At 45.6% G+C, this 71,683-nt stretch overlaps 3 protein-coding genes across 5 annotated transcripts in view; 2 read left to right on the forward strand and 1 right to left on the reverse strand.

The window, feature by feature from the left end:
* Positions 1-7,110, reverse strand: part of LOC125520183 (probable Ufm1-specific protease) — an 8,488-nt gene extending 1,378 nt beyond the window's left edge. Inside the window, exons 1-10 of one of the 2 annotated variants that reach the window (XM_048685023.1) lie at positions 6,816-7,109; positions 6,363-6,713; positions 5,329-5,580; positions 4,833-4,919; positions 2,993-3,168; positions 1,298-1,388; positions 1,070-1,192; positions 922-969; positions 752-828; positions 1-58 (exon numbers count right to left, since the gene is read on the reverse strand). The exon at positions 1-58 is cut by the window's left edge and continues 1,378 nt beyond it. In XM_048685023.1, the coding sequence (XP_048540980.1) occupies positions 47-58; positions 752-828; positions 922-969; positions 1,070-1,192; positions 1,298-1,388; positions 2,993-3,168; positions 4,833-4,919; positions 5,329-5,580; positions 6,363-6,713; positions 6,816-7,026 (1,428 nt within the window). In that variant the 5' untranslated portion in view covers positions 7,027-7,109 and the 3' untranslated portion in view covers positions 1-46. Of the gene's footprint in view, positions 59-320; positions 829-921; positions 970-1,069; positions 1,193-1,297; positions 1,389-2,992; positions 3,169-4,832; positions 4,920-5,328; positions 5,581-6,362; positions 6,714-6,815 lie in introns of those variants that run through there. The other variant, XM_048685022.1, reaches the window with a different exon arrangement.
* Positions 7,111-21,935: 14,825 nt separating this feature from the next.
* On the forward strand, positions 21,936-24,402 carry LOC125522976. The gene is made up of 2 exons (XM_048688021.1): positions 21,936-22,645; positions 22,728-24,402. The coding sequence occupies exons 1-2, from the start codon at positions 22,199-22,201 to the stop codon at positions 22,926-22,928; spliced, it is 648 nt and encodes a 215-aa protein (XP_048543978.1). The 5' UTR covers positions 21,936-22,198; the 3' UTR covers positions 22,929-24,402.
* Positions 24,403-34,465: 10,063 nt separating this feature from the next.
* LOC125522975 lies at positions 34,466-41,857 on the forward strand. 2 transcript variants are annotated; one of them, XR_007290066.1, is made up of 3 exons: positions 34,466-39,506; positions 39,945-41,628; positions 41,710-41,857. XR_007290066.1 is itself a non-coding variant. In XM_048688019.1 (2 exons), the coding sequence occupies exons 1-2, from the start codon at positions 39,268-39,270 to the stop codon at positions 40,861-40,863; spliced, it is 1,158 nt and encodes a 385-aa protein (XP_048543976.1). In that variant the 5' UTR covers positions 34,466-39,267; the 3' UTR covers positions 40,864-41,857. The 2 variants fall into 2 exon arrangements, 1 of the variants encoding a protein (XP_048543976.1); XM_048688019.1 differs by having other exon boundaries at positions 39,945-41,857.
* Positions 41,858-71,683: the final 29,826 nt, after the last annotated feature.

Here is a 71,683-nt window from a genome sequence, read left to right on the forward strand (position 1 = left end):
GGCATGGGAGACAGGGCTCTTCCTCCTTTCCTCTACCACTTCCAGATCACATGAAATCCTGTGTGGCACGATTTTAGAACAAGTGACATGCACTAGTGGAGTTACTCTAAGAGTACTATTTTCAAAGAATTTGATAACACCATGATAAATATTTGTATATTTCAAACCAGATATTTGAATTTCAAACCTCTGTACAGCTGCATTTTATATGTAAAACAGATAACCTTTTTTCTAGTATATTGTTCTGTTTTTTTTTGGTAAATAAGATGTATTCGAACTAAGCAAAATATACTCGTTGCTTGTGCAGTAGGCTTATGTGTCACATCTAATTCCATCAAATGGACAGGTGTGATTGTCTATGATCTTACTGGGAGAGGACTTCACAGCACTGACGAAAGAAATGCAGAAATCAACATCCAGCCATGGGGTGGGAATCTATAATCTGTTATGAAGGTAAAGGACTATACCTGCTGTCTAAGAACTGAACAAGATACTCAAATAAACCCTAGGTATTTTTTAACATATGTAGACATCAGGCAATAGAACACATACTCCCTCCGTTCCGAATTACTTGTCCTGGATTTGTCTAGATACGGATGTATCTAGACTCATTTTAGTGCTAGATACCTCCGTATCTAGACAAATCTAAGACAAGTAATTCGGAACGGAGGGAGTATATATGAAACAAACTGTCGAGAAGAGAGGTAAGAACTAATAGAAAGAGATCCTGAAGTACAAAAACAAACATTACATTGTCATCGATACCATCATGTAGGTAATGGTAATACTCATATGAACCCTCAATCAATGACATGATTCCTCCAGATACTGCAATAAACATGAAATTAAAAACCATTATCCCCTTACAAATTCAGCAAATTTGTTAATGCTCTCAAAGTAAGAACTTATGTAACTACTAACCACCACTAGATGGAATTTCTTTGTGGACATCTCGAAGCAATGAGGAACCTGGTCTCAATGATAGATCACAGTGGGTGTCAGGAAAATATTTTCTAACTGGAAGACAAGGAACAGAGCAACTAAGAAGAATACAAAATATAACTGATACCACTTTTAGATGAGCTTCTATCTCGCCTTTCCATGGCACCAAAAGTTAGTGCATTAGAAGTCCGTAATAAAGGACGATCCAAGGGCAGACCAAGCCTGAAGTGCAGATTTCTTCTCAGTTCACCTACAAATTTATGATGCAAACTTTAATAATACACCCAAGTACACTGTCATGCTAAGTTAAAACAAGAATTATAAAATACATCAAAGCATCAGAAAAATTTCATACTCTGCTTTTCCTCAATCTCCCCGTATCTTGTGTCGTATATAGCTGTTAGAGGAATAAGCAACCCAGGAGGAATAAAATGGTACGGACAAAGCTTCAACAAATTAAAGAAACGATGTTAGAGACAAAAATTCCATAACGTTTTGCACGCAATCAGATATATATTAAATAGCAAGAAAATCATGGCTAATGACGCAAATATATTATGTTATTGTATGAAAATTACAACAATAAAATATCAGAACAAGAAAACTACCCTATCCACGGAGCTATATGTTACTCCCTAAAGGGCAGCCTGGTGCACGTAGCTCCTGCTTGCGCAGGGTCCGGGGAAGGGTCCGACCACTTTGGGTCTATACTCTATAGTATGCAGCCTTTCCCTACAATTCTGCAAGAGGCTGCTTCCAGGACTCGAACCCGTGGCCTCATGTTCACAAGGCAACAGCTTTACCGCTGCGCCAAGGCTCCCCTTCATATGTTACTCGAACTAAAACCACGACAAGAATTATGGAACGGAGGGAGTAGTTGATTGTTTTTTCTTAACTTTTTCGATTGCATTAGAAGGAGTGAATTGCAAATTTCATGCTGCTTTTCACTAGATTGGCAAGTGTGGCAACAGGACACATATGTTGTACATTTCTTCACGACATAATTGTGAAAACTTGATAGCACCTAATATAATTGTGTGGATTGACATTTGAAAGTTGGGTAAAGCCGTAAAGGACACTTGGCCTCATCTACCTACTGGCAGGGCCTAATCATATTCCACTGCTCATTCGCAACAAGGTACATACATGGTGCCCTTTAACAGGGAGAACTGACTATACCCTTGGAATAGAACCTCTGCATCCTAACAAACCCTACCCTTAGCATCCTAAACTAAAGTGTTCTCTGCCTAACAAGATGAGCTCTATGAGTCGAGGCTGCTATGTGCTTGGTGCATCAGCCAACCTACTACTAAATATTAGCACACAATAATATTCAGTTCAGAAATGAACTAATAATAATCTAGAACCTAGTAAAGTTAAGGGCACAATGGCTGATAAAAAGGCCTTAGAATAAGGAGCATTTGCCACACCACCAAGCATCCATCTGGAGCTCAATCTTACTACACTCTTACAGATGCATACATGCCCCAAAACTCACAAGAGTCCAACCAGGGCCTATTCAAGCATCGATGCTCAAGTTTTGATTCCTTTTCTCAGTAACAAGGGCAAGAAGACAACATTTAAGCAGCTGTCACCTTGCAGAATTGGGATGTGACCAGAGAATTCATATTTACAACCTCTTTTTCTAAGATTACTATTACCTCTTGATTCTAAGTTTCTAAAAGCCCCACTTGTAGTTTTGATATAGCTTTCAGTATGTTGTAAAGAACCTTTGCAACTCCATAACATGCTGCCATTTTTCATATCATATCTTGAGATTTTGGACCTAACTAGCCCTTTTTTACTTTTATCTGAATTATTAGGTTTTTAAAAGCGTTCAAATCAAATAATCTATTAGAGTTAGAGTTGGTGACCTTACACATCCCTATGGCAATATCTTGGCAGCATGCTGAAGTGGCACCTCCAACATTTCATGTTGTTCATTTGTAGTATGTAGTAAAACGGTAGGTATCCGTTGCCCTTCCATGTGCATATACTAATCGATTTAGTGATGACATCATGGCAATCAGAGGACTTATGAATCACATACCTTAGGCTGTTGAGTTAAGAGCTCTGAGACGATAGCCTTCTTCATAATGCTTAGCTGATCAGCTAATCCTGGAATAACTAGCTCAGATACAGCAACGGCTACAGGAAGATCCATAGAACTGTAGCATAATATATCTAGCTTCAGGTCGATTACTCTCAGGCTAGCTGGTGCTGGTGCTGATATAAAATATGAAAATACTTTCAGTGAGGAAAGCGAAAAGTGATTCAAAAATGAAGGGGGAAAGAAATGTACTCCATCTGTTCTGCGACCTGTTATAGAATACTTGTACATGGCAGAGTGAACTTCCTAGAGTGAATATGTGAAATGCCAGGCAATGTGTGTACCATCCCCAGACCGAAAAATGGACTTGCCGACTGAAAAAATGGACTTCCCAACAAAAAGTAAACTTTCTGCATGGACAAAGTGAACTTCTGTTTTCTATTTTGATACAGCAGGCTGCTGCAGTTCACATAGTGAACCACTGTGGTCTGAAGAGCAAACTTCTACTCCCTCCGTCCCATAATGTAAGACGTTTTTTGACACTACACTAGTGTTAAAAAAACGTCTTACATTATGGGAGGGAGGGAGTATTTTATATCGCGAACTGCACCAGTTTGCAGTGGACTCCTTTTTTCGCTTAACATAGTGAATTGTTTGCTGTCCTCGCCGAATGGTCTTCTGTCCGTAGAAGCAGCAAACTGCGGCAGGAGATGGGGGCAGGAGCCAGCGTGCTGGAGGAGCTAGAGGAGGGGCAGCGACAGAGGATGATAGTTCACGGTGGTGCGCGACCTCTCACCCGGCGATCGTGATGCTGGAAGATGATGCCGGGGCTGGAGCTCAGGACAGCGACCAGACTGCAGGGTTGCGAGCAGGGGAGGGGCGATTGGGGAAGTGGTGTGGCAACGGGAGCCAGGGCGGCGCGGGGGGGAGGCTGGTGGGGGCACCAAGAAAGGGGAGGGGCGGTGCGGCAGCAAGGAGGTGAGCACGGGTGGATGGAGAAGGGCGGCGAGGAAGTGTACCAGCAGCATGCGAGAGGATTGGGAAGAGTGGTACAGTAGTAGATCGGCGGCACACGGGAGGAAGCAAAGGGGTGGCGCAGGAGGATGGTGCGGTGGGCAGTGGAGGTTCAGGGGTCAGGCTATTTTCACAGGATGGTGGTTGTAGAATAGGTATTCTATAACTCAAGGGGTGGTTGTATAACAGATCCACGACCATGTTGAAGATGTAAGGTGTAGTGACCGACGTCTCATATACTCCCTCCATTCCAGAATATAAGGTGTATTGGTTTCTGTGCAAGGCAACCATTTCAATGTTTGATCAAGATTATAGAATAAAATAACAACATCTGTAATACCTATAATAGATAAAATATGAAACTACTTTCATGATGGATCAAATGATATATAAATTTCCTATTGTGGATATTGGTGTATTTTTCTAAAAACTCGGTCAAACATGCACTCGTTTGACTTTGGGAAAAAAACAAATACACCTTATATAAAGGAACAGAGGGAGTATTACATACTACATTTAGGGAAAATACTTTCCACTACCGGGTGTAAGGTGTACTTAAACCCATGTTTCATATGCTATGGTGCGATACTATATATATATTACTTTGTCATTCTAAATATACTCATATACTGTGAATATACTATACTAGCACAATGCATGTACGTTGCTACGAAGCCATAAAAACGGTAGTGAAGCCACCGGTTTATAGATCATCGAAAGGCATTGCTATCCTACGGCCATTGCGCAGTTCACTATAAAAAAGGGAGCAAAAGGGTGCAAGTTTTATTTTTCAAGAAGCAGAATATTTTTATAAGAAAATAGTTACCTGGAAAGTACTTCAACATAGGGGCAGGGGAGCCAGCCTTTGAGATGTTCAATGATTGATTGGATAGGACAGTTATCTGAATTGCATCTGCATTCTAGCAAATAAGACATTCAGAGAATTGCGATTAAAGATTGTCACATGATATAGAAATATAAATCAACATCGTCACACTATACAAATTCAGTAATTAAAGGCATCTCCATTCGGCAGATGCCTTACGACTTTCCTTATAGTCCTTCAACCTTCATAAAGTTTATATTTCCAAACAAGTCATCCATAAAACTGAAAACAGATTTTCATGAAATATGTGATTCCCAAAATATTTTATATTAAAGATAGGTATACTGAATTTTTTTTTACGGTGGGTATACTGAATTTCATGACTGAATAACAGAAGCAAGAGAGGTAAGTGACCGAAGATGACAATGTCTCACAATTGACATTGGTCATTAGAACTACAAAACAAGTATAGCAAGTTTAGTTTAGTGCAGCGTACCTCCCTTTGAGGAGAGGTCATGCCTCTTTGTCGGTAAGAATTCTGAACAGGATACAATTTTGGCACTGCACTTGTTTGTGTTTGTGTTGATGGGTAGTTGGGAAACAGAATTCAAATTATTGCCATGTAAGATAACTGAATGGTGTGATTCGTCAAATGTTGCAGTCGGGCCTTCAACTAGGTAAGAAACATGAGGACTTCTGAGGTTAGCAGCTGTAGATTCAATGAGTGAAGAAAACCTCGCTTCAATGCCTACAAAAGGTAAGAGATAGTAAAGAATTATGCCTTCCATTCAGTAGAGAACGATTTATAGCTCCTGCTACAATTTCCTTTTTGCTTTATAAGAAAATACAATTTCAATAAAAATTGGGAGAAGTGCTGCAAACATGATTGTTATGCCTTAAAAAATCTCTCTACATATGTTCGCATCATTTTGTCTGCAAGTGCACATTCGCCAGGCCCAAGAAATCACAAACAATTTGGTATATAAACAATGGTTTTGTTTACAAATTGAAGAATTGCATGGAAAATAACTATTATTATGCAGCTATTCAAGTATAAATGTCAGAGCATTATCCTAAAAAATGCAACCCAAGAAGTAAAAACAAATGAGTTGCTGGGTGACCAAATTACCAAAGGGTACATATACTCAAAATTCTCCATATGATACCTGAGAAGAAAGGAATTGCATCTTACATATCAACCCTTAGTTGTTTATTTCGCAGTTCCAAATTATAAAATAAAAATGCAACAATCCTGGCATTTTACCAGTATCCAAGAAAATCATGGAACTGGAGATAATACTAGCATGATATTTAAGTACGGCAAAGTTAACTTTTCAGCACTCAACCATGTGAAACCAAAGCATAATAAGCACTAATGAACAACAATTTTACAACACGAAAGCATTGCATACTTCAGATATATGGCTTCACACTCGACACATGCAAAGTTAAGCTAAAGACTTGGATAATGAAAATTCAGAAGGACGGCAATTTGACATTTACAGCTGAGGAAGAGAAGGGGGCACTTACCAGACATCGTCTCATCCGAAGGAAGATAGAGTGGCAGCTGCAGCTGCAGCTCGCAGCGCAGAAGGCAGCCCTTCTCCAGCAGCGACCTCCCCGGCTCATCCCCCCACAGCACCTCCTGCCCTTCCACAACTTCTGACCCGCCACTCTCCGAAACAAGAAACCGAATGTCCCCGGTGGACGCATCCACGCAGCCACCAACCATGCCATGGCTCGCCCTTTCGCCGAACAGCCGCTCCCTCAGCTCCCCGGCCAGTTCCAGCGCTCTGCCGGCATCTGACTCGAAATTCGCGCTCCCGACGAACAGGCCCCCCACGATGTCGAACCCCCTCACGAGTAATCCACGGATTTCGTCTGCACGAACAGCAGAGATTGTCAGGTGAGGAAGACCATGAGTGGGACTAGCTGCCGGGGATCCAGGACTCGAAGTTAGCGGGGTGGGTGTGAGAGACTTGCCTGCTTCGTGGGGAAGATCGGGGGAGAACGGGCCGTCGTCAGACAGGAAGCGGAGGCAGCGGAGGGCGGCAGCGACGGTGACGGGCTGGAGGAAGCGAGGGGAGCCGACGAGCCAGAGGAGGGATGGGAAGGGGGAGGAGAGAACGGACTTCTTAGGGCAGAGGAGGCGGAGGGCCGGCGGGCGGCGCGAGCCAGCGGCGGCAGTTTCCATCGGCGGCGATCGGGAGGATGGAAACGCCGGTGTCTACGCTTCGCAAGAGCACTGTGACTTTCCTTCCGAGGCAAGACCCGGTTAGGCCTTCTTCAGTTGGGCCGCTGTCGGCCGGCTTTGGGCCAAATCCCCAGGCCGACGCGGTTTGTTTCCCCGGCCAGCGAAAAGCGTCTCGCCTCCTCTTCCCTTCTCTCTAATCTCGAAGAGGTTAGGTTTTCCTAAAAGAAAACTAAGGTTAAGGTTGATTTGAATTCCTCAATTCTTGGATTCTTGGATACTACCCAATTTTCCTATTACTAAACAGTACAACGGAGCCACCACAGCGCTTTGCTTTTTTTTTAAGACAAACCACAGCGCTTTGCTGTTCGCAGCCGTTAGATTGTACTGTTGTACGTCCCAAATTGCCAACTTATCCCGCTGATTCGTCCAGCCCAACATTTTTGGGCTGCTGCTCCGAAGAACGACGTGGGAGCCGTCACGTGAACTGGGCCGATTTTGACCACATAAGCCGCTGATTAGCTGATGGGCCGCTGTGCTCTGCAAGCCTGATTTCGTTGGCGCACTGTGGAGGTGCGTATTGCTACTTCCTTTTGTTTCGTTTCTTTCATCTGGACTTCGGTTATCTCTTGCCTACTAGGGTTGATTTTGCGGCTGACCCATGCCCTCCTCTTTCATCGATGATGTTTTGTCATTGTCGTCGTATTACTTAGCCAGCTAACTTGTCGCTCTTGTTAAAGGAACTATCGAGCTCAATGATGCGAATTGCTCTATTGGAATTGGATTTGGCATCAGGCCGAAAAATGTTGCGGCTTCTCAAAGTGCTACTCCCGGCCTCGATCTGTCTCCACAATCTGATTGGTTTTGATCCATTCTGCTTTGTTTTCTCTAGGTCTGTAGGCTGTGTCAGGATCAGGGGCTACGCATGGACACCTCCAGGCGAGTTTCATGCCGCTCCATACCTCCATGGGAAGTTGATGCAGGTGGATTGCAAAATCCAACCCCCGGCCTCGCAACAAAGAGGATAAAGCACCGATCACACTTTAAATATTGTCAAATAGTGCTTTTCGATAATACTCAGTGCTTTTCCTATGTGTCACTTTTGATAGTATGTTAGATTTTTTTTCCCTTAGGCTTCCACTGAAATTTTGCACTGAAATCGAAGAACTGCCTTACTGGACCTATCTTAGATTTTTTCTTAAGTTTGAATTGAAAATTTTGTACTGCTCCCTTTGGTAAATTTAAGAACTATCTTGCTAAAGTTTTATTATGGTGCCGAAGAGTTAACATGTAGCCAATGTACAGAAAATGCATGTTCGATGCTCCAAAGATACCAAAGAGGAAACCGTCAATCAAGAGACAACAAGTGTTGTACTACATGTTGATCAATAAAAATTCAGAATGAATCTATAGCCGCATTGCATTGGCACAAGTAATCCTTGATACCAAACACGAGCAAATAATGGAGTTTTGACTTCAGCTTATTATGCTGGAGATGACTTATTTTCTGTTTTTACTGTTGTCGTTCACCAAGGTCTTTGAACAACCACTTTACTGAGGTCAATGGTAGAAGACTCATATGAATTTGTATTACTTCTTAGGTAAAATATATTATTTAGAGATACTTGTGCCATTTATATCTTTTCAAATATTTTGCATGTCTTAAATAGATGAGGGCAACAACACGTGCTTCTATGTTCTTGAGCGGGTGTGTAGACCTTCTTTTCTAACTGCTCACACCGGGTCATTTTCACCTCCAGATAGAAATTGTGCTACATACTTGGATACACACATACGTATGCAAATTGTACTTCATTTTTTTCAACCAACAAATCAGAAGCAGTAAAACTTCCCATCAATTTCGGACAATAGATACAAACCCATGTGACTTTTATAATAATCATATTTCAACCCTGCATAATGGTACTAATCATGTACTACATTCTTACTGTATCTATATTTGTACACAATTAGATCATGTCATCAAACGCGAACAGGGCGCGGCAATGCGCGTCATCATGGTCTAGTGAAATCACTAGTTAAGGGATACCCTTTGTAAAGGTCGTCATCACCTTCTCTAATGGTGACAAGTGGTGTATTGTATGCGTGACACTTGTCATGACCTCGAAGTTCTGCAGGTTTTTTTTTCATAGATTCGCTTTTTAAAAACATTTTATCTCTTCAACCGTGCATCCAAATCATAAACCATTTTCATCGTTTGGTTCTTGAGTCATGATATTCAAAACTAGATATCATGTTAATAGATTTGGATGAACTTAAAAAACTGAAAACTGAAATTTTTAAAGAAAACGTAAATAGATAATAAACCAGAACACAAAAATAGAAACAGGGAAACCAAAAAATACGAAAATCAAATTGTTGGGGAACGCAGTAATTTAAAAAATTTCCTACGCACACGCAAGATCATAGTGATGCATAGCAACGAGAGAGGAGAGTTTCGTCTACGTACCCTCGTAGACCATAAGCGGAAGCGTTATGACAACACAGTTGATGTAGTCATACGTCTTCACAATCGACCGATTCTAGTACCGAAAGTATGGCACCTCCGCGATCTGTACACGTTCAGCTCGGTGACGTCCCACGAACTCACGATCCAGCAGAGTGTCGAGGGAGAGCTTCGTCAGCACGACGACGTGATGACGGTGATGATAATGCTACCGGAATAGGGCTTCGCCTAAACACCGATACGATATGACCGAAGTGGATTATGGTGGAGGGGGGCACCGCACACGGCTGAAAGCAATCAACTTGTGTGTTCTAGGGTGCCCCCTGCCCCCGTATATAAAGAATCAAGGGGGGAGGCCAGCCGGCCCTAGTGGCGCGCCAAGGGAGGAGGAATCCTCCTCCTAGTAGGAGTAGGATTCCTCCTTTCCTAGTCCTACTAGGAGGAGAAGGGGAAGGAAGGAAAGGGAGAGGAAGAGGAGAAGGAAAGGGGGGCCCTCCCTAGTCCAATTCGGACTCCCTATAGGGAGGGGGCGCGGCTGCCCCTTGTGGCCTGCCTCCTCTCTTCCCTATGGCCCATGAAGGCTCAACTTTCCCCGAAGGGGTTCCGGTAACCCTCCGGCACTCCGGTTTTCTCCGAAATCACCCGGAACACTTCCAGTGTCCGAATATAGCCGTCCAATATACCAATTTTTATGTCTCGACCATTTCGAGACTCCTTGTCATGTTCGTGATCAAATCTGGGACTCCGAACTACCTTCGGTATATCAAAACACATAAACTCATAATACCGATCGTCACCAAACATTAAGCGTGCGGACCCTACGTGTTCGAGAACTATGCAGACATGACCGAGACACGTCTCCGGTCAATAACCAATAGTGGAACCTGGATGTTCATATTGGCTCCCACATACTCTATGAAGATCTTTATCGGTCAAACCGCATAACGATATACGTTGTTCCCATTGTCATCGGTATGTTACTTGCCCGAGATTCGATCGTCGGTATCTCAATACCTAGTTCAATCTCGTTACCGGCAAGTCTCTTTACTCGTTATGTAATGCATCATCCCGCAACCAACTCATTAGTTACAATGCTTGCAAGGCTTAGAGTGATGTGCATTACCGAGAGGGCCCAAAGATACCTCTTCGATACACGAAGTGACAAATCCTAATCTCGATCTATGCCAACTCAACAAACACCATCGGAGACACCTGTAGAGCATCTTTATAATCACCCAGTTACGTTGTGACGTTTGATAGCACACAAGGTGTTCCTCCGGCATTCGGGAGTTGCATAATCTCATAGTCAGAGGAACATATAAGTTATGAAGAAAGCAGTAGCAATAAAACTGAATGATCATTATGCTAAGCTAACGGATGGGTCTTGTCCATCACATCATTCTCTAATGATGTGATCCCGTTCATCAAATGACAACACATGTCCACGGCTAGGAAACTTAACCATCTTTGATTAACGAGCTAGTCAAGTAGAGGCATACTAGGGACACTCTGTTTGTCTATGTATTCACACATGTAATAAGTTTCCGGTTAATACAATTCTAGCATGAATAATAAACATTTATCATGATATAAGGAAATATAAATAACAACTTTATTATTGCCTCTAGGGCATATTTCCTTCACAAATAAAATAACAAAACCAGAAAAGCACGGTTGTGCTTTTCAGAAAAAAATGGAGGAGCTTTTCACTTTTTGGGAAGCACATATGTGATTCACGCAGAAGCATGGTTATGCTTCATCGTGAAGCACACATATGTTTTTCACTTTTTGAGAAGCACAGATGTGCTTCCCGAAAAGCACATCTCTACTTTTCACTTTTTGATAAACATATATGTGCTTTTCACATTTCGGAAAGCACATATGTGCTTCACACCGAAGCACTGTTATGATTTTCCCTGAAGCACACATGTGCTCGCGCAAATATGCTTTCCAAAAAACACGATTGTTCTTGACTCTTAAGCACAGTTGTGCTTTTTCACACGATTTGTTTCATGCAAAGAAAAATAACATGAAAACCTAGAAAGTGCCAAGAAATATCCAAAAACCCTAAAAACGAAACACGAGTGAGAAAAATGTATTCACAAGGATGCGCCAACGTGCGACACATGGTTGCATGGGTGCACCATCTCACGAGTTGGAGCATTCCAAAAGCATACATTAGGTTCCCCACAAAAGGGTACCCGCTAAATAGTGGCCCCATTTTTCTTGGGTTCATGCAACCATGTTTGACTTGTGTGCAGGGGGTGAAGCCAATGGGCCTACCATGATGCACAATCATCAAGAGCTAAAATCCTTACTATACTGCCTATCATCTTTGTGAGCCCTAGTGCTTCATCCATGGCCATGTTGTGTCTATTACGGTAATCGCCAGGCCCGGTCCTAGGGGGGTGCAACCTGTGCGGGCGCACAGGGCCCCTAGGTTTTTGGGGCCTCAAAATTGTTATGCAGTTTGATTAGGCTTAATAGCAATAGATGGGCCTCTTGGTGCCCCTAGGTTTTTGGGGCCTCAAAATTGTTATGCAGTTCTATTAGGCTTAATAGCGATAGATGGGCCTCTTGGTGTGCTGCTGATTGCTCCCTCTGATGACCGTTGCCCTGGGCCTCCTGGCGCGCCTACGCGTACGCGTATAGTAGCCTAGCGATCAAGAGGAAAAACAAATTAGCGATCGAGACCCAGACATAGAAGCGTCTCTTCTCCCTTGTCCCTTCGGCCCTTCCCTTCATTTCTTCATGCGGCGGCTAGGTCTTCGTTTCTTCGTCCGGCGGGCCAATGATTAGATCAGATCTATAAAAAGGAGGAGGGCAGGAGCAAAAGGCAGCCGACAGGAAGGCAGGGAAGGTTCACACCATCTCCAATTTCTCAAGTCTCACTGTGCGGCAAATTTAACAAATTTGACCTGTGGACGAAATCAAATCACAGAATGAACTGCCCGTGAAACTATTTCACGCGGCTGACCTTTTTGTGTGACGCCCGACACGAAGGCGCCACACTACATTATGCAACGCCTCACAGATAGGCACTACACGCCTGGCCAGCGTTGCACCCCAGACTGCCTAAAAATTGTTAAGTCATTGTGCAGAGCCTAAGAGCTAGACGCTGCACTGTATAGTGTGGCGCCTAGCTCTCCGGCGCTGCACTAGTGGTTGCACTACAAAATGAAGCAACCACTAGTGCAACGCCTAGAAGCTAGGCGCTACACTGTATAGTGTGGCGCCTAGCTCTCAGGCGCTGCACACTGACTTAGTAATTTTCGGATCACACGGGTGCGATGCTGGCCAGGCATGTAGCGCCTATCTGTGAGGCGTTGCACAGTGTAGTGTGGCGCCTTTGTGTCGGGCGTCACATAAAAAGGTCAGCTGCGTGAAATGGTTTCATGGGCAATTCATTCTGTGATTTGATTTCGTCCATAGGTCAAATTTGTCAATTTTGCCTCGCTGTGTCGACCGTCGGTGATCCCATGAGCCCTTGTCCCTTCAGCTTTACATTATATTATAGTTATATTTATATAGTTTTTCTAGTGAGGTAGGGCCCATTTTAGAGTTTTGCACCGGGTCATGGATTTTGCCGGCCCGACCCTGATAATCGCAAGAAAGCCCGCCTGGCAACTTTTCTTTTTCATGTATTATTTGAAATCAGTAATTAGAGGGTATCTCTTGTAAAGGCCATTTCCACCTCCTCTCGTTAATTGGTGCACTGCATATATGGTATTTGTCGTAACCTGGGAGTTTTATACTTTTCTTTCATTCATTTTTTCAAAATGTTTTTTCTCGTGAACCATGTGTTCAAATTACAAACTATTCATTGTTGTGTTTCTTACATCAAGCCTTCAAAACTAGATCACATGTTTAACATAAAGTTGGATGAACTTTTTTCGAAAATAACCAGGAAAAAGACATAAAAAGGAACACCGGAAAAATAAAAAAATGGAAAATAATCCAAAAACCGAGAAAATCAGGAATAAAAAAAGTGGAAGAGAAACAAAAACCCAAAAGAACGAAAGAACGAAAGCACATCTATGCTTTTCACTTTTTTTTTGAAGAATACATGTACTTTTTCACTGTTCGAAAAGCACAGATGGGTTTCACGTGGAGTTGTGCTTCACCATGAAGCATATATGTGTTTTTCATTTCCAAGAAGCGTAAATATGCTTCATGCGAAATCATAGCTTTGCTTTTAACTTTTCGAGAAGCACAAATGTGCTTCACGCCGAAGCACAATTGTGCTTTTCTGTGAAGCACAACTATGCTCTATTATGCTGTGTGCTTCACTCGAGGAAAATATGGTACATTTTTTTATGAAATCTTAAAAAACCAAGTAAAAGCCAACCTGCCAAAAAATGTGTGCGACACGTGGCGACGATAGGACGCATCACAAGGCCCCGCATGCACCCGCTAAATTCCCTTTGCAAGGGTCTACCCACTAACTAGTCCATCCCGATATCTTTAGGTGCATCCATGTAGGCCTATGGCTTATGAGATGGCACCAAAAATATGGCTTGGTTAGATCATCTATATAATTGGACTAGGCGAATCCTGACACCTTGACGAGGCCGGACACATCCACGTACAGTGACCAGTCATCCCCTCAAAAATCCGCCTCCATGATCATCTCCCTCAAACCAAATTGTCAAATCCATACTTCTCATGCAACATTAAACTTACACACATGGTTGAACATACACTGCCATCGGACTATCAAAAATTGACAATCTTCTCTTAACTACAAATGAAATGACAATGGAAGAAGTTCATCCACGCCCACCCTTGCCCTTGCCCTTGCTCTTGCCCTTGTCCTTGTCGTCTTCGTTGCGGAAGTACCGATCAAAGACTTAAAATGGATCGGGGCGGATCTGCTCAATCTCAGAGTTATCTGATCCGTTCCGGTCCTCCTCCTTCTCTCCGGAAGCAGTCTGGCCATTGCACAAACCGCCCAACTTTGCTCCAAAGCGAGGGCGCGCGCCGTCCTCCTTTGCTGCCTCTCGATGAGGCGGGTACAAAGCGCTTCCTCATTGTTGTCCAAGGCAGCGTGCGACTCCGTTCCGCGTCCTCGGCCTCTAGGGTTGCCACTGCTTGTAGCAGCCTGTTCCTCGCATGGCGGGCACACCGCTCGTCCTGGGAAGTTGGGCCATGATGCATGTCGGCGTTGACCTCAGACTCGGAGCCCGACATCGTGGGGACGAGATGGCATCAAAGGGTTGCGCCGCTTGCCGCGGCCATGTGCCTCAAGCTCTGACGGATCCAAGCGACTTTTGCACGAACGCTACGGATTTGCGCCGGAGCGACTCCGACTGCGGAACTGAGATTTCTTCCCGGGACAAGCGGAGAGCCAGCATTCCTTAGCTGGACCCGGTAGGGGTTAGGGTTGACTCGCTGATCCGACTGCATGCGGTCCACTATGTGTGGTCGGGGTTGACCATAGTGGACCGGATCCAACATGACAGACATGTCCGAACGTCCCTCACACATACTGTATTACGTATCAGCGAGTTAACTTCTTCCAACTTCAAGCAAAAACCATCCATCTCATCTTTCAACAATTCGGAATGTACCAGAGTTCAGAGGGCCAAAATCCTCCATAGTCCAGTCCAAAGCTGAGGAAAACATACTCAAACACCTGATTTTCCAAGTCGTAAATCCCCACACCTCTCCAGCCCGGAAGACCAAAATTGTCATGGTGTATCAGCCGAGGTGTGGTGAAGTAGACACAGTTAGGTCTGAGCTCCGGAAATTCCCTGACAGGCACACAAGCCGAATGATTAAGCCCGACAAACACCGCGTGATCCCGCAAGGCCGTTGAAGAGCACAAGCTGACCAGTCTGCGTTCTCCAACATCGACCTCAAGCACCTCCACCTTGATTTTTCCGGGACGACGGACGTGTTCAAGAGTCCGAATCTGCAAGAGGCCGGCGCAGGGCGTAGACACCAGAAACCTGGTATGGATCCTCCTATATCTCTTGACGCCATTGATGATCACCTCTTTGCTCGGTTCTTGTGGACGGCAGAGATGCCATGCCTCGAGCACCCCATGCACTGTCACCGTGTAGAATTTCCCGTCGTGGTAGACGCAATCGGCGTACCGGTCGTCGCTCCTGTCAGCCGGAGCCGCGGCGAGTCGCCAGCGGCCCTCTCTGGCTCTTGTGAAGGAAACCCAGTCGGCGTCGTAGTAAATGGCCACGGCGGTGCAGTCACCACCGCGAGACGGATCGCATGACAAGACCACCTTCTGGTAGAACCATGTGCCAAGGCCTTGTGCCCCGGGCTGGTTAGGCACATATTCATGGCGTCTCTTTTCCATAACGATAGCCCACAATGCTTCCATTGCTGTCATAGACCCCCTTGACGCACTCCAGATCGGGGATGGGCGGGAGAGGGATCATGTCGAAACTGAAGGGGTGGTAGAGCACGAGGCTGGAGAGTTCATCGGACGCAACGAGCCATCCATGCGAGGCTCCGCACCACTCGAGGTGGCGCTGCCCGGCTGGCAAGCTAACCTTGTGGGTCTCGTGGGTGCTGAGGAGGCTCCGGAACTCGCTGCTCTGGCACTTGCCCGGTTTCGAGCTAATGAGCCATGGCGTGCGGCCGCGAGGGACGCCGGCGGCCGCTGCGGCTGAGCGCCATGAAGTGCAGATGGCTGCGGCAGCGAGTGCTTCGGGAAGCTCAAGGAGTTGCAAGATGCGGCCAAGGAGATCGCCTGGGAGGTCCGTCCAGCCGCCGCTCCAGCCACCCCTACTGCTACTTGCACAATGATCTGCCATTGTAAAAAGTTAGCTTCTGCGGAATATATTATTACTAGTACCATGCCCGTGCGTTGCCACAGACTCTGCAAATATTTTGCAAGAGTTATATAAAAACAATGCATGTTAAATTTCACACGTCATACAATATAACATAGACATCGCATAAGATACATAGTGGGAGGAACCCAGCCTCCTCAGACTTTAGCGCTTCCTGGTCGTTGGATCTGGTTCTTGATACATTTTGGACCGTCGGATCAAGCCCCCGGTTGATCCCATTCGTCGGATCAAAACTGAGCACTGTAGATCGAAACAGTGTTAAAACTGGGCTACCAACGCATGTTATTCCGGTGCCCCGCCAAGGGCATTATTGGAATTTCATCAACAGGTATAAAAAGCCCGACGCGCCTCTCCTATCCCAAATCTAGCCGCCGCATCGCCTCGTTCCAGTTCTCCCGCCCGCCGCTCGCGGTGCTCCTTGCCACGCCGCCGCCGCTCGCCGTGCTCCTCGCCCTTCCTGTCTCGCCGCCCCTCCCTCCTTCTCCTCCATCGCCAGGAGAGGCCGCCGCTCGCCGTGCTCCTTGCTACGCCGCCGCCGCTCGCCGTGCTCCCCGTCCTTCCTGTCTCGCCGCCCCTCCCTCCATCTCCTCCATCGCCAGGAGAGGCTCGGCCTCGCTCGGGCCGCTGCTCCCCGGTCGAGTTCGTGTGCCTGCATCATCAGGAGGAGCGGAGGTTGCGGCTCGCGTATCTGCTCCTCCATGGACTGCAGCACAGATGGGGGAAGACGTACAACCCATTCTCTGTGTCCCTGGCGTCATCGCTACCGCCTCTTCTCCACTTCCTCTGGTGCTCATCGCAGGGTTTTTTCTTGAACAGATTGTAAACCCTATATGTCCTGTTTGTTGTCTTGAAGATGGGTTGGTTGATGCAATATGTGTATCTTGGAACTCAAGCTGCAAACCTTCAGATGGGTGTGGTAATGAACTTTTCCTTTCCTTAGCATTTCATTTTCCTCTTGTTTTTAGTTATTTCCAGTAGCGCTTTGCCTTATCTAATTGTTTGAGCACGCTTAAAGCATTTATCGTGTGATATTAGGCCACATTTGAAGAAAAACATAGGCACTATTTTGACTTCCATCGGAGAAGTGGCTAATTGCCTTTATAGGAGGTCAGTAGAAAGTAATCAATTACTATATTATTAAAACAATAACATAAGTGTTCTTCATCATGGTGGTTCGGTTGAACTGTTCTGATGGTAGTTTCCTTGGGTCAATTGAAGGTAACCTGAGTTTTTCTAACCCGTTTTTGTGTCTTGTATTGATATTTTCCTTGTGTGACCCCACCAAAAGATATCTCGATGCAACTATTTTCTAATCTAAACACGGATGACTTTTAGCAGGCTCTTAGTTTTCATGCACTTAGCAGGAATGCTACTTTGTTACTTGGTTTGATAAAATAACTACATCGAAGATATATAGATTTCTTGTCTTACTCAATGTGTTCTATAATGATGAAAGCCTCTTCTATTTCCAGGCTCCTGAGCTCCTTTATAGGTCTATATATTGCTGTGAAGCTTGTGGTTGGCATGCTTTTTCAAGGTCTGATATCCTATAATCTTAGCATGCAACCATTTTTGGAGGGACTCAAGTTTGAACTAACCAATTTCTTCTAGCATTCAATTCTTGTGAGGGTGGAGTTGGAGAAGGTGGGGCATCAGACAAGAGCCAGTTGCAGCATCCACGACCTCCTTGTCCATGGCCAATCGTGCAAGATTGACCAGGTTGCGGGGTTTGGTCAGCAGTGGTTGTAGCACACTGAAGTGGAGGAGCAGTGTTGTCGTCGACCATGGATTCAAGGTAGTTTCTGATTTCTTCTCCTGTTGTGGTGGTCCTGCAGGTTACTGTTTACATGATGCGTTGGTCGTAGTTGGTGTCGTACTTGTGTGTTTGCTAATGCCTCTGCTACAACATGAGAAGTGTTAATGTAGTGTTTATTAAGGTTTGGTCAGCATGTTGAATAAGTCCAATATCAATCTGTTTATGATCATGAGAGTTATGTAAGGATAGGGAGAGACACTGAGGCAAAAGGCACATGTACATGCTCCTTATTACTTATCAGAAACATTTTCCTAGGAATGCTGGCCAGTGCAGCCTCTTGTCGCCAAGGTCATTGTTGAGCCAACTTATTTGTTTCATAGGCTTGTTGTCCTACACTGCATGTTTCTGCTTATCTACTCGCCCATTGCATAGAAATATATGTTTCTCTCCAAGCTCTATGATGCTTGGTTTTTTTAGTGTGTACTTTCCTTGCATAGTTCTGAGCGTCAGGTCTAATGTGTAGCCAAACTGTACATCTTTGAGATCTTGGTTCTAAATTGTCATTTCAGAGAAATGATATCTTTTCATTTATAATTGTTGTTTTAAGAAATGTTATTAGGGTCGTTGGTTCCATTGAAATATAGATCCTATTGGGCAATTCAAATCTTAGCGAGTATGACATTTCACTTTTAGGAACGATTGCTCTCAGCTTCTTCCAAGTTGAATTTGACTAAAATGTGAGTGTCATGTTTCTTAAATGATCACCAGAATTTTCTTTCCTTGCAATGCCAACTGTTGCTGGTTTTCATTCTTCTTGGTTCTTTCTAAATTTATTCTAAAGGTAGTAAATTGTTTTCTTATTGTTGCATGTTGGTCAGGCCGGCCCTCCACCTCTCTTGTCATCTAGGTACCTATGGTGCTCACAGTGGTCACCCGGATCATGGTGGGGATAGTCTGTGGCCAGGCCACGAAATCGATGTCGGCGACCCGGCGTATCCACTATAGCCTGAGGTATTTCCTTACCTTGCGTCCCCAAGCCCAACGCCTATCCTCACGTGCAATAGCTAAAATTCATGTGCGTCTCTACTTCAAATGAAAGGATCCATGCTATAGAAATAAACTGCTTTAATTCATGTTCCTTAGATGTATATGCAGCAACAGAACCATAGAGTAGTACTTGCTTAGAGAGCTAGACCAGTGCTATATAAAAGGTGATTTACAAAGATCTCTGTCCTGAAAGCTTTAATGGTATTTTGTATGGTTTGAAGTACAATTTCGAATTAGGCACCTGAATTTGCCTCAGTTTAGAGTACACTTCTCCTAGATCTTAGGTGAACAATCTTGAAGAATAGTGTTTGATTCTTGAAAAATCATATGAATTTAATTATGGTTTGAAGAAACATATGAATTTCTTTATGGTTTGAAGAAACATATGAATTTCTTAGATAATCATGGTTCTGATTTTTTACTCTCACCTCACAAACAAGACAACTAATCATACTAACAGTTCATGTGATGATCCGTTAATCATCACATAGCAGAAATCAATGGTTCCTATTGTGCTTTGTATTTCTATTATGTCATTGTACTTCTTAGTTTGGCTATGAAGACCTCAGCTATACTTCATTGTACTTCCTATCTGAGGATCCAAAGGTAGCTAAATCATGGGAATGTAAAATTGCATATTTATCTATATGTGTGTGGATTATTAATTTATTATACTTCATTGTGATTTAGAAAGTGTAATTTCAGTGACATGCGGTTGTAATTAGTTAACCAAATAACCCCCAGACGTTGTTAATCTGAAGGCAAATTACACAGTCCTCTCTTAATACTACCGTTGCATCGTATGAGATAAGTTACTCCAGTTGTACATAGGTATCCATCCTTTTCCTGCTCAAGTATCAAGTGGATCATATGTTGCCCTAACCTACATCATCTTTTCTTGCAGGTAGTTTCTTCGTTTAGCTGCATACTTATTTGGATCTCTCAGTTGTTAAGTGCAATCTTTTCTACTTATTCTCTACAGGCACAGTGTTACTGGTTTGTTTTCAATCTCAACATGCCATCTATCTGAATTTTGTATAGCTTGCATAGTGGCTAAGTTCATGAGCTAATTCTAATATTATCTATAGAGATTCCATATTATCATTAGGATGATGAAGCCTGTCAAGTATTGTCCACTACTAATTGCATTAGCTTCGCCTCAGAACTTGGAAAGAGAAAGTAGAGTTATCAATAATGATCAGTTATAAAGTACCGTAGATATTGATGTTTCTAGAGCATCGTTTCCAATTGTCTGTTATCTCATTGTGTTTATGAGCAGATACAACATCTCCTGTAACACTTATTCTTACACTTGCTGGTATGAATTACCTGGCTATATTTATAGAATCTATGTCTTTATGTTTTGTACTATTTGATGCAAATCAGTTTTCCTCGGCAAACATTGTGCCTAGCTTTTGGTACAAATTTTGCCCTTATGATCTGTAGTGAAATTGCGGTTATCCTGGGCAACAACTATAGTTCGCTTTTGGTACATATTTAATCTGTATGCTCTATACTAAAATCAGTTATCTTGGGCAGAAACTATACCTTGCTTTTGATAGATCTTTGTAGTGTTTGTGATATATATTGAACACATTTATTCTAAGCGGTTATTCTAATTTCTTTTGGTTAAATGATTTGTTATGTTGAGGGTTTAGACGCTGGGGTCACTATGCTGAGCCAGGCAACGCGCGCCAAGGCGCGCTTCCAATCTAGTAATTAATTAATAATTGAAGTCCACTTCACTTGCGATGCCCACGAACTTGGTTTTCTTGGGGGCAGACATGATGGATACGATGACTGTAATATCTCTAGGGGTATAAACATAGATTGTTGACATGATACAAAAATGAGCCAAATTAGTGAAATACAAAAGGTAATATGACAAAGGAAAGATCGATAATAATATTGAAAAATACCTTGTGCGATAACATTTAAATTGGCATTTTTTGGGTTTGTTATGAGATATCACTATTTCCGCATCATTATGTTGTAAAAAAACTCGTGAATTTTCGGCCCCTTTCAACGACGTCACTTCGGAACCCTTGTCGATGGATTCTTTTTGTGCATCTCCAAAATCCATATATATGTCTCCTATATTTGAGAAAAATATATATAAAAAATACACACTTTGTATTATCATGTTTAACATACATACAAAGAATGATTAGCTACATGCACCTCCTCTCGTGGTGTTTCAGTCCGGTTTGTCATCGTTACATCAGTGCGTATGTCGGAATCCGTCACTTTCTATCTCTCATGAAATATAAACGCTATTTATACTGCATCATATAAACATATATAATGTATAATAATAATAAAAGTGAAACTAATACAACTGTTTTATTTTGTAAAAAAGAACAGCTTTTTCATATTATTAAAAAAGATGTTGCATTTCTCTCGTGGAAAGCAACCAACAATAATGTTCATATATAAATAAGTACTCATCTAAAATTTCCTAAATCATTTTAAATTATTTATATAGGCTATGGAAAATTGTCCAACAAAAGATAAAAACATGCAAGCAAACCAACATAAACCAAGTATATTTGGTTTCTTCTCTCAATATTTTTTGTGTTACTCTCAATATATCTAAAAAGTATATAAAATATTTATTTGTATGAACCATGTTTAATATATATACATTATTTATTTTTTTGAGGTATATATACTTTATTTATCTATCTATTTTCGTAGAGCAAACGTTGCCGATCCAAAGCCCAAATTAGCTATCCAGCACGGCCCAACCAGCACCCAATCTAAGCCTAAAAATTAGGAATTCCAAAAAAAAGTTTATTTCGTTCGGCACCGAACGGAACGCAACCTTATCTCCCCCAGTACTCTCTCCTCTCCTCTCCACTCACTCAACCTCTCTCGCCCCTCCCCCGGTCTCCCCTCCCCCGCCGCATCCGCTGCGCGTGACCACAAGCTCCTGCCGCAACCGCGCGACTCTGCCCGCCGACCACCGCATCCGCCGCATGCATTGGCGGTTGCCGCACGACGAAGGTCACGGCTGGTCCCGCGATGGCCTCGGCTAGAGGAGGACGATAGGTCCATAGCGACGGACGCTCAAGTAAGAGGAGCGGCCCAATGGCGGCGGCCTCGAGCACGGGGATAAGTGCAGGCTGGGGATGCAGGAGAGGTGCAGCGCGGGGTTTGGAGCTCCCACGAGCTGGGTGCGGCGCATCTGACGGCGACAGACACAGGGACGCGTTGATACGGGTGTGGGTGCTCAATTCGGTCCCGTTCTGGCCGGATCCGCGGCGGTGCTCATCTCCGGCGAGGTGGCCTGTGACTCGCGGGACGACGGCGGCGCAAGACCACAGGAGGGGCTCATCTCATGGGACAGGGGCGCGAGGTCTTGTTGGCTTCAGTTGCCGGTGGCTTGACGCAGGGGTGGCCGGGGTCCGGCGCCATGGAGGCTCTTCGAGGACGAGGAAGCAGACAGCGACGACAACTTTGAGGCCGGCGGGGGCGCCGTCTCCGCGTTCGATGGTCGGGGTCCAACGCGGCCGCCGTTGGCTCCATCCCCTACAGGTAATTCCCCCTGAATTTTACCCCTTGAAATTGCCATGATTATCCCACGGAGAGGCACAACCTTTTTCTTTTTGAGATTCAGGGTAGTAAAGCTACTCTACTGAAACCACAAATTCAGAGATCATACGCGGGTGAGGCAGTCTGGTATGTCAGCAATCCTCTCCCGGTCTTCCGAATTCCTGGCCAACGCTCCAAGCCCATCAGCAAGGGCATTGCACAATCTCCCCACACTGCTGATACTATGATCCGAGAAGTTTGTCTGTGCTTGCTTGATGTCTCTTAGCAGTCCATAGCAGGGGGAGAGGGACTGCTTCTTTGTCATCAGTTCCTTAATCCGAATTTGGCAGTCAAGTTCCAAAATCACGGGGCTCCTGTAGATCCTCGAGAGTGCGTGCAACCAAATAAGGGTTGCTTTTGCTTCGGCCTCCTCAACACTACGGCTAGGTGACGTATTCTGACTGATAGAAATAACAACATGCCCTCTGTTGTCCCTTGCGACAGCACCTGCAGAATATTCACCCGTTTCCTCCAAGTACGAGGCTACAGAATTTACTTTGATTGATCCCAAGGCCGGCCCTGTCCAATGCAAGTGTTGCGTGGTGGGGCAGCGTGGCTGCTGTCGTAGTCGCATCGGTAGGAATGCTCGTGGGCGAAGAGGGCGCGTTGGCGATTGCCGGAGAGAGGGGAGCGGTGCTGGGTCTTGAGAGAGACAAGAGACGTGGGCGGCGGAGGCGGTGGTGTGGGGATCGATTTGAGCGAGCGAGAGAGGAGGGAGACACGCGAGTGCGTAGGCCTCTCTGGTGTAGCGATTTTTTGTTTCTGTGATTGCGGGGTGCGGATAGCATGTTGTCTATTTCCTTTTTAACGAAGGCATTTGGGGGTGGGGGATTGTTTTTAGTTCGATGGAGGGGTTGGGTATCAGATGTTTGGGTAAGTATTGATTCTGTCCAGATATGTCGGGAGAGAACAGATGCAACAGTTTTTCTATATTAGTGAATGAAACCAGTTAAGCATTGGACAATGCATACCCTTGTTCTGAAACATTGCTACATGCATTTTTCACTCCTCTGAGATCACTTCCTCTAAAAACAAACAGAGTACTATAGGAACCCTGATAAGGTTGTTTTAGATTCAATTTAAATCACACCCTGAAAGCTGGCATGGCATTTGACTATATGGGCATTAATCTCCAGCAAAATACAATGCTCCTGTAATAGAAGGCTTTAACTCAAGATTAATGTAAACAAGAATGCAAGCCGAGTTCACCTAAACAACGACTAAAATAATACTCCCGCTGTCCCAAAATAAGTGTCTCAAGCTTAGTACAACTTTGTACTAAAGTTAGTACAAAGTTGAGACACTTATTTTGTGACGAGGGGAGTAGAATACAATAAATCAGAACTTCCTATTGGGTTTTAGGCAATCAAGTTCAGGTGTAAACGACAACCACATGCATGCAGTAACTAAAGCAAGATCATCATGTGCCTATTCACTGTCAGTCTGAGGTGAGGAAAATGGAACAATGTAGGCATAACTGATAATGCCGTTTTTAAATTGATCACCTGGCCTTCTTTTTAGGCATAAAATAGATGGGCTTGTCAATGTGAAATGCACATATGTGAAATCTAGACATTTGCTCTGTCTTTTGTTGTTCTGATGCATGCAAATCTGTTCAGAAGCATATATATTATGCTTTGCTTTGCTGACATTCTATTTTGAACAACGGTTTGCTACAGTTATCATGCGGATAAGAGAACCAAAAACTACCACATTGATATCTGCTTCAGGAAAAATGGTAAGGCCAAGTTCATGTACATCTGATGCAGAATATGTTCTTTTGTAGTTTGATTATCTAATGATGTTGGAGCTGATACTGTACGCGCATATGAGTAGATATTCATGTTGTAGTCAGCTGAGTGTTGAAATTCAATGCAGATCCCCCATGGACACTAAGTGTTTGGGGTTCACTACATATTTTTCTTATTATCTACATGTCAGAATTAAATCTTTTTAATCAGTAGAAAGTCCCTCTATTCAGCCATTGAAAAGTTAAGCAAAGATTTGTCGAGATTGGATTGATACTATACTTCAATTAAAATTCCTTGGGTATTAGTTGATTCCATTCACCTTAATGGAAACCTGCAAAAATGTTTTGATTCAGTGGCCTTTGTTAACATTTTACAGGAAAGTGAATTTGATAGTTATACCAGGGAGTTATTGTCTTAGTGGTCTTATCCTCCTAATTACATACTGATGCAAAGTATACCGTTGCTGTGTTATCAGGTTTGCACTGGAGCAAAAAGTGAACAGCAATGTAAACTCGCAGCTAGAAAGGTATTGCCTAGCTTTATTTCCTTTCATACATATCAGAGGTGAAAGGTTCAGAAATTGTAAATGTTTTCTACTTTCATTATGCTCTTATATCCAGAAGCTTGGCTTTCCTGCAAAATTCATGTTGGGGAACGTAGTAATTTCAAAAAATTTCTACGCACACGCAAGATCATGATGATGCATAGCAACGAGAGGGGAGAGTATGATCTACGTAACCTTGTAGACCGACAGCGGAAGCGTTTAGCACAACACGGTTGATGTAGTCGTATGTCTTCACGGCCCGACCGATCAAGCACCGAAACTACGACACCTCTGAGTTCTAGCACACGTTCAGCTCGATGGCGATCCCCGGACTACGATCCAGCAAAGTGTCGGGGAAGAATTCCGTCAGCACGACGGCGTGGTGACGATCTTGATGTTCTACCGTCGCAGGGCTTCGCCTAAGCACCGCTACAATATTATCGAGGATTATGGTGGAAGGGGGCACCGCACACGGTTAAGAAAACGATCACGTGGATCAACTTCTGTGTCTATGGGGTGCCCCCTGCCCTCGTATATAAAGGAGCAAGGGGGAGGAGGCCGGCCCTAGGAGGGGCGTGTAACACCCTCGATGCGACTATATCTCCCACGTGTTGAGGCACGACTTAGAGGTATAATCGCATTGAAGGCATATGTCGCAAGTTAGGCAATCTTCACAACATCCCATGTAATATAGATAATAAAAGGGGAGATAACATAGTTGGCTTACACTCGCCACGTCAATCAAGTACATAAATAACATTACATCATCCAAACGCTCATGGCCCGACTACGACGCCAAAATAAAAGAACAACCCAACATGCGACACGGTCCCGATCACCCCCAACTGGGCACCACTACTGATCATCAGGAAAGGAAACATAGTATCGTTGAGAGTCCTCGTCGAACTCCCACTTGAGCTCAAGCGCGTCACCTGGAGCGGAATCGTCAGGTCCTGCATCTGGTTTAATAGTAATCTGTGAGCCACAGGGACTCAGCAATCTCGCACCCTCGCGATCAAGACTATTTAAGCTTAAAAGGAAAGCAAGGTAAATATGTGGAGCTGCAGCAAGCGACTAGCATGAATGGTGGCTATCCTGCTCGCAAAAGAGAGCGAGAAGAGAAGGCAAAGCGTGAACGCATAACTAGAGGGCAATCCTGCGGCAAGCATTACTCCAACACCGTGTCCACTTTCCGGACTCCGCCGAGAAGGGGCCATCACGGTAACTCACACCGTTGATTCATTTTAATTAAGTTAAGGTTCAAGTTATCTACAACCGGACATCAACAAATTCCCATCAGCCCATAACCGCGGGCACGGCTTTCGAAAGTTCAAATCCCTGCAGGGGAGTCCCAACTTAGCCCATGACAAGCTCTCACGGTCAACGAAGGAATAGACCTCCTCCCGAGACGTTCCGATCAGACTCGGTATCTCGGTTCTTCAAGACACTTCGACAGGTTAAAACAAGACCAGCAACACCGCCCGAATGTGCCGACAAATCCCGATAGGAGCTGCACATATCTCTTTCTCAGGGCACACTCAGATTGTCTTAGGTACGGGTAGGCCAGCCCAGAGTTGCCCCTGGTGGCCATCGGCAGCTGACAGGTGGACCAACACTCAGAGGAGCACTGGCCCGGGGGGGGGGGGTTTAAAATAAGATGACCCTCGGGCTCCGGAAACCCAAGGGAAAAGAGGCTAGGTGGCAAATGGTAAAACCAAGGTTGGGCGTTGCTGGAAAATCTTTAATCAAGGCGAACTATCAAGGGGTTCCCATTATAACCCAACCGCGTAAGGAACGCAAAATCCGGGAACATAACACCGATATGACGAAAACTAAGGCGGCAAGAGTGGAACAAAACACTAGGCGAGAGTACGAGCCTTCCACCCTTTACCAAGTATATAGATGCATTAAGATAACAAGATAATATAATGATATCCCAACAAGTAAATAATGTTCCAACAAGGAACGGCCTCCAATCTTCACCTGCAACTAGTAACGCTATAAGAGGGGCTGAGCAAAGCGGTAACATAGCCAATCAACGGTTTGCTAGGACATGGTGGGTTAGAGGTTTGACATGGCAATTGGGAGGCTTGAAAGCAAGTGGTAGGCATCGTAGCATTGGCATAGCAAAAGAGCGAGCATCTAGCAAAGCAAAGATAGTAGTGATTTCGAGGGTATGATCATCTTGCCTGCAAAGTTGTCAGAGTTGACTGGATCATCGAAAGCAAACTCAACGGGCTCCTCGTTAGCGAACTCGTCTCCCGGCTCTACCCAAACAAGACAATCAAGCAAACGGAACACAATCAACCATATGAAAAGCTCAAACAATATGATGCAAGGATGGCATGCTATGCGGGATGCGATGCGGGATGCATATGCAAGATTTGACAAGGAATGCATGAATCTGGCCTCAATTTCGAAATCCAAGTATTCCACTGGAAAGATGAGATGAAATCGCTTGAAAACGATATAAAGAACGCCGGAATCGGAGCTACGGTTTGGAAATGGCAAGCGATTCAATTATGACACCGGTCTGCGATTTACAGCAAGTAGCCATCTAAATGCAATGAGATGAACATGCTACAGCACCCAAACATGGCAACAAAATACATGGCAGGGGTGCATTCAAGATGCTTAACAAAAGTCTAGCACTGAGCTACGGCCAATTCATCCATTAACAGGTTCAAACAAGCATGGCAAAAATGCATATGATAAACAGATCTCAAACTTGGTGAAATTAACACTTGTCTGGAATTTCAGATCAGATAGCACTCTTCGGAGCAACAAAACTACAAGCTACAGGACCTGGAAATGGCAAAGTAAAGCATGGCATGGAGCTACTCAAAGAGCTTAACAAAAGTACCTTAGTGACCTTGAGCCAAAAGGGATCAGAAAATACAATTGCAAGCATGTGAATATGGCAAAAACATAATCAGATCACAGACTTAGTGAAAACTGGAGCATGCTGAAACAGATATCAAGTAGGCATGTTTACGAGCTCGATGCACTCACTACGGAGCAACACATGACAAGCTAAGCATACACCCATCAAGAATACACAAAATTCAAGCTAGACATGACAAGAACAATAGCATAGCATGCACGGATCAACTACAACATCCCCGGCAAAATTGCTATCAAGTAGACAATCTGCCCAGATTCACGAAGTAGCAAAAGTAGAGCTCGATTGACTCAAGCTAGGTTGCTCCATAATTACAAACAAAGACATGGATGGATAGAGCACTACAAGATTAACAAAACATCCTTACCGATCATCCTCAAAAGAGGCCGGATCACTAGAAAACAACATGAACATATGACATCATGAGAAAAACAGATCAAGGACTTAGTGGAATTGCTGTCCCTGAAATCAGCATTACCAAGTGCCTCACTTTGCAAGCTTGTGCTAGTCACCACACACATCACAAAAATACATGGGTTGCACCTCTGGAAAGATGGCAAAACCCTTAACAAAACACATGTAGAGCTCATGGGCATATCATGCACACAATAAACATGGCAAAAATGACATATATCTAAATGAAGCAGCAGATCTGACAATTATCTCAAGTAGCACTCTTCTAACAGCATTTCGGGAATCAAGATGAACTCAAATGAAAATTATGCAATGGAATGAAATGATGTGCTCTCTGAGGCGAACAATTTGATATGCTATAAGCCCAAAACGGAGCTACGGATGCAAAGTTATAGCACGATGAACAGGGCAACATGAACTAGGGTTTTGGGAGAAAGTCAACCCGAGTTTGGATCTAGATCTGAGATCTGCACGGTTCCCGATGCGGCTCGCCGGAGTATTGTTCGCTGGCGGGGAGGAAGCTCGCCGGAGCACGACGGGGAGGCGGGGGCCGGTGTGGGCGCGGCCGACGACGAGGCTGGGAGGCGCGGCGGCGGCGGTGAGGCTCCGGTGGCGGAGCTCACCGGACGGGAGGCCGGCGCGGCGGCGCGGCGATCCGGCGTCGAAGGAGCCTGCCGGCTCGGGCGGGAAAGGGCAGGCGCGGGCGGCGCGGAGGGCAACGGGCCCGGGGGCCGGACGCGGGCTCTCCGAGCCGCGGCAGGTGGCGACGGCGGGGCGACACGTGGCGCGCAGCTAGTGGACCGGGGCGGCGGCGCGAAGTGTCCGGCCAGATACGGACATGTCCGGCGCGGCGCGAAGCAATTTTTAGGGTTTCGGGGGAAGGAGAAGGAGATTTTTCGGGGGTGTCTTTAAATAGGCATAGATGGAGTTAGGAGAGTCCAAATGAGGTGCGATTTTCGGCCACGCGATCGTGATCGAACGCTCTAGATGACGGAGAGGGTTTTGGGCCAACTTGGAGGGGTGTTGGGCTGCAACACACACGAGGCCTTTTCGGTCCCTCGGTTAACCGTTGGAGCATCAAACGAAGTCCAAATGGTACGAAACTTGACATGCGGTTTACCGGTAGTAAACCAAGGCCGCTTGGCAAGTCTCGGTCCAATCCGGAAATGTTTAATCCCCACACACGAAAGAAATGTAGAATTGACCACCGGAGGAGAACGGAGCGCCGGAATGCAAAACGGACAACGGGGAAAATGCTCGGATGCATGAGATGAACACGTATGCAAATGCATTGCACATGATGACATGATATGAGATGCATGACAACGATAACAACACACGGAGACAAAGACCCGAACCCGAGAAAATAAAATAACTTAACGCCGGAAACGGCAAGAGTTGGAATACGTATTGGGAAAGTCATATCCGGGGTGTTACAGGGCGCGCCAGGGAGTAGGTTTCCTCCTTTCCTAGTCCAACTAGGAGAAGGGCGGAAAGGGGGGAAGAGGGGAAGGAAGGGAGAGAGGGGGCGCGCCCCAAACCCCTTGTCCAATTCGGACTGGGCTTGGGAGGGGCGCGCGCCACCTCCTGGTCCTTTCCACTAAGGCCCATTAAGGCCCATTGCTTCTTCCTCGTATTCCCGTAACTCCCCGGTACCTCCGAAAATACCCGAATCACTCGGAACCTTTCCGATGTCCGAATATAGTCGTCCAATATATCGATTTTTACGTCTCGACCATTTCAAGACTCCTCGTCATGTCCCCGATCTCATCCGGGACTTCGAACTCCTTCGGTACATCAAAACTCATAAACTCATAATATAACTGTCATCGAAACCTTAAGCGTGCGGACCCTACGGGTTCGAGAAATATGTAGACATGACCGAGACACGTCTCCGGTCAATAACCAATAGCGGAACCTGGATGCTCATATTGGCTCCCACATATTCTACGAAGATCTTTATCGGTCAGACCGCATAACAACATACGTTGTTCCCTTTGTCATCGGTATGTTACTTGCCTGAGATTCGATCGTCGGTATCTTAATACCTAGTTCAATCTCGTTACCGGCAAGTCTCTTTACTCGTTCTGTAATACATCATCTCGCAACTAACTCATTAGTTGCAATGCTTGCAAGGCTTATGTGATGTGCATTACCGAGAGGGCCCAAAGATACCTCTCCGAACATCGGAGTGACAAATCCTAATCTCAAAATACGCCAACCCAACATGTACCTTTGGAGACACCTGTAGAGCTCCTTTATAATCACCCAGTTACGTTGTGACGTTTGGTAGCACACAAAGTGTTCCTCCGGCAAACGGGAGTTGCATAATCTCATAGTCATAAGAACATGTATAAGTCATGAAGAAAGCAATAGCAACATACTAAACGATCGAGTGCTAAGCTAACGGAATGGGTCAAGTCAATCACATCATTCTTCTAATGATGTGATCCCGTTAATCAAATAACAACTCTTTTGTTTATGGTTAGGAAACATAACCATCTTCGATTAACGAGCTAGTAAAGTAGAGGCATACTAGTGACACTCTGTTTGTCTATGTATTCACACATGTATTATGTTTCCGGTTAATACAATTCTAGCATGAATAATAAACATTTATCATGATATAAGGAAATAAATAATAACTTTATTATTGCCTCTAGGGCATATTTCCTTAATTCAAACTTTGAACTGAAATAAAACTTTGCTTTTTGGGAACCATGTGATCAAGTTAGATGAGATACCACGTGATGAGGTTACATATAATGAAATACATGATAGTGTACTGATATGAACAGGGCTTTGCGTTTATTGATCAAGTGAAAATGAGATGAATAAGCATCAATCTTGATGAGTCATGATCTTATTAGCAGTTTAAGAAATAAAAGGGAAAAGGAAATTACTATATATATATTGACCTTTTTAGAGCGAGTGAAAAAATAGTGCTGATAAAATATACAAACCATATGCCCACCTTTTAGTGCATGTTTGTCATGGTTTACTCAGGCATATGAAAATGAAGATGTGCGTTGCATGTGAAAACTTTCTTTGGAAGTATCTTTTTTTGTGTGTGGCCGTGGATTCTGGATAAGCATCACACTGATTCAAAACATTCTTTCAGGTCAAATATTTGACGATGTTTTCTTCTCCCAACCTGGCAAGGTATTGTACTACCTACATGCATCACTGGAAGGTGTGATTTTGCTGTCGATGGTTCTACTTGGTACTGATTGACATACATACATTGTTGGAACGTGAAACATGTAGTCAAGGAACAATCTTTGCAACGAACAAAAGTGCATATATAGAGTGCACCCTTTCCATTCTGGTGCATTAAATATAGGTTCTTAACAGATGTCTCTTTGTCATAATGTAGATATTTGAACATGCGATGGCTGTATGATATATGTGTAAGTTGTGTTCAAATAATACCTCGCTGTCTGGGGATCAGCCCCGGCTCAGGGTTCCTGAAGGGGATCGTCGCCGGATCATGGACGTGACCTCAAAGGGTTCAGCGGCGGATCAGGGGATCGGCGTGCGGCTCCAGAAGGGGATCGCCGCCTCCATCCTGAATGTGATCGGCGGTGGGTTCTAAACGGATCGGCGACGTCTCCTCAAGCGGATCTTGATGTGCGAGGGCGGCAGCGAGGGGATGGAGGGCGGCCGCGAACGAGGGCAGTGAGTCGGGCGTAGTCAGGCGTGCGAGTGGAGGGCAGGAGAGTCGTGCGTGCGATTGGTTTAGGGTTTTTTTCGCTGGTTAATTTTTGTATGTTTTTTTTCGTTGGTTAATTTTCGTAGGTTCTTTTTCCTTCGCTTGTAGATGGGTGCGACGGGAGGTGCGGCCCTGTACTGCATGGGGGCATCGAGACATGTTTTTTTGGTTTGACGCGGCCAACAGTGAGGTGGGATGAGGGACGAAAAAAAATCATGATAGGTGGGACAAAAATTAACCGCGGAGACTACCAACTGAGACATTAGGAGTAGAGATCCCTACTAAAATGGATAAAATAAAGGACTGATACTACAGATGTAGGCATTCTTCATCTCTACTAAAATATATTCTTCATCATGTGGTTATTCACCTGTAATAAATCACCCCTGCATACCTATCTGCTTTTCTTCTGTCACAACTCACATTCATAAGCAGTCTTACTTCTTAGGCGAGCTCTGTCTTTTACTATTATCTTTATCTGCATTTTTTCTTGACTCGGCACATTTACTTTTTTCGGTTATACCTTTGTACTACACTGAATCTAGGAAATATAAAGTAGGTGAATGATGTGTTTATTCCTGTGTATACTATTTGACCTTCAATTATGTTTGTGTATACTATTTGACCTTCAATTATGTTTGCTTTCAGGAGTAAGAAGTTAGTTGGAGTGAGAAGTGAGACAAGTACCATGAGCTCAAGTGATCCATTCACCAAGCTGGTAAATGCATAAACTTCAAAAAAATCATCTCAATAAGGTATGCAAGTAATTTATTTTGGGTGTTTGAATTGCCACATTTTGGGTTTTGTTTTCAGTCCATTATATATTCTAGGGACAAACTTCATCTCATTTCTTAGACCAAATAATATTTAACTACAGGATCAGATTCGCGTAAAGTAATTTGCAATGTTTATTCGATTTTGTGCATGACAAGGGGCAAGTAGAATTTTTTTTCTGTATGCACTTAGCAAGATTAAAATAACAGGCACAAAGTGAATCAAGTGTGTTCAACAAGCAATTTAAAAGTGAAAGTAGATAAACAACTTACTGATCCACATAGAAGAGTGCCGAGTATTGAGATTTGATTTTCCGCATTGCAATGGTCCGCTATGGTCCTGCAGTAATATGTGTATGACAGCAAAAGGATCTTCAAATCAGTATGTACACTTAACTTATCCATTATAATTCGATATATTATATGAGATAACTTGAACATCTTTAGAAACCAGTGTGAAAAAAATATAGCAGCCAAATCGCATTACAATACTATTACGTGTGGATTTTCATATGCACATTCCCATACGCTACAAACTTGATTAGAGCCGAAAGCAAGGAAATGCACATCACAGTTGCAATGACGCTAGGAGAAGCCTCTCCACATCTGTATGTTGAGAGACTTGAGCTATTAATTTTGCAGGCACTCCACACAAGCACATGCATGTTAAGTGAGGGTATACGTTATCATTTTGGGTATGATCGAATGGAAATACATGTTCATGTCATCCTTTGATCTACTGATCCAAATCATCCTGCAAAGCTCATGCATAATGGTTTAGGGAATAAGGTATAGATGCTCAAAGGACAAGATTGATAGCTAACAAATAGTTGATGCTTACAATTAGCCTGTGGTCCCCTCCTCCAACATGTGTTTCCTGTTTGAGCGTTGTGAAAGGTCAGGAGGTCCAGGCAGGTCAAGGCGATGGCGACCTTTGACTTTGGAAATGCAAACCCCCTCTCGGTGGCCCTCTCCACAATATCATCCAACATATTAACGTTTAGCTGACAGAAAGGAACTATACACATTTAGCTAGGAAATCTAGGAACAAGAAAATAGACCGGTCGGCATGTATGATTAAGGATAAAGAATGCACTAACTTTCAAACTGTTTTGATGCCTGACCATATATATTGTCAACATGGAAATTCTGGTTTCTGAAATCAGTTTCCTTGCTCAGTAGAACACCTATTATGAAATCTGTTTGTTCTAGAGCCGAGTGCAGACATCACTTTTGTTAACCGTGATGCTATAATACTCGGGAAAATTGTGTTATTAGGAAATTGGTCAAGGCATATAGCTCCATCTATGCTCCCACAGACATAAGATGATGAGACTATTATAAACAAATTCATCTTGTTTTCTGCAGTTCTGAGAGGTATATATATAGTGTTACTATTCATCACCCAGGGGACAGAATAAGTTATTCTTCACCCGAGGTAATCTTACGATCATTTCATAATTAAATTATGTTTTGAATTTAAATAGTTACATTCCTATTGATTCACTACGTAAAATTTGACATAAGAAAATAAAAATATATGTCATAAGACAAGAATTTTTGCAGTTTATGTGTATTTTAGATTATATTTTTACGTTTGTAATTTTACATAACATAAAATATTTTTTACGGCGATTATATATTTTCTTACGGTCTCTTTTTGCGTCGGAAATAAGAGAAAACTTACGGAACGTAAAATTACGGTGCATTGATGGTAAAATAGAGAGGGGTGAAGAATAACTATTCCTCATCCAGGATGACGAATAGCGCGACCCTATATATATATATGAAAATGGTTGTATATTTCTGAGAGTACACACTCCCGCTCTTCATATATGATGGATATCAAGGAATCCATGAGGATTCACAACTTTGAGAATAGTATGGTTTTTTTAGAAACCATGGTTTCAAAAACTATAGTATCCCTAATACCAAGTCATTTTTTTTAATATTTGACAAGGACAATGCTACACCTACATAAACTAATCTACGTACCTTACGTAATGTGCAACGTGGACATTTTAGAATGGGTATAGGGGGATTGAGGGGCCCACCCTCTAAAAATCAAGGGGGAGGAGGGGGGGAGTAATATTGTTAGGCAGTTTACGTTACTTTTTATAGCCTCGTTTGTGGATGGAGCATTGTCCATTTGACAAAGGGGTATTGAGTATTGACCTCTTTTTTGTAAACCAAAACAAACTTAGAAAAACTCTGTCACGGGTGTCCCGCCGCGCATCGCCGGCCGGGTGCTCCGAGCACCATCTCTCCCCTTTCAAGGGTCCTTGCAAGATTCTAGAGAGGAAAAACATGAGACCATAGGACAACTGAAGATGGCCATCCTTTGCCTGATTCCTTATGGCTCAGGTCAATTAACAAGCAGGCTTATGCCTTACCTAAGGACGGATTGGATGGAGAGTGGTGTTGCCTGTTCAATTTGTATTCGGTATAGTGGATTCTAAAAACATGAAAGCATTACCAAACAAGAACCATGGCATATCTTTCTCATGGCGGTCGTGTGTGGATGGCATGACAACTACGACAGTGATGGCTATGTCGATTCTCTTCTTTATATATTTTTTACCGAACAAGTGAGCATATGGAGGGAGAAAGAAGCATCATGGTGCCTCACCACACAGTTCATTTCTTTTTTAAGCCCTGACCGTAGAACAATCGTTTTACGGTAATTTTATTAATAAAATAATAAAAAAACAGTTACAAGAAAGAAACAAACAGTTACGGTAATTTTTTGCAAAGAGAGCCTTGGTTCAGTGGTTGTAGTTGGGCATGCGGTTGTGCAGCCTAACGACCCGAGTTTAATTTCTAGAATTGACAGATGATGCACAGGGGTTTTTCCTAATTTATTGAGGATCAAGTTTGGTATGTGGTGAAACCACTCATCCCAAAATATCTTGATACTCATTTTTAAAAAAAATCTGAGGACCATGTTTATTTTGGTACTCATACTAAAATGGCCGTATGCATCCTTAGTCGGTGCAGAGGCCGGGGAAGTGAAATTCTCCTCCAATTTTAAGAGTTGACTTCTCCTCCCGACTCCTCCCGACCCCGTGCGGCCGCCGCTGGGTCGTACCGGGCGGCCACATCCCGACCTCCCCTCGACTCCTCGTGCACCCTCCTCCTTTCGCCGCCGCCGGCAACGTCGCTGGGCGAAGGCCCCGTGGTGCGGCGGCGGCAGACCTCCTCTGTCGTCCCGAGATCTGAGGCGGCGGCGGCCCGATTTGGATCTTCCTCCCGACGAGGATGGCGGGCAGCGGCGGCCGGGGCGCGGCGGGGGGTTTGGCTGCAGCCGGCGGAGTAGTACGAGATGGCGGCAGCAGCGGCCGGGGCGCGTCCCGGGCTCGATCTAGGACCTTCGGGTCTAGGCGGGCGGCTGCCGTTACGTCCTCAAACTGCTGCATCTCATCGGATTCGGCGACGACTCGCTGAAGCACTCCGGGTCTGCATCGCATCACGAGGACTATGGCGGTGGTGGTCATCTCCTACGTCGGAGGTGGTCGACCTGAGACTGAATGATCGGATCTCGAGATTTGTAATCTAGTCCCGGCTGCGAGTCGGGGAGACATAGTTGCCGGTGAAAATCGAGCCGATGGTGGACGATGGCGGCGTTCTGCGCCGTTACCTTGATGAAGGCATCATTCTGTAACTATTGTCGACCCACTCGTGCTGCTCTGGGGGAAAACCCTAGGATCTGGTTTTTCAGATCGGACGATGGCGGCACTGCGGTGTCGTTTCTCTCTTAGGAGTATCGTTTGTGGAGCAGCGCTGGAAGTCAGAGGCAGGAGGTGGAGCGGCTTCGTCTTGACGGAGCTTCGGTGGAGATGTCAAGTCATGCCTGACCGACAGGTGCTACGCTTTGTCATGCCTGGTCGGCAGGTGCTACGCACGACAGATCTTCCAAGGACTTCAAGCTGTGTTGGCTGGTGGTACTTGGCAGCATGGCGCTGAGGTGTATCAGTGGCGACCGCGACGTGCTCAGCTGTTTGCGCGCAGGGAGGAGGTGCCGTTGGGCGCCGTGGTGGCGTCGACGATAGCTAGACCGAGCAAGGTTGATGCATTAGTACAGTTCTGAAGATAGAGCGGTGGCAGTTGGCGGCGGCGGCCTCTGAAAGCACGCCAAACCAGTGTGTGCCCCAGACCCGGCAAGTGGCTAGGTTGGGGTCTCAGGTCTTAGATGTTAGACTTGGTTGCGATGTCTGTTTGGTATTAGGCCCAGGCTATCTGCGCCCTCTTCATCAACTGGATAGGTGTAGCGACAGTTTGTTGCTTAGACGGCGACTTTAATCTTACTGTTGTATAACTTTGTAAGGTCTTGTGAGAATAATTAATAAAGTGGCCGTATGCATCACTCAGATGCAGAGCCCGGTGGTCATTCTCCTTTTCTAAGAAAAAAAATATTACCACATAGTTCATTTCATATCGAAAACTGAAAACTGTAACATTTTCAAAGCCAAATACTCCCTCTATCCCATAATATAAGTGTCAGAAAACGTCTTACATTATGAAATAGAGGCGAGCAGTTTAATAACAACTATGAGCCAAGTACATGTCAGCGCAACCAAGCAACAGATAATATTCAGATTTGGTGGATTTGAGCAGAAGAGCTCGAGCAAACAAGAGAAAGAAAAGGCCATACGACAACTTCATTCAATCTTCAGATTTGGTAGCTATATAGAGACTCAAAAGGGCACAGACATGCTGATGGTACTGATTTTCTAGCTAACTGAAGTCCAACTTCCTTTGCCGAAGTCCACTACTTTCAACTTGATGTCACAGATCAGCGAGCCCGCTTCTTCCAGTTTCAATCAAAAGCCATCCATCGTATCCAGTGATCTCATCCTTGAAAGATTCGGAATGTACCAAAGCTCAGAGGGCCAAAACACCGCATGGTCCGGTCTAAAGCCCGGGAAAGCACGCTCAGACGTCTGGCTCGTAGTAGCCGGAAATGGGGAACAGTGGGTCGTCCTTCGATCCGGATTCATCGACTCGGAATCAGATTCGGGAACGAGGGTCGATTCGGTAAGATTTAATGCGGATTCGGCGTTTCTGCAGCTGGATCGTCGATTCAGATTCGGCGACTCGACAATATTGGTTCTTGAATCGATCGAGTAAGCAAAAGATCAGCCATATCAATCACAAACTCCTCGTTTTACTCTCTGCCCCGTTCTTTTCCACTTCCCTAAATAACTCCTCGTTCTGCTCTCCAATTACTCCAAGGCTGCTAATAAATTTTTCATTGGGAAGGAGATGATTTATTTTAGTCTTCATGGATCGACGATGCAGCCAGTTCCCGTTCCTCGTTCCCACCGTACCGGAAACATGGCAACTATGGTCTGGCTTTCCAAGTCGTAAACCCTCACACCACTCCAGCCACGAAGACCGAAATTGTCGTGGTGTTTCAGCCGAGGCGTGCTGAAGTAGACGCAGTTGGGCCTGAGCTCCGGAAACTCCCCGACGGGCAGGCACGCCGAGTGGTTCAACCCGACGAACACCGCGTGACCCCGCAGGGCCGTCGAGGAGCTCAGGGCGACCAGCCTGCGCTCTTCGACGTCGACCTGGAGCACCTCCACCTTGATCTCTCTCGGGTGTTGAGTGCGTCGAAGGGTTCGTGTATCTGCAGGAGGCGGCCGCAGGGCGTGGAGACCAGGAACCTGGTGAGGACCCTCCTACGCCTCCTGTCCCCGTCGGCGATGATCGCCTCCCCCCTCGGTTCGCCAGGCCCGCAAAGATCCCACGCCTCGACCACTTCGCGCAGCGTCACCGTGTAGAATCTTCCGCCGTGGTGGACGCAATCGGCATACCGGTCGTCTCCCCCCGTCGGGGAGAGCCGCGGCGAGTCTCCAGCGGCCCTTTCTTGCTCTTGTGAAGGAGAAGCAGTTGGCATCATAGTGGATGGCTACGGCAGTGTAGTCACCACCATGAGCTGATGGATCGCATGACAGCGCCACCTTCTGGTAGAACCATGTGCCAAGGTCTCGTGCACCGGGCTGGCTAGGCTCATGCTGATGGTATTTCCCAAAACGATAGCCCACGACGCCTCCGTCGGCGTCGTAGACCCCCTCCACTCTAGATCGGTGATGGGCGGGAGAGGGATCATCGCGAAGGTGAAGGGGTGGTAGAGCACGAGGTTGGAGAGCTGAGTGAATTGCAAAAAACATCGGCACTTCAGGCTAGGTTTGCAGGAACCACACATATACGAAATTATGCCAAAAAACACTAATTTTTTCACAATTTTTTGCAAAAAACACTAGTTGCTCGTTTGGACCGTTTTAAGTGTGTTTATGACAGGGGGCCCGCATCCGTCGACGTGGCAGCACTGTTCACACGGCAACGCCGTTAGACGACGTTACACGCCGTTGGCGCACCGGTTCGAGCCGGACCGCTTAGTCTTCGAGCCGTTCCCCGCCCGGTCCTCTCCCTCTCTTTTCCTCCCCCGTACTCTCTCCTCTCAGTCATGGCGACGACTGGCGGCGCAGGCGGCGACTGCGGCGGGTCTGCTGGTGTTGGAGACGATGGTCCATCGGTGGGAGATATATGCGGGAGCTCAAACCCTAGCTGGCCGTTGGATACGAGCAGCCCCAGCCACAACCCCCAGTACTGTCTCAAATTTGCGGCGGCAAGATCTTGGGCCAGGGCAGTGAAGGAGAATCTGACGGAGAGCCACCGGATTGCCTCGTCATTCGGCGGCATCTAGTGAGTTTCCTCTTCCCTCTTCCCTTTTCCTGTAGATCGATTCTAGGGTTATGGTTAGGTTTTTTGGCATTGTTAATTGGTGCTCTCTTAATTGTGATTTAGTTGTGGTTGATTTGTAGTTAACAGAGTAGCTAGTTGACAGAGTAGTTAACAGAGTAGCTAGTTGATGACGTAGTCAGCACAGTAGTTAGCAGGGTACTGTACTTGGAGATCAGTTTGCATTGGTTTGACAGTGAAGTTGACTGGTTTTCAGAACTTGGCAGTGGTTTTCAGAAGGTGTTTGTTGTTTTCAGAGTGTACTGTACTGTATTGTAGCAATCATAATGTTGATTACTCTGTTTTTAGTGCTCTGTTTTAGGAATTATGCATTTTTAACAGTACATTAGTGCTCTGTTTTAGTGCTTTGTTAATTAAACTATTTTATTTATTTGTGTGTAGTTTTAACGATGATGTTTGGGAAGTTAGAATGCACTTCCATGACAGAAACAACTTGGAGAGATCAGTTTGCATTTCAGACATAACATATTATAATTTGGTTGCCCTAATAGAGACAGAGGGATATGGGCTTAATGATTTCATGTATTTTGTGAGGGATCCTGGTGTGGGGATTACAGGAATGGATGAAATTTGTGATTATGATAAGGTGGATGAAATGCTTGACCATATTGCTAACAATGATCAGCACGTAGTGAACTTGACAGTGGTTAGGGGCACTGATCCAAGACCTGCAGATTTGAACTCAGGCTATCTGGTTGAGGAGCAGGTTCCTTTGAGCCATATAGGAGAGAACCCTGTGTATGTAGTAAATCCTTCTGGTGTTCTCTTAAGATCACCACCAAAAAGTATAATACAGAGTCAGCCAGAGCCATTGCAGTTCTACACTACACAGCATAACACAAACCATGATCTGGATACAAATGCTGTCATGGACCAATGCAATGCAGCAGATCAGGATGAACTGGAGACATTAATGGAGTTGAAGAGGACAACAAAGATTGCCAAATTTAGGAAACATAAGATTGCAGCTAAGCATGTAAATAAGGTTAAGCAGAAGCTACCAATTCTTCTAACTGAAGATGATTTAGATCTGGATGCAGATGAGGACTATCTTCAGAGGCTTAATGAGATGAGGAAGCAAAGAGAGGATCCACTCATTCATTTTGATGGAGACACTGATGTGGATGAAGTGTATGAGGAAGATGAGGAAGGGCAACATGTGGAGGTGGAGAAAGAGGAGCAGGTGGAGCAAGATGAGCAGGTGGAGCAGCAAGAGGTGCCTACAAAGAAGAAGAAAGCTAGAAAAGGGCCAACAGAGAGGTCACATTCTAGTTTGGAACAGAGATTTGAGGATGTTTAGGCACCATCATCAGATGAGGAGCCAGATCTTGGTGTTTTGAAGCAGGAATATGATGATGGAGCTGGGGAAGTACAATTTATTATGCCCAATGGAAGGAAGAGCAGACCAGTTAGATCTTTGCCAAGGATCTGGTACAGTGAGGAGAGAGAGAACCAGAGGAGCATTTTTGCAGAAAACTTTGTTTCCTCAATGTGTATTAGTTTAGGAGAGCAATTCAGACATTGCACATAACTCAGAATAGGAATTATGAGTTCCACAGAAACTGCAATGACAACATCATAATTGTGTGCACAAATGCAAAATGCCCTTTCTTTATTGTAGCTTCTGTTGTTGCAAATGAGACTACTTTTTGCATAAGGAAGGCAAATTTTGTGCACACATGCCCAGCAGTAGGAGAGAGCACCAAGGTCACTGCAAAATGGGTTGCACACCAGTGTGAGGCAATGATGAGAGTTGATATTGGCACACCAGTCACCACAATAATGCAGACACTGAAGAAGAAATATGGAATATAGATGTCCACCCATATGGCCTACAGGGCTAGGAAGCAAGCATTGAAGGTTGTCCAAGGAGATTAGAGAGGACAATACACTAGAATAAGAGATTATTTGCAGGCTGTGTTGGATACAAACCCGGGCTCTAGATGTATTGTTACTACTAGGCATGTACCAGAGCACCCAAGCAAAAACCCTAGGTTTCGTGGCCTCTTTTTCTGTCTAGGTGCTTGCAGAGAAGGGTTTTTGAATGGATGCAGACCATTCATAGGTACATTTCATTTACTAAGTTGTGAATTGTGTATGTGCTCACATTACATACACCATGTTCTCACAATTGTCAGCTTTGCAGGGGTAGATGTGTGACGCCCCCAGTTTGACCGTACACTAATCATACATGCAAACATGTACGATCAAGATCAGGGACTCACGGGAAGATATCACAACACAACTCTACAAATAAAATAAGTCATACAAGCATCATATTACAAGCCAGGGGCCTCGAGGGCTCGAATACAAGAGCTCGATCATAGACGAGTCAGCGGAAGCAACAAAATCTGAGTACAGACATAAGTTAAACAAGTTTGCCTTAAGAAGGCTAGCACAAACTGGGATACAGATCGAAAGAGGCGCAGGCCTCCTGCCTGGGATCCTCCTAAACTACTCCTGGTCATCGTCAGCGGGCTGCACGTAATAGTAGGCACCTCCCGAGTAGTAGTAGTCATCATCAACGGTGGCGTCTGGCTCCTGAACTCCAACGTCTGGTCGCAGCAATCGGATATAGGAAAGGGGAAAGGGGGAGAAAAGCAACTATGAGTACTCATCCAAAGTACTCGCAAGCAATGAGCTACACTACATATGTATGCATTGGTATCAAATGGATTAAGGGTATCATATGTGGACTGAACTGCAGAATGCCGGAATAAGAGGGGGATAGCTAGTCCTATCGAAGACTATGCTTCTGGTAACCTTCATCTTGCAGCAGGAGAAAAGAGTAGATGGTAAGTTCACCAAGTAGCATCGTGTAGCATAACCCTAACCAATGATCCTCCCCTCGTCGCCCTGTGAGAGAGCGACCACCGGTTGTATCTAGCACTTGGAAGGGTGTGTTTTATTAAGTATCCGGTTCTATTGTCATAAGGTCAAGGTACAACTTCAAGTCGTCATGTTACCGAAGATCACGGCTATTCGAATAGATTAACTTCCCTGCAGGGGTGCACCACATAACCCAATATGCTCGATCCCATTTGGTCGGACACACTTTTCTGGGTCATGCCCGACCTCGGAAGATCAACACGTCGCAGTCCTACCTAGGCACAATAGAGAGGTCAGCACGCCGGTCTAAATCCTATGGCGCAGGTGTAACACCCCGGATATAACTTTCCCAATTTGTACTCCAACTCTTGCCGTTTCCGGCGTTAAGTTATATTTATTATCTCGGGTTCGGGTTTTGTCTCCGTGTGTTGTTGTTGTTGTCATGCATCTCATATCATGTCATCATGTGCATTACATCTGCATACGTGTTCGTCTCATGCATTCGAGCATTTTCCCCGTTGTCCGTTTTGCATTCCGGCGCTTCGTTCTCCTCCGGTGGTCATTTCTAGCTTTCTTTCGTGTGTGGGGATTAAACATTTCCGGATTGGACCGAGACTTGCCAAGCGGCCTTGGTTTACTACCGGTAGACCGCTTGTCAAGTTTCGTATCATTTGGACTTCGTTTGATACTCCAACGGTTAACCGAGGGACCGAAAAGGCCTCGTGTGTGTTGCAGCCCAACACCCCTCCAATTTGGCCCAAAACCCACCTAACTCTGCTCCATCATCTAGAGCGTTCGATCACGATCACGTGGCCGAAAACCGCACCTCATTTGGACTCTCCTAGCTCCCTCTATGCCTATAAATAGGTCCTCCTCGAAAATTCCGGATCCCCCTCTTCCCAAAACCCTAAATCCCAGATCCGCGCCGGCCGGACACGTCCGCCCCGGCCGGACGCGTCCGCTCCGCCGCCGCCAGCCACCCCGCGCTCGCCACATGGCAAGCCGCCGCCGTCTCCGCCCGCGGCCCGGCCGGCCCGCAACCGGCCCCCGCCAGCCCGAGGCCGCCGCTGCCCACGCCCTTCGCCCGCCGCCGTCGCCCTCCACTCCGGCGCCGCGCCGCCGCAGTCCGCCCCGCCGCCGCCGTCGCCACCTCGTCGCCCGGGCCGCCGCAGCCGCCGTCGCCGCCCCGAGCCGCCGCAGGAGCTCGCCGGCGTCGCCCCTAGCTCCGGCCGGCCCCAACTCCGGCCACCGCGGGCCCCTGCGCCACCGCCCCCGCCGGCCGCCGTCCTCGTCTCCGTCGAATCCTCCGCCGTGAACAGTGCCCGCCGCCGCCTCGGATTGCGCGCCGGTCAAACCCTAGATATGAGGGTTGTTTTTTTTTCTAAGTCCCTGATATTTTCAGTCCAAGTGCCCCTGTTCGTAGCTCCGTAACTTTGCATCCGCAGCTCCGATTCATGCATATAGCATATCAAAATGTTCATCTCAGAGAGTAAATCATTTCATTCCATTGCATCATTTTCATTTGAGCTCATCTTGGTGCCCGAAATGCTGTTAGAAGAGGGTTACTTGAGTTAATTGTCAGATCTGCTACTCCGTTTAGGCTTTTGTCATTTTTGCCATGATTAGTGTGTGCATGATATGCCCGTGAGTTCTACATGTGTTTTGTTAAGGGTTTTGTCATCTTTCCATAGGTGTAACCCATATATTTTTGTGATGTGTGTGGAGACGTGTGCAAGCTTGCAAAGTGGTGCACTTGCTAATTCTGTTTTCAGGGACTTGGTAATTTCACTAAGTCCTGGAGTTGTTTATCTCATGTTGCCATATGTTCATGTTGTTTTCTAGTGATCCGTGCCTCTTTTGAGGATGGTCAGTAAGGATGTTTTGTTAATATTGTAGTGCTCTATTCATCCATGTCTTTGTTTGCAATTATGGAGCACCCTAGCTTGAGTCAATCGAGCTCTACTTTTGCTACTTTGTAAATCTGGGCAGATTGTCAACTTGTTTGCAATTTTGCCGATGATGTTGTAGTTGATCCGTGCATGCTATGCTATTGTTCTTGCCATGTCTAGCTTGCATTTTGTGCTTTCTTGATGGATGTATGCTTGTCTTGTCATGACTTGCACCGTAGTGAGTGCATCGAGCTCGTAAACATGCCTACTTGAGTTATATTTCAGCATGTGCCAGTTTTCACTAAGTATGAAAACTGATTATGTTTTGCTATGTTCACATGCTTGCAATTGTATTTTCTGATCCCTTTTGGCTCAAGGTCACTAAGGGACTTTTGTTAAGCTCTTTGAGTAGTTCCATGCCATGCTTTACTTTTTCATGATCAGATCCTGTAGCATGTAGTTTTGTTGCTCCGAAGAGGGCTACCTGATCTGAAATTCCAGACAAGTGTTTATTTCACCAAGTCTGAGATCTGTTTGTCATATGCATTTTTGCCATGCTTGTTTGAACCTGTTAGTGGATGAATTGGCCGTAGTTCAATGCTAGACTTTTGTTAAGCATCTTGTGTGCATCCCTGCCATGTATTTTTTTGTCATGTTTGGGTGCTGTAACATGTTCATTTCGTTGCATTTAGATGCCTACTTGCTGTAAATCGCAGACCGGTGTCATATTTGAATCGCTTGCCATTTCCAAACCGTAACTCCGATTCCGGCGTTCTTTATATCGTTTTCAAGCGATTTCATCTCATCTTTTCAGTGGCACACTTGGTTTTCCAAGTTGAGGCCAGGTTCATGCATTTCCTGTCATATCTTGCATTTCGCATCCCGCATCGCATCCCGCATAGCACATCATCTTTGCATTGCGTTGTTTGAGTTTGCACGTGGTTGATTGTATCCTTGTTGCTTGTTTGTCTTGTTTGGGTAGAGACGGGAGACGAGTTCGCTAACGAGGAGCCCGTTGAGTTTGCTTTCGGGGATCCAGTCAACTCTGACAACTGTGCAGGCAAGATGATCATACCCTCGAAATCACTACTATCTTTGCTATGCTAGTTTGCTCGGTCTTTTGCTATGCCATTGCTACGATGCCTACCAATTGCTTGCAAGCCTCCCAAAAATTGCCATGTCAAACCTCTAACCCACCATGTCCTAGCAAACCGTTGATTGGCTATGTTACCGCTTTGCTCAGCCCCTCTTATAGCGTTGCTAGTTGCAGGTGAAGATTGAAGGTCGTTTCTTGTTGGAACATATTTTATTTACTTGTTGGGATATCATTATATTGCTATGTTATCTTAATGCATCTATACACTTGGTAAAGGGTGGAAGGCTCGGCCTCTCGCCTAGTGTTTTGTTCCACTCTTGCCGCCCTAGTTTCCGTCATATCGGTGTTATGTTCCCGGATTTTGCGTTCCTTACGCGGTTGGGTTATAATGGGAACCCCTTGATATTTCGCCTTGATTAAAGCTTTTCCAGCAATGCCCAACCTTGGTTTTACCATTCGCCACCTAGCCCTTTTCTTTCCCTTGGGTTCTGCAGACTCAAGGGTCATCTTATTTTAACCCCCCCCCCCGGGCCAGTGCTCCTCTGAGTGTTGGTCCAACCGAGCGATGTCCGGGGCTATCAGGGGTAACTCTGGGCTGGCCTACCCGACGTCTTGCTCATCTGAGTGTGCCCTGAGAACGAGATATGTGCAGCTCCTATCGGGATTTGTCGGCACATTCGGGGGGTGTTGCTGGTCTTGTTTTAACCTGTCGAAGTGTCTTGAATTACCGAGATACCGAGTCTGATCGAAACGTCTTGGGAGGAGGTCTATTCCTTTGTTGACCGTGAGAGCTTGTCATGGGCTAAGTTGGGACTCCCCTGCAGGGATTTGAACTTTCGAAAGCCGTGCCCGCGGTTATGGGCAGATGGGAATTTGTTAATGTCCGGTTGTAGATAACTTGAACCTTAATTAATTAAAATGAATCAACTGAGTGTGTTACCGTGATGGCCTCTTCTCGGCGGAGTCCGGGAAATGGACACGGTGTTGGAGTAATGTTTGCGCAGGTTGCTCTCTAGTTTCTCGCTCGTGCTTTGCCTCCTCTTCTCGCTCTCTTTTGCGAATAAGTTAGCCACCATATTTGCTAGTCGCTTGCTGCAGCTCCACTCATATATTTACCTTGCCTTACCTATAAGCTTAAATAGTCTTGATCGCGAGGGTGTGAGATTGCTGAGTCCCTGTGGCTCACAGATTACTATTACACCAGATGCAGGGCCTGATGATTCCGCTCCAGGAGACGCGTATGAGCTCAAGTGGGAGTTCGACGAAGACTTTCAACGTTACTACGTTTCCTTTCTTGATGATCAGTAGTGGTGCCCAGTTGGGGGTGATTGGGACCGTGTCTGAAAGTGCGTTATATCGACTAGAGGGGGGGTGAATAGGCGATTTTTATGAAAGTCTTCAGAACATGGGAGTTTTGAAGACAAACGATAAAATTAAACCTATTACCATGCAGCGGAAGGTAGACTACACTAGGCAAACCATAGTCAAGTATTCAATGAAGTGAAAGTACAAAGACTAATAGCAGCTAGGTAGTAAGGATCAGGTAGGAAGATATTGTGAAGCCAAACAGAACACGCAGTCACTCAGTGAAGACAAATGATAGAGCAAACATACAATGACTTAACAAGGAGGAACAGTAAGTAAAGTGAAGTGAAGATGAAACCAGTGACTCGTTGAAGACAATGATTTGTTGAACCAGTTCCAGTTGCTGTGACAACTGTACGTCTGGTTGGAGCGGCTAGGTATTTAAACCTTAGGACACACAGTCCCGGACACCCAGTCCTGAACACGCAGCTCAGGACACCCAGTCCTCACCGTATTCTCCTTGAGCTAAGGTCACATAGACCTCGCCCAATCACTCTGGTAAGTCTTCAAGGTAGACTCCCAAACCTTCACAGACTTCGTTCACCGGCAATCCACAATGTCTCTTGGATGCTCAGAACGCGACGCCTAACCGGCTGGAGGATGCACAGTCCTCAAGTGTAATAAGTCTTCAGATCACACAGACAAGAAGACTTAAGTGATGCCCAATGTACTCTGGCTCTGGGTGGTTAGGGCTTTATCCTCGCAAGGAATTCTCTCTCAAAGGCTTCGAGGTGGGTTGCTCTCAAACGACAAAAGCCGTACTCTCAATCTGAGCAGCCAACCGTTTATGGTTGTAGGGGGTGGGCTATTTATAGCCACTTGGCAACCCGACCTGATTTGTCCGAAATGACCCTGGGTCACTAAGGAACTGACACGTGTTCCAACGGTCAGATTTCAAACTCACACGGCAACTTTACTTGGGCTACAAGCAAAGCTGACTTGTCCGACGCTGGACAAGATTCGCTCTCATTGTCATAGTCTTCACTCGAAGACATAGGTTTTTGGTTTAGGCATCACTTCAGTCATTCTGACTGGTTCTCTTCGACCCCACTTAACAGTACGGTGGTTCCTATGACTCAACACAAAAGAAAAAGAACTACGAAAGATCTAAGTCTTCGAGCTCCATAGGCTTCATATCGTGTCTTCTCTTGTCATAGTCTTCAATATGAATATCTTCATATACCACCTTTGACTTCAATGCCTTCATAAAGTTTTAGGGGTCATCTCTGGTAGTAAAACCGAATCATGAGGGACTTCTACCTGTGTTATTCTGCAATTCTCACAAACACATTAGTCCCTCAACTAGGTTTGTCGTCAATACTCCAAAACCAACTAGGGGTGGCACTAGATGCACTTACAATCTCCCCCTTTTTGGTGATTGATGACAAACTAGTTGAAGTTTTCAACGGGGAATATAATCTGTGAAACTATAAAGAATAAGGAATTGTCTTCATAAGTTGCAAGGGCTCCCCCTGAAGATGTGCATATAAGTTAATTTGCTTTTGGAATGCAAATGCACATGGCAGGTGGTACTTGTGGAGATTCACTTCAACTTATGATGACAATCCACTATGCATGTGAAAGTATATGAAGATAATGCCATGCATAATGGAAAATGGACGTCTGCAGAATGAGCTAAGTGCGGAATTTATCGTCGCACATGCGGAATTTATCTTCGCAAAACAAGGTGGCGAATAAGTAGCAGACGACCATCTAATTTAAGTGTTACAACTCATAAGAACCAAATGTAGCAAAAAAACAAGAGTTGTAAGCACGAAGCAAAATATAAGGCACCCATCCATATGAACCCGCTTGAAGACTATCAATCTCATATGCTTCTCCCCCTTTTGTCAGTAATGAACAAAAAGGTTTGAAGATATAGAGCCTCTACTCGTTCCCATGAGGAGTAGGTGAAGTAGCAGGGTTGTTGGTGTTGTTTGGCGGTGCAGAAGAGCTCGGAGGTGCTGAAGGAGGTGGCGGTGAAGTAGCATCGTCTTCTTCCTCAATAATTCTGGCAGTCACTGTGGCAGCAGAGGAAGAGAACTCAGAGTCTTCAAGGGATGGAGTTCCTAGCAGCACAGCCCTTCGAGGAGGTGTGGAGTCAAACTTGAATCTCTCAGTGAAGCCATCCTCTTGAAGATCAGCTTCAGAAAGCATCATCATTAACCCTTTCCATGTGCGGCGACAGGTTTCATGGGCAACGAACGCATTCTTGGTGGCAAGATTTCGAGTGCGATTAACATCCACCAAGAGGCTTTTCATCTGACGCTTCAGCCAGTCATGATGCCTATCTTGTTTCTGATGTAGAGCCACAAGAAGCTCTCGGTCGTTGAGAACACGAGTGCGCTTCTTGGGTCTTGGAGCAGTGGCACTGTCAGTGGCTTCAGTTGAAGCAGGGTGTGGTGCACGTGTAGTGCCAGCCAAAGGATACACCCGAGAAACTGCTTCAACGCCTTCAACGTTCTGAGTAAAACTCTGATGTTCTGCATTCTGAAGACTTAGAGGTTGCTTGGCAGGCTCCGAATATATGGCTTCAGTAGACATGTCCACGTCAGGCAAGAAGATCCGATGGTTGCGGGCTGAGGGCTGATACGAGATGGCGGAGTGTAGCTTGATCAGCCGCATGACCCAAGGGGCGTAGAACTTCAAACCAAACAGATCAATGCCTGATGCAGCAAGTTGGCGTATGAAGAAGTCCTGTGCACTGAAGCATTTGCCATGAAGTATATAGAAGACCAAAGTCTTCATTGCACCCTGAAGTTTGGCATTTGGAGAGTGCCCTTTGATAGGCCAGAGAGTTCGCCTGATGATGTGATAGATGGTTCTGGGCAGGTACTCAAGGTCTTCAACGAAGAACTCTGTGGGATACGCAGCATCTTGAGGCAATGGTTTCATCATACTGAGCATTTGACTCATATTAGGTTCTGGCCGCTGAAAGATGCTCTCAATAGCTTCAGCATGTAGCTGACAGCCTTGCTCGAAGAGATCGCCAGGAGTGGGCAAGCCAGTGAGCTCAATGATGTCAAATGCATTGGCTTCGTGATGAACATTGCCAGTCATCCACTTCAGAACCCAAGTCTTTGGATCTCTGCTGTATCCTTTGATGTGAAGTGTGGCATAGAATTGTAGCAGCAGCTCTTCATTCCAATGCTCTTCAGCAGTAACAAATTGCAGCAGACCCACTTGCTTGAAGCAATCCAACGCTTCTTCTAGACAGGGCAGACCAGCTATAACTTCAACGTCAAGGCGCTTGTGTGGGAAAATGCGACCTTGGTTGTAAAGAATGCAAGAGTAATAGCTTCGCTGAGGATAGCTCCAGAACCGATCAGATGATATCCTTTCCCTTGAGTAGGGGTTCCTGGAGCTACCGAAGAACGTGTTGTCTGCCCTGAAGCCATTGATGTTGAAGGAGCCAGGTGCTGACGCAGGACCTGAAAACCTTGGCAGTCTTGGGATTGGCTTCTGGACCTGAGGCCTGTGCTCAACATGATAGTTGAATTAGGGACCGGCAGCAGACTCAGGAACAGAAGTGGCGGGATCAGTGGCTTCGCTGTCTTCTGAAGCTTTTGCTGGGGAGGGCTCCACATTAGCTTCATTGGTGGTTGTGGCAGCCTCAAGATTTGCATCCTCCACTTGACTAGCTGGAGGGTCGGTCACAGGCACGTTCTCCTGGAGAACTGCTTCTTGGTGGAGCAGGGGAGTGGGATCTTGTGGTACTTCTTCTGCGGCTAATGCAGCCGGAATGTCTTCAGCAGAGACTTGAGGCCTTGGACCTTTGCGAAGCCTGCGGAACGCAGTCGACGTCTGTGGAGTTGGAGTGGGCTGGGACTCATAGTCTTCTTCCTCTTGTGGGCGATCTGCCCATGAAGCATCCTGTGCAATTGGCGTCAGTGGACGTCCAATGCTGATGAGTTCGCTGTTTTCTAACTGAGGAAGGACTGCATCATCTTCTACATTGTCATGATGACCAATGTCTTCAGCAGCGATGGGATCAGCTGCTGGAATGTCTTCAGCTTTAGGAGACTCTGTGGAAGCAGGCTCATGAACTGTCAGTTGACGTTCTGCGTCAGGATGAACCATAGAAATGGGTTCAACTATTAAGGGCTCTATGGGAGTAGCCCGAGCTTTCTTGGTCTTTCTCCTTTTCTTGGTGGGGCAGTAGGAGAGGCTTCAGAGTGTTTCCTCTTCCTGGCTTCAGCCTCAGCAGTTCTTGTCTTCTTGAGCTCTGAAGCTGTTGACCGGCTCTTTGGCTTCGAGCCAGTCATTCTTGTTGGGAAGACAATCGGAACTGCTTCTTGCCTTGGTGCATCAGATTCAGCCATAGCAGGCTTCTTCTTCTTCTTTGCGGCCATCCTGGGGTCGATGCCAGGACGCCCAAGTGCCTTGCGCTTCTCAGCCTCATTATAGGCTTGCACACATCTGTTAACCAGAGTCTTCATGCGCTCACGCGAACCCTGAGCTTCTGCATGCTTCTTCACAAAGGCTTCCTTGAGCTCGTGCATCATTGTCTTGAAGTTCTTCACTTCTTGCACGCTGAGCTTGGCCATATGCTTCTTGAACTGAGCCTTTTCATAGTCAATTTTCTGCTTCAGCTCAACAATGCGCTGGGCAATAGCAAGTTCTGAAGCAATGGCGCCTTGGAAGGCGACACTGAGGCCAATGGGTAGCTGCAGATCTTCAAAGCTGATGTTTGGCGTGTCAAACCACTCGTCAATGAAGTTGTGGATGATGGTGACATCAAAGAGAGGCAGATCATTGAAGATTTATGCTTCTGCTTTGCTCTTGATGAGTTGCTCAAGAGCGCCATCTGCAAGATCTTCATCACTTGACAGATCAATGTCGTTGTTGCGCAGAATGGCAGCAGCTGTTAGCTCTTTGCCAGTGTGAGACAGAGGCATCTTGGCCTTCTGGGGCTTGGAGACGCGTGATAAATCTTCAGACTGCACACTGTCTTCAGGAGGTGCAGTTGCCAATGGCTTCGCCCTTGAGATTTTTGGTGAAGGGGCTGGCTTTGAAGCTTTTGGCTTCTTCAACTGCTTTGGCTTCGGCACTGCAGGCGCGTCATCAGACTCAGTGTCAGCCGCAGGCTCATTCACTGCAGTCCCTTGAACCAAGATGTAGGTGATGAGGCCTTCAAGGTTGGCATACGGACCGATAACATTGGGTTCTGCTTCTCGTGTGCCATCTTCCCTTGGTGCTGAGGGACCAGGGTTGAAGTCTAACCCAAATTTCTTCTTGTTCTGCTTCGCTGAGTTTTGGGCAAACTGGAAGTTGCGCTTGAACAGATTGTCGTCACGACACCAGAGTAGTGACGACGGATGTGCATCATCAGGCTGTGGCCCACGGACCATGCATGGATAGAAGCTTTGGGCAATAGCTTCATCTCCGGACCTGGGTAGAAGGTTCTTGTATAAGATGTCTCCCCACGGTCTTTTGATGGCACTTTTCTCAGCATACTCTTGGGTTGTGAAGCGGTATTTGAACCATTGTTCTGCCCAATAGCGTCGAATCCATTGGATTCGGGTCTTGCGCTGACTATAATCCTCTTCAGGATCTGTCTTATACATTTCTGCGAGTTCATCAGGCAGATCTCTGGATGTTCCGCCACGACGTTGTCTGCCCCCCTTCCTTGCTGCTTTCTCTGAAGCCATAAACTTTAACTTGAAAGGCTTCAAGACGTTCAAAGGCTTCAAAGGCTTTCTCTTGCTGGACCAACAAGAACTAGCTTCAGGAGAATTTATGTGATGCGCTGTGAGTGTGTATTTATAGGCACAGGGGCGGCACTGTGCTATTACATAGGTGCCCCTGGCGATTCGCATCTGAGGAACACGTGGCCAGTATGCGGAATTTCGGGGTTTGTTCCACGTCCCACGCACGCCTGGATTGTTGGGTGGTCGTTCCTACTTCTCCGGATTTCATGTGGAGGAATGAGCATTGAAAACGGACTTAATGGTTGTCTCTGTATCTTCTGCTGACAAGGACGCAGAGAAGACATTCGACAGTTTCAATAGAATGCATATGACTTGGAGAGATAGAGTTTGAGATAGAAAGCATAGAGAAGTTGGGGTCCAATCACATTCACTTAGTTCAAAAGATTCAACACGAAGACATAGCTATAAGTGAATGCTGTAGAGGACAGAACACTAGCATATATATATATATATATAATCAACATAGTGAAGATAATCATGAAAATATGTTGAGTTCGAAGCCAAACCAAATGTGAAGACATTGCAAGGTAACGCCATGAGTGAAACACTTCAAAATAGAACGTTTGGTGGTGGCGTTACCCACCGTATAGGAAGTATTAGACCCAGACACGGCGCACAATTATCGTGGCGCTCCGAAGTCAAATTCCACATTAATGTATTCACACTTAGAATGTATGTCTTCATTGATTGAAGATATACTTCACTTCGTGTGTTGCACATCTAAGTCATCAATATGCATAAGGGTTAGGATGTGTGCCTGATCACAGAACATTTGAGGATTCCAGGATATTTAGCTCACACCGTAACTTGCAAAACCTCTTCTCATCCAAGGGCTTGGTGAAGATATCTGCTAATTGCTCTTCAGTGTTGACGTGTATGATATCAATGTCTTCCTTTACAACATGATCTCTGAGAAAGTGATGACGAATTTCAATGTGCTTTGTCTTCGAGTGCTGAACTGGGTTGTTAGCAATCTTGATGGCGCTTTCGTTGTTGCAGTAAAGTGGCACTTGCTTCAGATGAATGCCATAGTCCTTGAGTGTTTGCTTCATCCACAGAAGCTGAGCGCAGCAAGATCCAGCAGCAATGTATTCAGATTCAGCAGTGGAGAGAGATACACAGTTCTGCTTCTTTGAAGACCAACATACAAGTGATCGTCCCAGAAAGTGACATGTGCCTGATGTAGACTTGCGATCAACTTTGTCACCAGCATAATCAGCATCTGAGAATCCAACCAGATCAAACTCTGAGCCCTTTGGATACCATAATCCTAGAGTTGGGGTGTGAGCCAAATATCGAAGAATTCGCTTCACAGCTAAGTGATGCGACTCCTTTGGTGCCGCTTGAAATCGAGCACACATGCAAACACTAAGCATAATATCTGGCCTAGATGCACATAGATAAAGTAAAGAACCAATTATGGAGCGGTATACCTTTTGATCGAACTCTTTACCATTGTCGTCAGGACCCAGATGATGTTTGGCTGGCATTGGTGTTGTGAAGCCTTTGCAGTCCTGCATACCGAACTTCTTCAGGCAATCTTTGAGATACTTCTCTTGAGATATGAAGATGTCATTGCGTTGTTGTCGTATTTGAAGACCAAGGAAGAACTTCAGCTCCCCCATCATGGACATCTGATATTGCTCTTGCATCATATATCCAAACTCTTCACTGTACTTTTGATTGGTGCAGCCGAAGATAATGTCATCCACATATATTTGGCACACAAACAGTTCACCATCATATGTCTTCGTGAAAAGAGTGGGATCTAGGGAACCAGGTATGAAGCCTTTGCTCTTCAGGAAGTATTTGAGTGTGTCATACCAGGCCCTAGGGGCTTGTTTGAGGCCATACAGTGCCTTGTTGAGCTTGTATACCATGTCAGGATGTTTTGGATTTTCAAAGCCAGGCGGTTGTGCAACATACACTTCTTCTTCAATCTTGCCATTGAGAAAGGCACTCTTCACATCCATTTGATATAGAAGTATGTTATGATGATTTGCATAGGCTAGCAGTATGCGTATGGCTTCAAGTCTAGCCACAGGAGCAAATGTTTCATCGAAGTCAATGCCTTCCACTTGAGTATATCCTTGAGCAACGAGACGAGCTTTGTTTCTGACAACTTGACCATGCTCATCTTGCTTGTTGCGGTATATCTATTTGGTGCCTATTATATTGTGCTTCCGTGGATCAGGACGCTTAACCAGTTCCCATACATTATTCAGCTCAAACTGTTGAAGCTCTTCTTGCATAGCTTGAATCCATTCAGGTTCCATGAAGGCTTCTTCAACTTTCTTGGGTTCTGCTATTCACGAAGTGCCCACAGAAATTTGCTAGCTGAGTTGCCCTTGAACGAGTGAGTGGACCAGGTGCATTGATGCTATCAATTATTCTTTCAATCTGCACTTCATTGGCAACGCGAGGATGTACAGGGCGAAGACTTTGCTCTTGCTGTTCATTGTCGTTGTTGGAAGGAATATCTTCAGGCTGAGCATTGTCTTCATGTTGATCAGGTGCTGAAATGATAAGTTCTTCTTCAGGATGAGCTTCAGAAGGTATAATTTCTCTAGTTCCCATTAGCTTGATTGATTCACTAGATGGAACTTCATCTAGCACATTTGGCAGCTGCTCTCTTTGTGAGCCGTTGGTCTCATCGAACCACAGATCCACTGTTTCAACCACTTTGTAATGAAAGAGATTGAAGACTCTGTAGGAGTGCGAATCCTTTCCATATCCAAGCATAAAACCCTCATGTGCTTTTGGTGCAAATTTTGAGGTGTGATGTGGGTCCTTGATCTAGCACCTTGCGCCAAATACTCTGAAGTAACTGACATTTGGCTTCTTGCCAGTAAGGAGCTCATAAGATGTCTTGTTCAGTAGGTTGTGAAGATAAACACGATTGATTGTATGGCATGCCGTATCAATGGCTTCGGGCCAGAATTTTCTTGGGGTCTTGTATTCATCTAGCATCGTTCTGGCCATCTCAATTAGTGTTCTGTTCTTGCGTTCGACGACGCCATTCTGCTGTGGCGTGTATGGGGCTGAGAATTCATGTGTGATGCCCAAGGTATCAAGATATGTATCAAGGCCAGTGTTCTTGAATTCAGTGCCATTGTCACTTCTGATGTGCTTTATCTTGGCGCCAAAATTGTTCATAGCTCGATTGGCGAAGCGTCTGAAGACATCCTGCACTTCAGTCTTGTAAAGGATTATGTGCACCCAAGTATATCTAGAATAATCATCAACAATAACGAAGCCATAGAGGCAAGTAGTAGTAGTTAGAGTTGAGTAATGAGTGGGACCGAAAAGATCCATGTGAAGCAGTTCGAAGGGTCGAGTAGTGGTCATGATTGTCTTCGAGGGATGTTTGGCCCTCGTCATCTTCCTTGCTTCACAGGCACCGCATAAGTGGTCTTTCTTGAACTTGATGCCCTCGATGCCTATGACATGCTTCTTCTTCGCATGGGTGTGGAGGTTCCTCATGCCAGCATGTCCAAGCCTCCGATGCCAGAGCCAGCATTCTGAAGCCTTTGCTAGAAGACATACTGCAAGCTGTGGCCCTGCTGAGAAATCTACCATGTACAAATCATCTTTTCGATACCCTTCAAACACTAGAGACTTGTCAGATTCCATTAGTACAAGGCAACGATATTTTCCAAACATTACGATCATGTTCAAATCGCAAAGCATTGAGACAGACATTAAGTTGAAGCCAAGGGATTCAACAAGCATGACTTTATCCATGTGTTGATCCCTTGAGATTGCAACTCTACCTAGACCCAATACCTTACTTTTACCAGTGTCAGCAAATGTGATGTGGCTCTTGTCGGATGGACGTAAGGTTGAGTCCATAAGAAGACTTCTTTTGCCAGTCATGTGATTTGTACACCCACTGTCAATAATCCATTCTGAAGACGTTGGTGTCGTACCCTACAGTGCAGTTAGGGGGATAGGCTTCACCAAGAGCATTGTGAAGCAAAAACATTTGACGAACCAGTGGGTTATGAAAGCTTAGATCCAGGTTAGGACTAATAGGGAGAGTAGCAAGCGATTCAGGTACGAAGTACATAGTAAGACCATTTGGGCATTTGATCTTGCGCCCTACAAGATGTTTAAGGTCCCCAGCAATAGCGTCAGACGATTTTGGTTTTCTGCTGGAGACCTTTCCCTGCAAAAGAGAGTTAAGCCTTCTTAACCACCCACATCTTCAAGGGTGGCTTAGAAGCAATAAGTCTAAGTGCAGCATCTGAAAATTTTGGCTTTGAAGCCTTAGCAAACAGTCTTACAGGCGGACAATAGTACTCATAAGAATAAGCAAAATAGTTCTTGGTCTTATGAACATGGCGGTTTGATGAACCGCTCTCATATTCATATGCCTGAGTATGGTTTCCCTGCAAAACATTTGCGTTAGTGTGACTCAGGTGAGTCCTCTGTTTGTATGAAGCCTTTGGACCGTATGAAGCCTTTGGTCTGAGGTTTGTCTTCTTCAAGTGAGGTGTCATGAAGACATTCACAGGAAGATTTTCAAGACACCTTTTCGAAACCCAGATCTTCTTCATAGGCGGTCCATTCCTGCAGTTAGTACCAATGTACCTGGCAAACACTTCACCATTCTGATTCTTAAACAGTATATAGTTTGCATCAAAGGATTCATCAATGATAATGGGGTTAGCACAAGTGAAGCCAGTTAGATTGGATGGATCTGGTGAAGGTTCCTTTGCAGCAACCCACATGGTTTTGGGGTACTGCTCAGGTTTCCAGTAAGAGCCATCTGCATTCATTTTCCTTACGAACCCAACACCCTCTTTCCTAGGGTTTCGGTTCAGGATCTGCTTTTTGAGGACATCACATAGTGTCTGATGCCCTTGAAGACTTTTGTACATCCCTGTTTCAAGCAATGTCTTCAACCTAGCATTCTCATCAGCAATAGCGGTGGTATCCTCAGCAGAGGGGTTAGTTACCGCATCAACAGTTGAAGATATTGCAACAGCAGTAGCAGTAGAACATTCAGCAACAGAAGTAGCATTATCACGCTCAATGCATTTAAGACATGGTGGTTCAAATCCTTCCTGAGTGGGACTGATCTGTTTGGCGCGAAGTGACTCGTTTTCCGTTTGAAGATCTTCATGAACCGCTCTCAATTTCTCAAGATCTTGCTTCCTTTGAAGATAATCATAGGAAAGCTTTTCATGAGTTGTTGAGAGAGTTTCATGACGACTTTCAAGTTCCTGATACTTAACGTGAAGATTTTTTATGTCTTCAATTAAGGATTCAGATCGAGTCATTTCAGCACCTAACAGATCATCGCTTCTGTCTAACAGTTTTTGAATATGTTCCATAGCTTTCTGTTGTTCAGTTGCAATTTTAGCAAGTGTTTTGTAGCTAGGTTTTGAACCACAATCAGAGTCATCGTCACTAGATGTTTGATAGTGAGTAGTGCATGTGTTTACCTTGGCACCGCGTGCCATGAAGCAGTAGGTAGAAGCGGAGTAGTCCTTGTCATTTGCATCGGTGTCGGTGATGAAGTCACTGTCTTCAGTGTTGAAGATGGACTTGGCAACGTATGCTGTAGCCAGACTTGCGACGCCTGAGTTGGATTCCTCCTCAGACTCCACCTCCGCCTCCTCAGAAGCAGACTCCTCCTCTGAATCCATTTCCTTGCCAACAAACGCACGTGCCTTGCCAGATGAGCTCTTTTTGTGTGATGAAGACTTTGAGGAAGACTTGGAAGAAGACTTTGAGTATTTCTTCTTCTTCTTCTTATCGTCAGAGTCATATTCCTTGCTCTTCTTCTTCTTTTTGTTCTCATTGTCCCACTGTGGACACTCAGAGATGAAGTGGTCAAGTTTCTTGCACTTGTGACATGTTTTCTTCTTGTAGTCATGAGCAGGAGCTTCATCATTCCTTGAACTTGATCGGGAAGACTTTCTGAAGCCTTTCTTCTTGGTGAATTTTTGGAACTTCTTGACAAGCATAGCAGGTTCCCCTCCAATGTCTTCAGGGTCATCAGAACTGCTGTCAGATTCTTCTTCAGATGAGGAGACAACTTTTGCCTTCAAGGCACGAGTTCGCCCATAGTTTGGACCGTAGATCTCTCTTTTCACCGAAAGCTGAAACTCATGTGTGTTGAGCCTCTCAAGTATGTCATACGGATCGAGAGTCTTGAAATCAGGACGTTCTTGAATCATCAGGGCCAGGATGTCAAACGAACTATCAAGTGATCTCAGCAGCGTCTTGACGACTTCGTGTTTGGTAATCTCAGTGGCGCCGAGGGCTTGAAGCTCATTTGTGATGTCAGTGAGTCGGTCAAATGTGTGCTGGACATTCTCATTGTCATTTCGCTTGAAGCGGTTGAAGAGGTTGCGAAGGACACTGATTCTCTGATCTCTCTGGGTTGAGATGCCTTCATTGACCTTGGAGAGCCAGTCCCAGACCAGCTTGGATGTCTTCAAAACACTCACACGGTCATACTGTCCTTTGGTCAGATGACCACAGATGATATTCTTGGCAGTAAAGTCCAGTTGAACGAATTTTTTGACATCAGCAGTAGTGACACCTTCTCCAGCCTTGGGAACGCCGTTCTCGATGACATACCATAGGTCGACGTCAATGGCTTCAAGATGCATACGCATCTTATTCTTCCAGTAGGGATATTCAGTTCCATCGAAAATGGGGCACGCAGCGGAGACTTTAATTATCCCTGCAGTCGACATAGCTAAAACTCCAGGTGGTTAAACCGAACCACGCAGAACAAGGGAGCACCTTGCTCTGATACCAATTGAAAGTGTTATATCGACTAGAGGGGGGTGAATAGGCGATTTTTATGAAAGTCTTCAAAACGTGGAAGTTATGAAGACAAACGATAGAAATAAACCTATTACCATGCAGCGGAAGGTAGACTACACTAGACAAGCCATAGTCAAGTATTCAATGAAGTGAAAGCACAATGACTTAATAGCAGCAATGTAGTAAGGATCAGGTAGGAAGATATTATGAAGCCATACAGAACATGCAGTCACTCAGTGAAGACAAAAGATAGTGCAAACATACAATGTAACTTAATTAAAATGAGTCAACCAAGTGTGTTACCGTGATGGCCTCTTCTCGGCGGAGTCCGGGAAGTGGACACGGTGTTGGAGTAATGTTTGCCAGGTTGCTCTCTAGTTTCTCGCTCGCGCTTTGCCTCCTCTTCTCGCTCTCTTTTGCGAATAAGTTAGCCACCATACTTGCTAGTCGCTTGCTGCAGCTCCACTCATATTTACCTTGCCTTACCTATAAGCTTAAATAGTCTTGATCGCGAGGGTGCGAGATTGCTGAGTCCCTGTGGCTCACAGATTACTATTACACCAGATGCAGGGCCTGATGATTCCGCTCTAGCAGACGCGTATGAGCTCAAGTGTGAGTTCGACGAAGACTTTCAACGTTACTACGTTTCCTTTCTTGATGATCAGTAGTGGTGCCCAGTTGGGGGTGATTGGGACCGTGTCTGAAAGTGCGTTATATCGACTAGAGGGGGGTGAATAGGCGATTTTTATGAAAGTCTTCAGAACATGGGAGTTTTGAAGACAAACGATAAAATTAAACCTATTACCATGCAGCGGAAGGTAGACTACACTAGGCAAACCATAGTCAAGTATTCAATGAAGTGAAAGCACAAAGACTAATAGCAGCTAGGTAGTAAGGATCAGGTAGGAAGATATTGTGAAGCCAAACAGAACACGCAGTCACTCCGTGAAGACAAATTATAGAGCAAACATACAATGACTTCACAAGGAGGAACAGTAAGTAAAGTGAAGTGAAGATAAAACCAGTGACTCGTTGAAGACAATGATTTGTTGGACCAGTTCCAGTTGCTGTGACAACTGTACGTCTGGTTGGAGCGGCTAGGTATTTAAACCTTAGGACACACAGTCCCGGACACCCAGTCCTGAACACGCAGCTCAGGACACCCAGTCCTCACCGTATTCTCCTTGAGCTAAGGTCACATAGACCTCGCCCAATTACTCTGGTAAGTCTTCAAGGTAGAGTCCCAAACCTTCACAGACTTCGTTCACCGGCAATCCACAATGTCTCTTGGATGCTTAGAACGCGACGCCTAACCGGCTGGAGGATGCACAGTCCTCAAGTGTAATAAGTCTTCAGATCACACAGACAAGAAGACTTAAGTGATGCCCAATTCTCTCTGGCTCTAGGTGGTTAGGGCTTTATCCTCGCAAGGAATTCTCTCTCAAAGGCTCCGAGGTGGGTTGCTCTCAAACGACAAAAGCCGTACTCTCAATCTGAGCAGCCAACCGTTTATGGTTGTAGGGGGTGGGCTATTTATAGCCACTTGGCAACCCGACCTGATTTGTCCGAAATGACCCTGGGTCACTAAGGAACTGACACGTGTCCCAACAGTCAGATTTCAAACTCACACGGCAACTTTACTTGGGCTACAAGCAAAGCTGACTTGTCCGACTCTGGACAAGATTCGCTCTCATAGTCTTCACTCGAAGACATAGGTTTTTGGTTTAGGCATCACTTCAGTCATTCTGACTGGTTCTCTTCGACCCCACTTAACAGTACGGTGGTTCCTATGACTCAACACAAAAGAAAAAGAACTACGAAAGATCTAAGTCTTCGAGCTCCATAGGCTTCATATCGTGTCTTCTCTTGTCATAGTCTTCAATGTGAATATCTTCATATACCACCTTTGACTTCAATGCCTTCATAAAGTTTTAGGGGTCATCTCTGGTAGTAAAACCGAATCATGAGGGACTTCTACCTGTGTTATTCTGCAATTCTCACAAACACATTAGTCCCTCAACTAGGTTTGTCGTCAATACTCCAAAACCAACTAGGGGTGGCACTAGATGCACTTACAGTGTCGCTTGTTGGGTTCCCTTTTATTTTGGCGCCGTAGTCGGGCCATGAGTGTTTGGTTGATGTAATGTTATTTATGTACTTGATTGACGTGGCGAGTGTAAGCCAACTATGTTATCTCCCCTTTTATTATTATATTACATGGGATGTTCTGAAGATTGCCTAACTTGCGACATATGCCTTCAATGCGATTATGTCTCTAAGTCGTGCCTCGACACGTGGGAGCTATAGTCGCATCGAGGGTGTTACAAGTTGGTAATCAGAGCCTTCCCCGACCTTAGGAGCCCCATTGCTTGATCGTTTTTTAGCGGCCGAGTTGTGTCTAGAAAAATGTTTTGAGTCTTTTAGGAACTATATATCAGAGAGTTTAGGAATTCTTTTACTTCCCAGTCTCCTCATCGCTCTGGTAAGGCATCCTGACGTAGAGTTTTGACTCTTCTCTTCTCAAATTTCACAAAAAAAAATTAGGATCACGCGGGTATCTTGGAATCGTTCCGGTCGTTTTATGATGAGATCATTGTCTTGGTGCCTCCTGTCAGGGGTTTAGTGGAAGTGTCCCGGGGAGTTGAGCTCTGAGGTGTTGTCATCATAATTTTATCGTTGCAGTTCTGGAATACCTGAGTCTAGTACGCCGACATCGAAAATCTCTTTTATGCAGTTCGTTGGTGAGATAACCTCGACGCCACCCAGTACTGGGGCGGGAGTTCAGGAGTATTGCCATAACTTGTATAACGGATGCTTTTCGAAGGTTGAGGTAGATGGTTTCCGAAGGTTTCTTGGTTATGTGTTGAAGGATGGATACAGCTGGATGTAGGATTTGCTAGTTTGGGTGAGATATTATGCTTCCCCTGTATCCCCAACACCTGATTGCATAACCGGAAAGGTTCGGGAGTTTCATAGGTGGGAATTCTAGTAACTCTAGTTCTTCTTCCACGGATATTGGTTTGAGATTGGGATTTCTTACCGATTATTCGTTCTTGATCCGTACCTTGTTGATTTATTTCTCTACCTTAATTCTACGTGGCTTCTCAATTTATGGATATGTGACCATTTCAAGAGGAATGCATTCGTTCATTTTGTTCGGATGTGAAGACTATATGTTGCAATTTTCATTCCGTTGGATTCAGCTTCAATATTTGTCTGTCAATGTGCTAATGGTGGTCAACCTCTCCAGGATGGCTCCTCCAACGCGCACGACTCTGAATCCTGATCCGCCACCACCTCCACCTCCTCCGGAGGCATGGCAAGCTGTGATGGCCGCAACCAATGCAAACACACAGTTGATCATGCAAATTCTTCAAGAGCGCAATCAAGGCAACCAAGGGAATCAAGGCAGCAATCAGAATCACTTTGCTACACTCAACCAGTTCCTTGCTAACGGGCCAAAGACTTTCAGCAATTGTGTTGAGGCAACCGATGTTGACGATTGGCTTGTGGATCTGTGCAAGCATTTCGAGTGCAGTAACGTCAGGCCTGAGGACTTTGTCAAGTTCGCTTCCTTCCAACTCAAAGATCAAGCTGCAGATTGGTTCCAGCAGTACAAGGATTCCAGAGGTGGACGTGTTATCACTTGGGATGATTTCCGTCGAGATTTTAGAGCTCATCATATTCCTCAAAGCGTGGTTGAAAGCAAGCGTGAGGAATTCCGCAACCTGAAGCAAGGCTCTTTATCTGTCTATGACTACTACAAGTTGTTCCATAAGCTCGCCCGCTTTGCGAAGCAGGACGTCCCTGATGAGAAGAGCATGATATATCAGTTCAGGGGTGGTCTCAGAGAAGAAATTCAGCTTGCTCTTGTCCTCTTTGAGCCCTTGAGATATGATGAGTTCTACAACATGGCACTGAAGCAAGAGGCTGCTCAGTTGAGGTGTGATGCTTCCAAGAAGCGAGTCAGAGATGTTACTCCTTCTTCCTCTACTCAAGTGGCCAAGCAGTAGAAGTTTTAGCTTCCTCCTCCTCCGTTCCGTCAGCCGTATCAGCAGAAGAGTAAAGGTGGCAGTGGTTCTTCCCACCCACCCAACCCTGGTTTTCAGAACAAGACTTCGTCTCAAACTCCAAGATCGAGTGCTCCATATCACCGCCCGCTTTCAGAGGTCACGTGCAACAAGTGCCAACAGAAGGGTCACTATGCCAACAAGTGTTTCAACCAGAGGCGTCTTCCTCCTCCTCCTCCTGTCAGATCGGCAAGTACAGCTGTGGTCAAGCATAACCCCAAGTCCACCAAGGTCAACTTGCTGAATGCAGCTCAGGCAGAGGAATCACCAGATGTGATCATGGGTAACCTTCCTGTTAATGACATTCCCGCAAGAGTTCTTTTTGACACTGGTGCATCTTTATCATTTTTATCGAAGCCTTTTGCATCCATGCATGATGTGCATACTATTGATTTGCCTAAGCCGATAGCGGTTTTTTCTCCGGGTTTGTTCATGAACACCAAAATAATGGCTCCGGATGTTACCATCACATTGGGGGACTACAAGTTCCTTTCTTCCCCTATGGTTCTTGGTAACTCGGATATTGATCTTATTCTCGGAATGGATTGGCTTTCTAAGCACAAGGCTCAACTTGATTGTGCAGCCAGGCAGATTCAATTGACTCATTCGTCTGAGGATGTAATTGTCTTTGTCGCTCGTGATGATACCATCCGTCTATTTTCTCTCAATGAGAAGGGTGAATTGGATGCTATCTCTCAAATTCCAGTCGTTTGCGAGTATCAAGACGTCTTTCCAGAAGAGCTTCCAGGAATGCCTCCGCACCGGCCAATTGAATTCGTTATTGATCTTGAGCCTGGCACGGAACCTGTGTGCAAACGTCCTTACAAGCTCGGACCTGAAGAGTTGAAGGAGCTGAAGAAGCAACTCGATATTCAAGAGAAAATGGGTCTCATCCGGCCTAGTTCTTCTCCGTGGCGTTGTGGTGTTCTTTTTGTGAAGAAGAAGGATGGAACGGACCGACTTTGTGTTGATTACCGTCCAGTGAACAAGAAGACCATCAAGAACAAATACCCACTTCCCAACATCAATGAGCTGTTCGAACAACTCAAAGGTGCCCAAGTATTCTCCAAGCTTGATCTCCGTATGGGCTATCATCAGATTCGAATCCGTGAGCAAGATATTCCCAAGACGGCTTTCAGGACAAGCTTTGGTTCATACGAATACACTGTCATGTCTTTTGGCCTCGTCAACGCTCCTCCGACGTTCTCTCGCATGATGAACTTCATCTTCAACGCCTACACCAATGACTTCGTTTTGGTCTATCTCGACGACATTCTGGTTTTCTCGAAGAATAAGGAAGATCATGCCAAGCACTTGTGTTTGGTTCTTGATAAGCTCAGGGAACATCAGTTCTACGCCAAGCTCTCCAAGTGTGAATTTTGGCTCGATGAGGTTCTTTATCTTGGTCATATCATCTCTTCCAAGGGCATTGCCGTGAATCCTGAGAAGGTGTCTGCAATTGTGAATTGGGAACCTCCTCAGAACGTGAAGCAACTCCGTAGCTTCCTCGGTCTCGCAAGCTATTGCCGAAGATTCGTTGAAAACTTTTCTAAGATCGCGAAGCCTCTCACTAATCTTCTCCAGAAGCACGTCAAGTACGTTTGGTCTCCGGAGTGTGATATTGCTTTCAACACTTTGAAAGAGAAATTGATCACTGCTCCAGTTCTGACTCCGCCTGATGAATCCAAACCGTACGAGGTCTTTTGTGATGCCTCTCTCCAAGGTCTTGGCGCAGTATTGATGCAAGAGAAGAAAGTTGTTGCTTATACATCTCGCCAGTTGAAGCCTAATGAGAAGAACTACCCCACTCATGATCTCGAGTTGGCGGCAGTTGTGCATGCTCTTTTGACTTGGAGACATCTTCTATTGGGAAGAAAAGTGGACATTTTCACTGATCACAAGAGTCTCAAGTACATCTTCACTCAGCCTAATCTCAACCTCAGGCAAACTCGATGAGTCGAAATGATTCAAGAGTATAATCCGAGTATTGAGTATACTTCAGGCAAGGCCAATGTGATTGCTGACGCTTTGAGCAGGAAAGCTTACTGCAACAGTCTGATTCTCAAGCCTTATCAACCCGAGCTTTGTGAAGCTTTCCGCAAACTTAACCTACAAGTTGTTCCTCAAGGTTTCCTCGCCAACCTTCAAGTCTCTCCTACCTTGGAAGACCAGATTCGCCAAGCCCAGCTTCTTGATGCTATGGTGAAAAAGGTGAAGATTGGGATTGCCAAGAGCCAGTCCAAGTACAAGTGCTACCGCCTTGATGACAAGGACACTCTTTTCTTCGAGGATCGTATTGTTGTACCCAAAGGTGACCTCCGTAAAGTGATCATGAACGAGGCTCACAATTCTCTCCTCTCCATCCACCCTGGGAGCACGGAGATGTATCAAGACCTCAAGCAAGCTTATTGGTGGACTCGAATGAAGCGCGAGATCGCTCAATTCGTGAATGAATGTGATGTCTGCAGAAGAGTGAAGGCAGAACACCAAAGGCCAGCTGGTCTCCTCCAACCTCTTGCCATTCCAGAATGGAAATTTGACCACATTGAAATGGACTTCGTGACTGGGTTTCCTAAGTCCAAGCGTGGCAATGATGCTATATTCGTTGTCATCGACAAACTCACCAAAGTGGCTCATTTTCTGCCTATCAAAGAGTTGATCACTGCAGCTCAATTGGCGGAACTCTATACCTCTCGTATTGTCTCTCTGCACGGTATTCCACAAGTGATCTCTTCAGACCGTGCTAGCATCTTTACCTCAAAGTTTTGGGATTCTTTTCAGAAGGCCATGGGCACCAACATCCGCTTCAGCACAGCTTTCCATCCCCAAACAAGCGATCAAGTCGAGCATGTCAACCAGATTCTTGAAGATATGCTCAGGGCTTGTGTGATCTCCTTCGGCATGAAGTGGGAGGATTGTCTTCCTTATGCTGAATTCTCCTACAATAACAGTTTTCAAGCAAGTTCGGGCAAGGCCCCATTTGAAATTCTGTATGGCAGGAAGTGTCATACCCCTCTCAACTGGTCTGAAACCGGTGAACGTCAGCTTTTGGGTAATGACTTAATCACAGAGGCAGAAGAAATGTGCAAAGTCATTCGAGATAACCTCAAAGCAGCCCAATCCCGTCAGAAGAGCTACTATGATAGTAAGCACCGCGATTTGGCTTTCAAGATCGGAGATCATGTTTACCTCCGCGTCTCTCCTATGAAAGGTACTCGTCGCTTCGGTATCAAAGGGAAGCTTGCCCCTAGATACATGGGACCTTTCAAGATCGTCAGCAAGAGAGGCGACCTCGCCTATCAACTAGAGCTTCCTTCAAACTTTGCAAATGTTCATGACGTGTTCCATGTCTCTCAGCTTTGAAAGTGCTTCCAGACTCCTGACCGCACCGTCAACTTCGAGGACATTGAGCTCCAAGAAAATCTCTCTTATCGTGAGCACCCAGTTGCTATTCTTGAAGAGACTGAACGCAAGACTCGCAACAAGTCAATCAAATTTCTCAAAGTCAAGTGGTCACACCATTCCGACCGTGAAGCTACCTGGGAACGCGAGGATCACCTCCGTTCTGAGTACCCGGCGTTCTTTCAGTCCTAGATCTCGGGACGAGATCCTTTCGTAGTGGTGGAGTGTTGTAACACCCCGGATGTAACTTTCCCAATTTGTACTCCAACTCTTGCCGTTTCCGGCGTTAAGTTATATTTATTATCTCGGGTTCGGGTTTTGTCTCCGTGTGTTGTTGTCGTTGTCATGCATCTCATATCATGTCATCATGTGCATTGCATCTGCATACGTGTTCGTCTCATGCATTCGAGCATTTTCCCCGTTGTCCGTTTTGCATTCCGGCGCTTTGTTCTCCTCCGGTGGTCATTTCTAGCTTTCTTTCGTGTGTGGGAATTAAACATTTCCGGATTGGACCGAGACTTGCCAAGCGGCCTTGGTTTACTACCGGTAGACCGCTTGTCAAGTTTCGTATCATTTGGACTTCGTTTGATACTCCAACGGTTAACCGAGGGACCGAAAAGGCCTCATGTGTTGCAGCCCAACACCCCTCCAATTTGGCCCAAAACCCACCTAACTCTGATCCATCATCTAGAGCGTTCGATCACGATCGCCTGGCCGAAAACCGCACCTCATTTGGACTCTCCTAGCTCCCTCTATGCCTATAAATAGGTCCTCCTCAAAAATTCCGGATCCCCCTCTCCCCGAAACCCTAAATCCAAGATCCGCGCCGGCCGGACACGTCCGCCAAGGCCGGACGCGTCCGCTCCGCCGCCGCCAGCCACCCCGCACTCGCCACGTGGCAAGCCGCCGCCGTCTCCGCCCGCGGCCCGGCCGGCCCACAACCGGCCCCCGCCAGCCTGAGGCCGCCGCCGCCCGCGCCCTTCGCCCGCCGCCGTCGCCCTCCACACCGGCGCCGCGCCGCCGCGGTCCGCCCCGCCGCCGCCGTCGCCACCTCGTCGCCTGGGCCGCCGCAGCTGCCGTCGCCGCCCCGAGCCGCCGCAGCAGCTCGCCGGCGTCGCCCCTAGCTCCGGCCGGCCCCAGCTCCGGCCACCGCGGGCCCCTGCGCCGCCGCCCCCGGCCACCGGCGACGTCGCCCCCGCCGGCCGCCGTCCTCGTCTTCGCCGGATCCGCCGCCGTGAACAGTGCCCGCCGCCGCCTCGGATTGCGCGCCGGTCAAACCCTAGATCTGAGGGTTGTTTTTTTCTAAGTCCCTGATATTTTTAGTCCAAGTGCCCCTGTTCGTAGCTCCGTAACTTTGCATCCGTAGCGCCGGTTCATGCATATAGCATATCAAAATGTTCATCTCAGAGAGTACATCATTTCATTCCATTGCATCATTTTCATTTGAGCTCATCTTGATGCCCGAAATGCTGTTAGAAGAGGGTTACTTGAGTTAATTGTCAGATCTGCTACTCCGTTTAGGCTTTTGTCATTTTTTCCATGATTAGTGTGTGCAGGATATGCCCGTGAGTTCTACATGTGTTTTGTTAAGGGTTTTGTCATCTTTCCATAGGTGTAACCCATATATTTTTGTGATGTGTGTGGAGACGTGTGCAAGCTTGCAAAGTGGTGCACTTGCTAATTCTGTTTTCAGGGACTTGGTAATTTCACTAAGTCCTGGAGTTGTTTATCTCATGTTGCCATATGTTCATGTTGTTTTCTAGTGATCCGTGCCTCTTTTGAGGATGGTCAGTAAGGATGTTTGTTAATATTGTAGTGCTCTATTCATCCATGTCTTTGTTTGCAATTATGGAGCACCCTAGCTTGAGTCAATCGAGCTCTACTTTTGCTACTTTGTAAATCTGGGCAGATTGTCAACTTGTTTGCAATTTTGCCGATGATGTTGTAGTTGATCCGTGCATGCTATGCTATTGTTCTTGCCATGTCTAGCTTGCATTTTGTGCCTTCTTGATGGGTGTATGCTTGTCTTGCCATGACTTGCACTTAGTGAGTGCATCGAGCTCGTAAACATGCCTACTTGAGTTATATTTCAGCATGTGCCAGTTTTCACTAAGTCTGAAAACTGATTATGTTTTTGCTATGTTCACATGCTTGCAATTGTATTTTCTGATCCCTTTTGGCTCAAGGTCACTAAGGGACTTTTGTTAAAGCTCTTTGAGTAGCTCCATGCCATGCTTTACTTTGCCATGTTCAGGTCCTGTAGCATGTAGTTTTTGCTCCGAAGAGGGCTACCTGATCTGAAATTCCAGACAAGTGTTAATTTCACTAAGTCTGAGATCTGTTTGTCATATGCATTTTTGCCATGCTTGTTTGAACCTGTTAATGGATGAATTGGCCGTAGCTCAGTGCTAGACTTTTGTTAAGCATCTTGTGTGCATCCCTGCCATGTATTTTGTTGTCATGTTTGGGTGCTGTAGCATGTTCATCTCATTGCATTTAGATGCCTACTTGCTGTAAATCGCAGACCGGTGTCATTTTTGAATCGCTTGCCATTTCCAAACCGTAACTCCGATTCCGGCGTTCTTTATATCGTTTTCAAGCGATTTCATCTCATCTTTCCAGTGGCACACTTGTTTTTCCAAGTTGAGGCCAGGTTCATGCATTTCCTGTCATATCTTATTTGCATCCCGCATCGCATCCCGCATAGCATATCATCCATTCATTTTATTGTTTGATCCTTGCACGTGGTTGATTGTGTCCTTGTTGCTTGTTTGTCTTGTTTGGGTAGAGCCGGGAGACGAGTTCGCTAATAAGGAGCCCGTTGAGTTTGCTTTCGAGGATCCAGTCAACTCTGACAACTTTGCAGGCAAGATGATCATACCCTCGAAATCACTACTATCTTTGCTATGCTAGATTGCTCGCTCTTTTGCTATGCCAATGCTACGATGCCTACCACTTGCTTTCAAGCCTCCCAATTGCCATGTCAAACCTCTAACCCACCATGTCCTAGCAAACCGTTGATTGGCTATGTTACCGCTTTGCTCAGCCCCTCTTATAGCGTGTTGCTAGTTGCAGGTGAAGATGGGAGCCGTTCCTTGTTGGAACATTTATTTACTTGTTGGGATATCATTATATTGCTATGTTATCTTAATGCATCTATATACTTGGTAAAGGGTGGAAGGCTCGGCCTCTCGCCTAGTGTTTTGTTCCACTCTTGCCGCCTAGTTTCCGTCATATCGGTGTTATGTTCCCGGATTTTGCGTTCCTTACGCGGTTGGGTTATAATGGGAACCCCTTGATATTTCGCCTTGATTAAAGCTTTTCCAGCAATGCCCAACCTTGGTTTTACCATTTGCCACCTAGCCTTTTCTTTCCCTTGGGTTCTGCAGACTCAAGGGTCATCATTATTTTAACCCCCCCCCCCGGGCCAGTGCTCCTCTGAGTGTTGGTCCACCTGTCAGCTACCGGTGGCCACCAGGGGCAACTCTGGGCTGGCCTACCCGTACCTAGGACAATCTGAGTGTGCCCTGAGAAAGAGATATGTGCAGCTCCTATCGGGATTTGTCGGCACATTTGGGCGGTGTTGCTGGTCTTGTTTTAACCTGTCGAAGTGTCTTGAATTACCGAGATACCAAGTCTGATCAGAACGTTCTTGGGAGGAGGTCTATTCCTTCGTTGATCGTGAGAGCTTGTCATGGGCTAAGTTGGGACTCCCCTGCAGGGATTTGAACTTCGAAAGTCGTGCCCGCGGTTATGGGCAGATGGGAATTTGTTAATGTTCGGTTGTAGATAACTTGAACCTTAACTTAATAAAATGAATCAACCGAGTGTGTTACCGTGATGGCCTCTTCTCGGCGGAGTCCGGGAAGTGGACACGGTGTTGGAGTAATGTTTGCGCAGGTTGTTCTCTAGTTTCTCGCTCGTGCTTTGCCTCCTCTTCTCGCTCTCTTTTGCGAATAAGTTAGCCACCATATATGCTAGTCGCTTGCTGCAGCTCCACATATTTACCTTGCCTTACCTATAAGCTTAAATAGTCTTGATCGCGAGGGTGCGAGATTGCTGAGTCCCTGTGGCTCACAGATTACTATTACACCAGATGCAGGGCCTGATGATTCCGCTCCAGGAGACGCGTCTGAGCTCAAGTGGGAGTTCGACGAGACTCTCAACGTTACTATGTTTCCTTTCCTATGATCAGTAGTGGTGCCCAGTTGGGGGTGATCGGGACCGTGTCGCATGTTGGGTTATCTTTTATTTTGCGCCGTAGTCGGGCCATGAGTGTTTGGATGATGTAATGTTATTTATGTACTTGATTGACGTGGCGAGTGTAAGCCAACTATGTTATCTCCCCTTTATTATTATATTACATGGGATGTTGTGAAGATTGCCTAACTTGCGACATATGCCTTCAATGCGATTATGCCTCTAAGTCGTGCCTCGACACGTGGGAGATATAGTCGCATCGAGGGTGTTACACCCTGGCTGCCCTTCTCTCTCTCCACTAAGGCCCATATGGCCAATTACTTCTCCCGGCAGGGTTCCGGTAACCCTCCGGCTCTCCGGTTTTCTCCGAAATCACCCGGAACACTTCCGGTGTCCGAATATAGCCGTCCAATATATCAATCTTTATGTCTCGACCATTTCGAGACTCCTCGTTATGTCCATGATCACATCCGGGACTCCGAACTGACTTTGGTACATCAAAACTCATAAACTCATAATATAACTGTCATCGAAACCTTAAGCGTGCGGACCCTACGGGTTCGAGAACAATGCAGACATGACCGAGACACGTCTCCGGTCAATAACCAATAGCGGAACCTGGATGCTCATATTGGCTCCTACATATTCTACGAAGATCTTTATCAGTCAGACCGCATAACAACATACGTTGTTCCCTTTGTCATCGGTATGTTACTTGCCCGAGATTCGATCGTCGGTATCTCAATTACCTAGTTCAATCTCGTTACCGGAA

The sequence above is a fragment of the Triticum urartu genome, chromosome 7 (genome assembly GCF_003073215.2).
Source record: "Triticum urartu cultivar G1812 chromosome 7, Tu2.1, whole genome shotgun sequence".
Lineage (NCBI taxonomy): Eukaryota > Viridiplantae > Streptophyta > Magnoliopsida > Poales > Poaceae > Triticum > Triticum urartu.

What these genes read in the sequence shown, in the direction of transcription:
- LOC125522976 (XM_048688021.1), top strand. Translation starts at nt 22,199, where the DNA reads ATGGCGGCGGCCTCGAGCACGGGGATAAGTGCAGGCTGGGGATGCAGG. An exon ending in GTTGGCTCCATCCCCTACAG is followed by an intron (nt 22,646 to 22,727) that starts GTAATTCCCCCT and finishes TTTGAGATTCAG; the next exon opens with GGTAGTAAAGCTACTCTACT.
- LOC125522975 (XM_048688019.1), top strand. Translation starts at nt 39,268, where the DNA reads ATGGCGACGACTGGCGGCGCAGGCGGCGACTGCGGCGGGTCTGCTGGT. An exon ending in TCGTCATTCGGCGGCATCTA is followed by an intron (nt 39,507 to 39,944) that starts GTGAGTTTCCTC and finishes ATTTGTGTGTAG; the next exon opens with TTTTAACGATGATGTTTGGG.